The 63,005-nt window shown below is 38.1% G+C and overlaps 4 protein-coding genes across 5 annotated transcripts; 3 read left to right on the top strand and 1 right to left on the bottom strand.

The window, feature by feature from the left end:
- Positions 1 to 16,847: 16,847 nt before the first annotated feature.
- Positions 16,848 to 36,814, top strand: LOC132258270 (cyclic nucleotide-gated cation channel subunit A). Of its 2 annotated transcripts, XM_059755493.1 has the most exons (12): positions 16,848 to 16,957; positions 17,873 to 18,146; positions 24,478 to 24,702; positions 26,866 to 27,028; positions 29,162 to 29,427; positions 29,975 to 30,245; positions 31,808 to 31,926; positions 32,046 to 32,240; positions 34,232 to 34,442; positions 34,547 to 34,687; positions 35,081 to 35,231; positions 35,345 to 36,814. In XM_059755493.1, exons 1-12 carry the CDS (start codon positions 16,848 to 16,850, stop codon positions 35,472 to 35,474), a joined length of 2,256 nt encoding a protein of 751 aa, XP_059611476.1. In that variant the 3' UTR covers positions 35,475 to 36,814. The 2 variants fall into 2 exon arrangements, with proteins under 2 accessions (XP_059611476.1, XP_059611475.1); XM_059755492.1 differs by lacking the exons at positions 16,848 to 16,957; positions 17,873 to 18,146 and adding an exon at positions 22,969 to 23,155.
- Positions 36,815 to 37,442: 628 nt separating this feature from the next.
- LOC132257788 (uncharacterized) lies at positions 37,443 to 38,442 on the top strand. The gene is made up of 3 exons (XM_059754820.1): positions 37,443 to 37,989; positions 38,048 to 38,136; positions 38,206 to 38,442. The coding sequence occupies exons 1-3, from the start codon at positions 37,443 to 37,445 to the stop codon at positions 38,353 to 38,355; spliced, it is 786 nt and encodes a 261-aa protein (XP_059610803.1). The 3' UTR covers positions 38,356 to 38,442.
- A 909-nt stretch (positions 38,443 to 39,351) lies between these two features.
- Positions 39,352 to 41,833, top strand: LOC132258111 (lipopolysaccharide-induced tumor necrosis factor-alpha factor homolog). The gene is made up of 3 exons (XM_059755227.1): positions 39,352 to 39,720; positions 41,111 to 41,237; positions 41,349 to 41,833. The coding sequence occupies exons 1-3, from the start codon at positions 39,693 to 39,695 to the stop codon at positions 41,449 to 41,451; spliced, it is 258 nt and encodes an 85-aa protein (XP_059611210.1). The 5' UTR covers positions 39,352 to 39,692; the 3' UTR covers positions 41,452 to 41,833.
- Positions 41,834 to 41,924: 91 nt separating this feature from the next.
- Positions 41,925 to 55,483, bottom strand: LOC132258110 (inactive serine protease scarface). The gene is made up of 7 exons (XM_059755225.1): positions 55,315 to 55,483; positions 53,452 to 53,916; positions 51,388 to 51,561; positions 43,404 to 44,384; positions 43,170 to 43,324; positions 42,780 to 43,054; positions 41,925 to 42,714 (listed from the first exon to the last, which is right to left on the bottom strand). Exons 2-7 carry the CDS (start codon positions 53,914 to 53,916, stop codon positions 42,317 to 42,319), a joined length of 2,448 nt encoding a protein of 815 aa, XP_059611208.1. The 5' UTR covers positions 55,315 to 55,483; the 3' UTR covers positions 41,925 to 42,316.
- Positions 55,484 to 63,005: the final 7,522 nt, after the last annotated feature.

The raw sequence follows: 63,005 nt of genomic DNA, 5'->3' as shown, positions 1-63,005 counted from the left end.
TTCAGAGGACTTTCAACGCTTGTCTCACATGGAGCTTTACATTGATAATTCAGTTGAATGCGAAGTCTGCCTGCGTTGCGACGCGCATTTCACGCCAGAATAAAGGATTCCCTGAGTGCTTTTCTTTTGGCGAAAGAGGCGCGCAAGAGTTTTTATTGAGTGGCTTGGCAAAAGCTCTAAAACACACACTTTCAATAATTGCACTCTTTTTGTGGCGCATCACTGCGAAGATCAACTTCTTCTCACGCACAAGAGCTTTTCCGGCTGAAAATTACCATATCTCGGCATTGAGTGTGTGTGTGAATGACAGCAATTTTGGACCATTACCTGGAGATGAAGGGATGTGACATGGAGTTTTGTGATAAGAAAATGAGTACAAAGTGAGTGAGATAATTTTAGAGTGAATTATATATATATCAAAAGTGTGTAATTTTAGTAAACTCTCTCACTCCTCATTTTTCATGTGATGTGGTTGAAATCCTTATAAATATTCCATGGACACACTGTGAATGGAGATGATGTTGCAGAGCGCCGAAGGACTGTGAGCAAATAGAGTGAATTTAATTACAGGAGACTTTCATGCAATGGACAGAAATGTGCGTCAAGTTGAGAGGTGTTTGTGAAAAGGGCGCAAGAGGCTGGTTCTGCAGAAGGTGGAAAAGTCAATAAACACTTGGTGATAACTTTTTAATTTCAACCTTAATTGATTGCAAATTGGGCGGAGGTGGAACTCATCATAGGGAAAGGACAGAACCTGGTAAATAACTCTTTGCACACAGTATCCAGCAAGAAATGTTGCTACAAACGCAATTATTCCACAAAGAGAGAGAGAGTGAAATTGTTTAATTGAAATTAGATGTGTTGCGAAATATTTCACGCGGACTTTGACCTTAATTTATTATTATTCCATTTTTACATGATCATTATTGTCATCATTATAATGGTGAATGAGGAAAAAAGCGCCACAACAGTTGTCGTGAAGCGATTGACACGTCAAGATAAGAGAGAAATGTTTATGTTTGTTAAGAAGAACAGGAAATTTTGACGCGAAATTTGCCAAATCCAAGGGAAGATTATACGGTCAAAAATGACGTATAAATTAGTAGAAGTTTTATGAAGTAAAAAAGCTTCAATTTTTCCCATATTTGGCTCACAAATTTGATTTTCTCTTGATTATTTTACCCTGAAAAATTAATTCCTATCCAAGTCCACATTTTGACATATTTTTCTAGGTTATGTGACTAATTTATGACTTAATAATATCTTAAAGCATAACTTATTGAGCCTAAACTGAACACATTTTTACTTTATTAGTAGAATTAAGAATATTTTTTAATTATACAGAAAATCCTGATTTTAAGAAACAATTCCAAAATGAAACATAACCTCAATTTTCCACTAAACAAAAATTTAAAATAAAAAAATACACAAAAATGCAATTTTAGAAGGAAACATCAATAAATATTGTATGAAAAAGTGAGTTTCAAAGTTGTAAGTTAGATTTTAGTCAGATTTTAGTCAGATTTTCACGTTATTAAATTGAAATTAGGGAAATTGTATTCAAAAATTGATATCTAAAAGAGAAACTAAAAGCAGAAAACCATTTTTATCTGATAACGAAATTATAAAAATCTGAAACAGAGTTTTAAAACAGTCAGTTAGATTTTAGTTAGATTTTGGTCAGATTTCAGTAAGTTATTAGTTGCTTTTAGCTTTCTTATAAACAAACCATGAAGTCTGAAATCCCCTTGATCAAATCACGTCCCAAAATTATGTATTAGAAGAAGAAGAACATCAATTGTTCTATCGTTTTTAGTCCTGTTCTGTACTGTTTAATTACTGATGCGAGATTCCTTTCATCCTCAATGACTCGGTGTGTCTGTGTGTGGGAAAGGCAATAGAGAAATTCCCCTCTCATCTCAGCGGAAGTCCATTCTCACTTGATTGTGAGTGAAATGTAATTATTTGCTCAATTAATGGGCACCGAAGGGTCAATTGACGTGTCAGAGAGCGCGTGATTCAATTGATTTCACTGTTGTTCTCAACCCCGTCTGGGGTGGATTTCTTTAAAGAACAAATATATTTCACCGCACGAAAGAAGTGTCTGGGTCGAGGCGACGAATTTAATGATATAGACGGAATTTGCGAAAATACTTAACAATTGACGGCACAGGATGCCGTGGGTTTGGGCGATGGCAAGTTCTTGGCTCGTGGCAGAGTACACAGAGGAGAAAAAAAGCCGCCCCCCTCTCCCACTTGGGCGCTCTGTCATTGTTTTCGCATCCTCGTGAGAGATTTTATTGTATTCCGTGAGTGCGAATAATTCCACACGCTCGGGGCTCTTTATAAGAAATTATCACGTTCTCTTCATATTTAAGTGGGTGGGCGGAGGGAAAAACTTGTGACGACTGCGGCGGGGAGATTTTCATGCGGGGGTTTTTGTCTGTGTGTGTGTACGCCTGAAGTTGCCGCCGCCAAAAGGGTGGCACGAAGAAAGGTTCTCTTTCGCAACTTCTTTTCTCTTCCGCAAGCAAAAGCGCGCGTCCTTTTGAGAGGCGATGCCTTTTCTCACCCCCGTGCGCATCTTATGCGTCTCTGATGGCCAAGAAGGGCCACACGGGTAGAAAAAAAACCCCTTTTAATTCCCTTATGTTTTTCTCATTATTACTTTTTTCACACCCACTCCATGGTGTGTATTTCCTCAACCATCTTTCAGCACTTTGTACCACAGCGTGAAATTTATTCCCTTCACGCGTGCAACATTTTTTCCCCACACACAACACACAAAACTCTCCCTCGCCAGCACTGGAAAATATTGAATTTATTTTCTTGTGGTTTGGCGCACGTGTAAGTGGTGAAAATTTTTGTCAGTCGAGGAGAAAAATTCCCTCATTGAACACCCAAAAGTGAAGAGATTGAGGAAGACAGTGAGACAAAAAAAAGAGAAGACTGATTTGGCCAGTCATGTGTGCAGATTCCACAATTTATCATTCTGATGTTATTTGCTCCATCGTCTCCGACACATTTTTTTCCTCATGTGCCACCAACTTTTCATCCACCACTTGCTGTGTGTGTATGCTCCTGAGGAGAGCGGACAAACGGCAAAAAAGGACGAGAGCCAGGAGGAGAAATCTCATTGTGAAAATGCATCGATCACACATGAGATCCACTTATGAAGAGATTCCTTCAGCGCATATTTGAATTCTTTCACTAGGAAAATTATTCATCAACGCTTTCCAGAGTGCAATCATTTATCACAAATTTTTCCACATTGCGAACAAAGAGTGTCCGTAAACACTTTGCATAGATTACAAATTGTTCACATGTTGTGAAGATGAATTTGTGCAAAACATTCCCAGTTTGACACAAGGGGCAGATATTATGGTCGAAAGCTTAAAAAATGTTGTCTTTTTAGGTTATGTGATTGATTTCTAACAGAATCTGATGTTAAAATAACCCTCAAAATCATCAAATTTGTGTTTAATCTGAGAATATTTCTCTTTTTCCTGGCAGATTTGTGCATTTTTGTCCAAAAAACCTCATTTTGATTGAGAAGAAGCTTAAAAGTCAACCATAACCTCAAAAAATTTAATTTCAGCATAGAAGAATATTTCTTTGTTTAGTTATTTTGTGGTTTTTGCTTTAAATTTGAATTAAATTCACTAAAATTACTAATTAAGAATTTTTTAGACCGAATTCATAACCTCACAAATTAGTCAGATTAATCCAAAGCATTTCCTGAAGGAAAAACTTAGAATAGATTGTGATAAGTCAGAATTCAATGTGAGAAATAGTTGAAGAAGTCTAAAAAGCGATGGAAAATGACTTTAAAGACGATTCTGCAGTGGAATTATCTCCCCCTTGGTTTGACACATTTTCTAATTGAATGCTCAACATTTCACATCTTTAAGAGCCACTTTAGTCTTTGTCTCGACAGTTTATTGACCTGTTTAAAATCTGCTCAAGAAGTGCAGATAATCTGATAAAATATTGACAGAACACAAGACATTAATTGAGATTTTAACACCTCTGAAACGTCGAACGAGAAATATTCTATAAAATCAACCAATATTTCGCCAAAGGAAAAGTTACTCATTTATCCCCACCTTTTACTTTTCTATCCATAAGAGAATAATATATCATAAAATATTTTACAACTTCTTCACTTTTATAGCTTTTGAATTCCTTCGTGGAGAATTTTTACCAATTTTGCAAAAGAAGTAAAAAAAAAATATCCATAGATTATTTTGTTCACCATTTCCCAGTGACTTTGTCAGCGACTTGACTCAAAAGGATGTTCATCGCATTGCATATAAAGTTCCACATTCTTGAAGGATTTTCTCTCTGTGTGTGTTATAAAAAGGGAAAAAGCAGAAATTTCATATCGCGCTCTTGAGGTTTAGGAAATGGAATATTTTCAAGAGTCATGCAGTTGAAGACGATGGTAATATTTTCTGCATAAATTCACAAAGTTCAGCGTGGAATTTATTCGGAAGGAAAACAACAATTGACGCTCCAATTTGTAGTTATATCACAAATTTTCAACTAATTTATGCATGTGCAAATGAGGTGCGAAGTGATAAATATGTACATACATAGCATTTAAGGCTTCTGCATTATATGCCAGAGTAATTGAGAACGCTTGACGACAGAAGACCTCTTCTGTTGAACATCCAAATTGATCTAAAGTCAATATTTACCACTGTTAAGCTGTTACTTGTCACTTGCAGAATCGCCCAAAAATTGCCTCTCAATTAATTGATCAATTGGCAATTCGAAAAGGTGCGCCGATGGGCAGTGCTAATAAATTAAAAGAGCTATAAATATTCAAAAAAATAATATTATATCATCTAGTGTGGGTGAGAAGATGAGGCGCGACACTTACAGAATTTCCTCTGAAGCGACTCGTGCTCGATAAGCAAACATTTGCGTATGTCATTTATCAAATATTTACTCGTGAAGCATTTCTTTTTCATTAGACATCTCTCCTTCCACGCCAGGGGATTTTTTTTGTTGTAAAGAAGTTCGTTTTGGGAGGGAAAATCGGAAAGGAGAAGTGGGTTTGTGTGTGGAATTTAATTCCGAGTGCTCTTTGACTCCTGCGAAAGCGAGGGGATGTTTTTTGGGGAGGGAAAGGAAAAGTGGGAAAAGCGCCTTTCAATTTGAGTGGGTTTTGTTTCTTCGACACTCACCAAAGAGTTCTTGAAAAATTAATCAAACAAATTATATCAAGAGTTTGTTTGCCCAACAAAGAATCCATTGAGGAGCTTTTTTCTTCCTTACCTACAATACTCGGGAGCTTTGGAGTTCCACACTTTGTGCAATTGTTGACGAAATATGCGGTTTCGGAAATTTATTGATTCAACTTGTTTATAGAAAGTTTCGCGAGAAACAATTTGAAACCCCAGAGAAATGCTAGAAATGCTAAAAATGCTATTTATTAAGCTGATTGCAGAGAATGCTGTTGTGTTGGACACACACAGATTAATTGTTGAAAGTTTTATGGAAAATTGTTTCCTCTAGAAAGCTTAAAAGTTGTGCTGTTAGAGAAAAGCTTCATAGAAGAAGAAATATGAATGTAAAATGTGCTTTTAATTAATATTCTATGGAAACTTTCGCTGAGCACTATCGCAATTTAAACGTTGGCAGAAAACGGTGCCAATTGCACAAGACATCATTATTTCTTGACACTTATGAGTGCTTTTGTGAGCAATTTAATATGCCCAAAAATTGCCGCTCAAAACGCAAATTACATCCTTTCACAACATTTTCTCTCTCGTCCACAAAAAGGTCTCTCTTTTTTTTTGGCCCAACATTGTGCGTGATTTTTGAATTTCATCATCACGCTTGATTTCCCAAACACCTCCCAAAATTTCCTCCTAAGGCGATAAAAAGTGTCCGCTGCGTGATATTTGATTAGGGACGATATATATAGAGGAACTTGAAAGGTGGTAAGGGGAAAAAAAAAGTATGAAAAGTATGTGTCCCACTTTGAAATGGGCTTTGATGTCCCTAACGAAAATTGTTCCGCACAATTTTCCCCGGCTATTGTGCCCAACTTCCACCGGCGTTGGGGGAGAAATTGTCAAACTTTCCCCACACAATAGAATTAAAAGAGGACCGACGGTGGAGTTTTGTCAGTCGTTTCCGCTCCTCTTCACTCTGAATAAGCGCACCGTATCAGAAGTCAAAAGGAATTAATTTCCCCTGTGGTGAGCCATAGGGAAAATGCGTCTTGTCTTGTTTGTCTTCAATTGTCGGTATCATTAGGCGGAATAGACAGAAGGAAGAAGTGAATATTTTATTAAAAAACATGTACAAGTTAAGTTGATTACAGAGTTTCACAATAAATCACACACAGCGGAAGAGTGTTTGGCAGGAAGGAAAAACGATGAAATGCGGAGGACAATAATTGAGTTACAAATCGTTAAATGCAGTCCAATTCGACGGGTGTCTCGAAAACTATCAAAAGTCAAAATCATCATTTTTCAGTAGAACATAATCAAAATTAAGCGTTAAAAATGCTGCGAAATTTGCCAAATTTACTTCAAAACTCTTCAAATTGACCGTATTTATTAATTTTAAAAATATTTCAGTTGATTTTATTGGTATTAATTGGAATTTTTGACTGAAATATGGCAAAATTAATAGAAAATCTGAAAATTCGATTTTTAATAGTCTTCGAGTCGATTTTATCCAAACAAGTTCTAAAAAATCCACTTTTATTTACATTTTTCAAGTGAAAAGTTCAAAAATATGAGAAATATTCATTTAAAGTCTAAAAAACATTAGAATAATTCTGAATTATTTTTTGAAAAGGTATTTTATATGTTTGACTGCAATTTTTGAGACATTTTTCTTAGAAAAATTATTCGGCGTAAATAATGAATATTCAACTTTTCATTCACAAACTATGATAAATCGCCTTTTTATAGTTTTCGATTCAACCGTCGAATTGTAATTTGATATTTTGCATATTGCACTGGTTTTCACCACAAAATCTCCCTATGCAAAATCCACAAGGGTTAACGTTTCACCCTTCGCTCAATTGAGCGGTTTCCAGGTAACCCTCAAGATCCAATTCAATATTTTCTGGGTAATTGCAGCGTGTCTTTTCCCAGCGCTCTTCTCTTTCGCAGCAAATTGCCACATTGTGTTATTCTGCATGTAATTAATCATACTCACGGAAAGTTCATATATCACGAGACGACGGCGGAAAAGTCTGGCTTGAAAGCTTGCTTGAAAGTGGCAAATGGGAGGCGGGGGAGGAGTGAAAAATTGAAGTGAGACTGATGGTGACATTCCGTATCAGTGGCAGACACCGCTTAAATAATTTTGAAGTCAGCACTTGAGATTTCTTTGGCAGGGAAGAAGATATTCCTCAGTGATGAAGCGACTTTGCACGATTTAATTAATGATTAAATTCCACTTTTTCCACCACTCCCGTGCTTTAGGTCACGGAAAATGTCACTGTTGGAGTTTCGCCTTTTTCCCTCTCTCTCTCTCACAAAGCACAAACAACTATTTGCAAATTGCGTTTTTGGAAAGAGAGAGACAGAGAAATCGACATCAATTACGGAAAAGTTTGTGTATCTTCTTGTCAGCTCCTCTCCGAGATGTTACTTTCTTCTATATATACTTTAGTAATTTTGAAGATATAGAGAATTGACAGAATCGACAAGAAAATTTCAATATTGGAGAGCAAATATTGAGTGTGGAAAATTCCAAGGGGAAGATAATATGCTTTTGAATGAAATCTGTTCAGTTTCTATCCAATATTTATGAAGGAATCCATTTAAAAGCTCCTTTTTCGGTATCTTTACGATCATAACCTAAAAATCTTACCAAAAGATCATTTTCTAATGAACTGAAAACTGCTAATTCAGAGTCAAAGTGACTATTTTTTAGGTTATGTTCAATTTAAACACAATTTGCAGTGTTTCTTGGCATCAAAGATAGAGAATAGCAATGTTCATTGCTGGAAAATGCTTAATTATGCCACTTACTGTTGATTTTTTCTACTTTAGCACAAGAATTATTCACTAAATTCATCATTAATGAATGAATTCCACAGAATTTGGTTATTTTATCATTAAAAGATAAAAGATACACTCAGGAAATTAATATTGTACTTTCCATATTATCTCCCCCTTGGAAATTCAGTACATCACGTTTATATCAAAAGTTTAGAGATTTTGCAAGGACTTTGATCAGCGCACTTCTCGTATTTCTCAAAGTCAATTTAATTTAACATCTTTCAATCATTAGCGGAAGAAAAATCACACAGAAAGTTTTAATTTCATTTTCACCAATTTATTTTCGTAGACACTGTGACATTTAGCCAGAGATATCCAGTTCTTTTTTGTAAGTCAGAACTGCAAAAGATGCAAAATGAAAGTTGAAGTCTGTCTTGAGGACTGTCTGTGACTTTTTGCTCCACTTCTTGGCGCGAAGAAACACTAAATTTATTGCAAATAGAGTGTCTCGAATGCGGAGAGAAGACAGTCACAGATATGCTGGACAAGTTCCAAGAAAAAGGACAATCACGCCAGGAGATGAAAAACTTAGATATTAACTTAATTAATACATTGGACATTTGACCGAATAAATGATCAGCCGAAGATTTTCCAAGCACTTTTCCTGCGCGTGATGATAAATGATGACGGCAGTGAAACAATTAGTTCAACTCAGCGCAAAAGAGATAAATCATCAACACACAATTATCGCTCTATTTGGCTTGTGTCTATCGGACTATCTGGGTGTTCTGATAACTCTTCAGATTGAAGGAAAAAAAAAAGAATTTCGCCCCAAATCGTGTTATCATCATTAAACTTTTCTTGGGAATCATCATATTTTCCGTCGCTCTCTGGTGGTGTGATAATTTTCCAGAGAAAATTGTGAGCCCAAGACATATTTTGCATCTCATCAATCAAACCTCTTGGAAGATGTAATTTTTATTGTGAAATATTCCATAGAAAAATGATACGACGCAATTTAATTTGCATAAATCTTTAAAATATTCCATTGAAATAATGAATTTTGTCGTGTACAAAATCATTAATGGCTGTGTGTGTACCTTAGAATCTGAAGTAGGACAGGGCTTAAATATCTGTCGTAATGAAGTCTTATAGATTTTTAGGACATCTCCCGCGAACTTTATTAACCTATTTCACAGGACTGTAAAAACCGCCCCTTTATCGTTTCGCCCAACCGTAAAAATTTACGCAGCATCAGGCAATACCGTCAGCAATGTTACCTGATGGTGCAAAGGCAGAAGCAATGAGGAGGATTTTCAGAAAAGCCCAAACACTTTGGCTTTAGAGATAACATTGCATTCAAATTCCACGGAGATTGTAAAAATTGAAGATATAGAAAGAAAAAAACGACGCATAGTTTGAGTTTATTACACAAGAAATCAATAGTTGCTGACAGATACAGATTAATTACATGAGAAATTTATCTGAGCAGAGAATTTGCTCTAGTTGTTTCCTAGTTATGCAACGTGTTGATTGCAATGTGATGAAAAAGATGAGGAAATTTAACGCTGAGAGTGTTGACAAGCAAATTTAATTAAGTACAGAGATATCAGTCACGTCGACTTGGCAAAAATTAGTCTCATATTCACCGTATCTGCAAGTGAAAATTTCTAATGAGTAGTTTGAAACTTCAGCTGGGGTAAAAGAGACACGCACATGCTTCATATATGGGAATATATTGAGGCTAAAGTGAGGAAATATTAATTAATATTAATTCTTGGTGAATTTCCATTGGGGTGAGTAAGAGCTTTTAGTGTTATTAATTCAGCAGAATATATGTTTTATCTCACCTTGAATTTGTGCTTATTTGAAAGTCACCGCCGGAGAGGAAAATCAACAGGATGGACAGTTTTGTAGGACACAATCTTGACAATTTTTCACCATGACGATGGTCAATAAAAAGCATATTAAATTGACGATTGTCGGTGGATGAGAAATGGGCGGTTCGAGGTAGAATTGCATGAATTGATGATTCTTTTGTGTACCACCCTAAACCATATAACCCCGATTCTCTCCACATCACCCCATGAATACAATCCCTTCATTCATGGAGCGCACAAAGTCATAAGTTATTACAATTCTCAATGCTTGTTTTCCTATCCAATGGAAATAGCTGAGAAAGAGGGATTCTTCGGAGGGTTTTGTGCGGAGCGTCATGAATTTCCAGCGCAATTTATATTATTTGTCCCAGTTGCTCCTTCATTCACATCCCCAGGACTTTATAACCACGCACGCAGAGGATATTTTATATGGCAAATGCTCTATATTTGCGCACTCACAACTCAAATTGACCTTCTCCAATTTCAAATATATCCCAACCCTGATGGGCAGATGTAATCGCGCCCACTCCAAGACAGCATAAATTGAATGACTTTTCTATCATTTAATTGCAAGTAAATCAAACAATGTTTTATTTATCGTCCTCGCATTGTCCTCAGCAAGGAAGAGAGAGAGAGGGTGTCTCTCCATGAGAGTCTCTCTTCGCTGGCAATCATAAAAGGAGGACGTTTTAACAATTCACTTAACATGGTGAGGCGCTTTGACGGCACTTTTGCTGCCTGTAATTTCCCTGCTGAGTTAATTCAGCAGCATCTTTTTCCCTCTTTTTCCCTCCTTTCAGCCGAATTCAATTTGCCCGATTTGGGCAAGCATGGCAGGGAAAAGGAAAAGTGCGCCTCCACCAGCATCTGTGGTTTTTCCATTGTCCCGCCTCAACGCAGATAAATTTATCGCTTAACGAGAAATCTTGCCGGCTTTTATTGTTGGATATAACATCAGAGATGAAATTAATTTCCCAGGAAATATGATGGTGATAACTTGAACCTTTTGTCATTGCAACTTCTCCTGAGAGTATTATCGCGCTTCATTTATGAAGAGGCGACTTTTTTAATCAATAAAAAAGCCTTCTTGAAACCACCAAAGCGAGCTTATCTTCTTTCAGGTTTTTGTGCTGGAGGTAAATTGTGATGTGGAGGGTTTTAAGAGATCAAATTAGAATAACAAATAGTAACCAAATCTCCGTGATTTTATTCATAATACATCTTTCCTACATAACAAAAGGAGCTTTTGCAGAATCTTCACCATATTTCTCGTACATAATACTCAAAGTGAAAAGATTTGCAGACGCGTGAGCACACAATATCTTCACTATATAGATCCTATCTTCAATGATAAATACACACATAGTTGTATATGTAGTGTTTGAGTTTAGTCGGTGAATCTTGAGCGATTGCATTCAAGCTCCATATTTCATGTGCTTTCTCCGGAGATTATCCTTATATTTTTCCATGCTATTTGAGTGAAATTGAAACTCTCTCCTTTTCATACTGAAGGAGAGACAAAAAAAATTCAATAATCCACAAATTGTACCATTTAGGCTCATATTCATCCTATAAAAGACTTTATGATCAACAAAAATGCTCTCTTTTCATATTCATGAGCTCAGTGTGAATTTTTTTTTTTCACAAGACTGGCCTTTTTATGGCTCCCCATTTAATAATTTGGTATTACATTCACTCTGTTGTTGTGTCTCTTGCAATATTAATTCATCTTGTTTTGTGCGAATGCTGAGTGAAATATTTTCCCTTTTTGTCATATTTCTCTCGTACTTAATATTTATCAATTATGGTCGCCTCATTTTGGTGGGATTTTCATATCATTTCGCCACGTCTTCGTTGGTGAATAACCAACATTGACATATAATGTTAAGGATTTCGCCGCGAGGAATGAGAGATAGTCTTCTGAACCAGAGGGTTTGTGTCGGTGGAAAATGTGTAAAGATGATAAATAAATCGTTTTATAGTTACAGTGAATTTTGTATGTAATAAAAGCTCAAAACAGCATCACAAACCATCCACGATAATCTTTGGTCGCATCGAACAGGGGAGGGAAATATTGCCAAGGGAATATCGTGTGTCTTTATGTAGGTGGTTGGTTGGTGAGCTTCTGAGAATGTCTCACATGTTGTCACAGATGTAGTGATTGTGAAGAAATTGTGGCGAAAGAGAGTCACGATTTGCACTCAAAGAATGCTCGAGAAATAAGGAACATTTCTCAAACATGCTGTTATTCTTGGCTGTAAAACGTTTAAAATAAACCCAAAAAGAAGCTTTTTCTCTCCATTCATTGGGTTTATTAATCACAGCAACTACAAACTATGTCGTGTTCACCAGACATGGCTTGTGCTGTGATATATATTAACGAATAAGACACATAAACTCCTATTGATTTTTCCTCTTACACTGTCGTCGTCATCATGTAGATGAGCTTAAATGACTTTTCCATCTTCTCGCTGCTCAGCTTAGCATCTCCCAGTTATTATTTTTCCTTTGCCTCGTCGCTTAATAAGAAAATATCCTCACACCAAATCACATTCTCCCCTCACCCATAAATCACGATACATGCGCTATGTATTTATCCTCTCGGACGCAACATTCCAATTTCCGTCATTCAGCCTCGCCAGTGTCACCAGGATAGGATGGCGATAAATGTGGGAGATTGGGGTGCAAAGTAGTAGCCTGAATTACATCCACTTTGCACCTTCATGCACTGACAATTTGCAGACAATTTCAGTTTCCGCCCTCGTCGTCATTTTTCCACTGTTATGTCTGCATTTTGCGCCCTGAGCCAGCAAGATAGGCGGCAAATTGCCAAGATAATACACTTTTTCTTCCAAAAATTTTCAACATTTTGGCGCGCTCTTCTCGTGGGTTGGGAAAATGTTGGGTATTTGCTTAATTATTCGCGGAATTTTCTGCAGTGCTTAGAATAATAAATCTCATGGAAATTTGGCGATGTTGGGTGAACTTTGTGGCAATAAGATGGTGTTGAGCATCTTCTTTGCTGGGCGCTAAAAAAGACAAGTTGTGTAATTCCCAAGGGATTTGAGTTCACGCGATACCCCAATTTGAATTATCACTCACAAATCTTGGGCTGTACTTTTCGGAGGCGCTGTGTGGTAACAAGATGAAAGATTTATGGGAAGCCTTCGGCGAGATCTTAATTTGCGAGGAAAGTTTTCAAGTCTTTTTTTTATGGTTAGAGGAATATCGCAATTGCTACAAGAGAAATTAAACAGAAATCTGCGGTGTTGAATCGAAATAAAGTTGCATTTAATTCTCCAAGCTTCAGTGCATTTGAGCATTTTACAGCAGTTTATTTTATTTGCTAACATCCAATAGACAATGTCTGGTATTTACTCTTTTGCGAATGTCGTGAAATATTTGCATGGTTTTTGTGGTGACGATTTTATGTTGAACTTCCGAAAGCAGCGACAGTAATTGTCTCCTGATGCTTCAGTTAACGAGCGTGTACAATATTGCAGCGTATGAGATGGATGTTTTAAGGATCTACAATGGTAGAATAAAAGGATTAAAATGCAAAATATTCGCTAACTCGTGTGAAATTACAAGGAGAAAAGTCTGTATGGAAACATTGCCGAACGCAAATGATGTCAAGACTGCCGGTTGTTGAGCCATCACCAGTATCAGAAGGAGTTTCTTCTGGTCCACGACATACATTTCATACCATTTTGTGGCAATTAAAGTGTCATAAAACGCCTCAGAGTGATTCTGAATGATTTGGCCGACAAAGCTGAGGAGAAATATCTGGGCAAGTGCACTGATAAGACACATGTAGATGATTGTTGAGACGCTGTTTGACTGACTTGTGTAGATCAGAAGGCACAAATACACGGTGGATGAGAAGAAGATGTGAAAGGAAATGTGCCAGTAAATATTCCGCATTACTTTGAGATTCTTCAGAACGGCCACATGATTACAACACATAACGCGAAGAATAACATCACACTTGCTCACATTTACATCGTCTACGAGTTTCAGCACGAGTTTTGTCAAAACCGAAAATTCTGATATGAAATATCCTGAGCACAGAACAAGTAATCTGATTATGTTGAGGCATGTGTCCGCGCCGACAATGAAGGCAAAGAACTGGACTACAAGATTGGTTGGTTTGAATAGGAAGCAGTCTTCCGGGATGAAAGGTATGCGATACAAAAGGAATCCGGTGTAATCGGATTTGCAAAAATTAAATAACCCCAAACTGATTGCAACAATTCTCACGCTGAAGAGGAAGAAACTGGTGGTGAAAAAGGAAAGAGAACATTAATAATTGTGTGGACATTTGTAATTATTCTCAAGGGGAAGATAATACACCTTAAATTTGTACAACCTTTTCAATACTTGAAGTTTTTGACTGTTTAATTGAAATTTCTTAAGTTTCCATTAGATATTTCTGTGAAAATCCGTTCAAAACCGTTTTTTTGGTATCTTTTCTTATTATAACCTCAAAATATCGCCTAGAGATTTTCAAAGACACCGTTTGGAAGTTTGCTTGGTCACAAAATTGCTGATATACAGTCAAAATCATCCAAAACGCTTTCTGAATAAAAGATTTTCAAGCTCAAATCAATATTTTTGAGGTTATGTGTGATTTTATCACAATTTCCAGTGTTTCTTGGCGTCAAAGGATCAAAAAAGCAATGTTAATTTCTTGTAATTGTTTTATTCTGCCAAGGACCGGCAGAATTAATGTTCTAAAATACGAATTATTCATTAAATATGTCCTTGATTCGTTACATAACCTAGAAAAAAATTATTACGTTGATTCCCGCGTGAAATTGAAGGAAATTCAAAGAATCAGAAGAATTTGTCAGCAAAAGAAGCACTCAGGAAAGGAATATTGCAAGTTTCTCAACACTTCCATTTCTTAAGTACTTCTTCTTAGTTGTACACCACTTCTGGCTGTATTATCTCCCCCTTGATTATTCGTTAAGTACTTTTTCACTCACTTTCCAACATATTTCACAATTTTGAGATAATGCGACATAATTTCTTCGCGATACTCCAGCAAAAGCTCCTCTTTTGCTCTCACTAAGTGGCTAAAATAATCCAGCATTTCCATAAAATCATCTCTGTACAAGTAAATGAGGATTAAATAAATGAATAGAGCCTGATACTGCATGAGAAACATCACGAGCAGAAGAGCTGTTTCAAGGATGTCGTCAAAATCTCTCAATGTTATCAAATAGAAGAATGAACAGAGGAAACTTATGAATAGATTAATGCACAAAATGTAGTGTTGTCCAGGAAATGATGGTGTCCACTTGAGCAAAGGAATTCGCTTCAAGAGCGAAATTTCTATGAAACTCCGCAATGATTCGACTATTTGGTCACTGTGAACTTGAGCTTCTGAAGTCATGATGCTTCTTGCCCAGAGAAAATCCGTTTTGCTGCCTTCAAGCACGGAAAACAATCACGTACTTCTGCGGGAGTTGCCTAACGAGGAAATTCTTTTATAGGAGGATTTTGTTATGTGTGTGAAAAATTGATTTGCTATTTTGTGCCTCGAACTCACGTCGTCTGCGCTACACAATAATCTGTCACTTAATGGTCTTTGTGGGGATTTTCCGGGGATGGTTTTAAGTGAATCGTGTTCGAGGGAAACTCCACAAACTCTGCACACTGTCTAAATAAAGACTGAGGCTGATGGAAAGGGTGATTAATAATGAATGTAGTTTTCAGTCACTTTTCAGTTGAGTGCAATTCTCAATAAAAATTTCACAAGATGCTACAAAATGTACATTTAACGTGTGATTTTTCCTGCTGGAAAAATCATGCATCATTGGTGGGAAAATTGCATGAAAAATTGATGCTCCGGCGTCTTTTGCATTGATGACAACAAAATTATACAATGTCATCATGTTGAGATGATATCTCGACACATTAAACAGTGGAGAAATTGCTATTTTCACAATGTTTGACCCATTTTGCTCTTGAGAAAACGATTGAACGCCCTTCATTGGAGATTAAATTGTGTCTTCTTTGCTAATTAATCTTCTTATTTGCATTGAAGAGTTCGCCCGTGATAAATTGCAGTGTGTGTTTGAGTCATTTAAGTAATTGAAATCGATTGAAGTGACAAATTTTTTGTAATAAAAATTCCCTCGAGTGTTAAGGAAAAAGGAAGGGGAAAAAGAGCAGATAAAGGAAGCTTATTTGGCACAGATATCGCATGATGCTGAGGAGTCGTGAGGCCAAAATTTGAATTCTTTTGCGCTCGAAGACGAGGAAATGTTTAGCACGTTTATTCTCTTTGAAATGGATATACTCCAGACGAAAAAAAAATCTCTTCTACCTTTCAGAGCACGTAGGAATTTTTGAAGATAAAGGCACTTGAGGGCATTCAGTGATTTATGGTGTTTTTATGTAATTTCTCCTCACAAACATCGCACACTCCCCGCATTTTCAACGCTCTTAAGCGATTCATGTGGTGTTGCTTCTTGGCGCACGGGAAGAGCGAGAAAGTTGCAAGTTGCAAATTAATTAAGTAAATTGGGTTCCCTGCTGAATTTTTATTGGGTGTAATTTGAGGACAGAGACCTATTCACTAATTGATGGGGCCGCCTGGTGATAATTCAGCCAAATTGAATCACAATCAATGGCACAATTCCATTAAATGACCTTTCACTCTCTCTCACACACATCACCAACGCCCCTATTTAATTGAGCGCCCTCGATGGGCATCTTGTAGTGCCCGAGGGCGGATTTATCCACACAAATAATCATATGGGGAAGCCTTGAGCTGTATATATGTTAATGACTTTTTCTCCCTCGGCAACAGGCATGGATCTCAGCTGTAAATTCACACCAGTCTAAGTGAATTCAATTGAAGCACGCGAAAGACTTGCAGTTTGTGAAGTTGACACTCTATATATAGATTAGATCGAGAGTCCCTCCCGCGAGGTGTTTCTTCAATTAACACCGCGGGAGCTGGCCTGTGCCATGAAACGCAATGTGGACGTATATGATGGCAGCGGCTCGTGGAGACCGAGCAATTTCCATGATCAACGCCCGCCGAACTAATGAGACCAGCGATTACGACTTCTCCAGATACAGTTACAGGTGAGAATGGGGCTCTATAAATTGCATCCCTTAAGATAAATTATATATAAATCCTGGGTATTTCCGCTCAGATTACGTGAGCGTTGCAATTGAAATTTTCACTCAGGAAAAAGCACCTGAGCGAGAAAGGTCGAGATGAAATATTACTGTTCCCACGGGAATGCAAATAATCAATTTAAGGGTTCATGGGTAACTCTCTCGTGTGTGTGAGTTTCCCTGGTGAATATCAAGATGATTTTGATTATTTGTTTGACGGTTCCTGGGCTATGGTTGATTGCTCACTCTGCAATGTTCGGAAGTTTTGAGGTATTTTGATAGGAACTTGCGTAGAAACAGTTGCAAGAGTAGAAATTCAATTTAATCTCTCTTGGAAGGAACTTTCTTTCTTGTAAAATTCATGCTTTAAATAGAAATACCACAGACAGATAACTTTCATTTAAATATTGTCATCTGGCTTAATGAATCCACATTTCTTTATCTTGGAGCATTTTCAAAGTTTTCAGTACATTCCAATTAATTCAATTTACTGAGCTTTGAACCCTGGGGAGAATATGGGGAGCAATTTGAAAGAAAGTCTTCATAAATTGCATGGGAAATTGAAAGAAAATTGCAAGAAATCTAATTATTGTGGAAGAAATGGAGAAGCATGGATAGGAATAACCCATGAGATTTTTTATAACTAGCAATTGACTTTACAGAAATGAGATTATATTCATTTCGTGTTATGGGATCTCTCGAGAGGGTGTCTTTTCGGTGTATATATATCCAATTTCACAAAGCATACTCCTCTTAATAAATGCTCTGTGTCTCTTTCTCTGGAGTGAAACACAAGCTAATTCCCATTTAGCATTGAAATTTACCAATTTGCTGGCCTGTTTTCGTGTGCAATGACACATCGTGTCGTCACTGTTGCAGATATCCGAGTGCACTGTATCAGAATCCCCATCGAATACGAGCCATAAATGGACCACTGTACAGCACGACGTCATTTGCAGACGTCCAGAGCAATTTCCATGGTGCCACCAACATCTCCTCCACAGTCCCCTCGTCCCAGTTCACCAATGCCACCCTCGCCAATTGCACTCGGCGCTTCGAGCTGGCAGATGTCATGGGTCCAGACGCCACACTCTCCATGCAGGACATTCGCGCCGGACTGGAGATTCCCAACGACGATGAGGCGCAAAATAAGGTAAATCATCGCCATCGTACACACTCTCAGGGGCACTTTTCCCGCCACGTGAATGCCAAAGCGCCCGCACGTTGTGGGAAAAGTGCCACTATATCTTGATGAGTCAAATATTTACCTTTCAAGGGTAACACAAGTTGAAGGTTAAGTTCATTTCAATTTCGTGTGCAAGATCAAATTTATTGGCCAACAGCAGTGTGGTGGAGAGGACAGTCCGGGAGGCAAATCGATAAATTTTCACGCAAACTGCCCACTCGTAAAAATGTCCGTTCACAAAAAGTGGACAGAATGAACAAATTCTTCAGCAAGACTTGCACAGCGACATGAGATTCTATCAAACTTAACTTTAAAGCACCAGACTTTGGATTTACTTGACTCCTTGATGCAATATTCAATATCTTTGAGTGTGCAAGGAGAATTGCTAAATAACATACGCCACTTGATGGCATAAACGACGCATTTAACCAACACTTGATCAATTCAGCAAATAGTGGGGATATATAATGGTGACTCCATCATCAATTCCGAATACACAAGTGATTGTTTGTGCGCCGCGAGACTCGCCTGTCCCGTGGGTGGTGGTTTATGTCAGACACCTGTTCGAGTCGCATGTGAAAACATCCCTCACCAGCCCCATAACCGCCCTCGCACTTTGCGGCACGCACGAATGAGCTCCACTTCCGCATTAATTCAAGCATCTCCGCAACGCTTGACTTGTGCAGGGCGGAAATCGCCTATGTTGCCCAGCCCTCTGCACAATGTCTCTGGTTCTGTCTCTGGGGCTGTTACAGCACGATGATTATGATGATGATAGCGGCATGACTGAAAGTCACACTAAAATAATTAACCGCCAGTTTACCGAAAATCCATTATGCTAGGCTCAAATGAGTTCAACTATGGGTATAAATTGACACGGTTATTGTTTGATGTTAATTAAAATTTGTGATTGATACATTGCGACCCTCCTGTCGCCCGGGGGAGCAATTCTGCGGGGCTTCATTGTCAATCACACTAATGGAGGAGGTGGAGATGGGGTGGGTGTGGAGTTGTAGTGGAAACTTTTATTGCTATTGAAATTATTGAGCACGTGACTTTCTCAATGGCATATCGGATTAATTAATTAATCCACATTTTGCTATTCTATTCATGCGATTTCACAAATTAACTTCCTCACCCACATGTGTGAGTGGATTTCACTGCCATTCGCAACCACAATTAAATTTTGTAATTACATTATAAGTGTAGATATATTGTTGTTTGATACCGCAGATGTTTAGGGTTTGATTTTTGACTACAATTTCCCTTACAAAAGGCCAAATTTGCCTCAAAATATCTTCAATCGTTCGTTAAACTACTAATATTGCTCTGTAAAAATTGTTTTCTAAATTTTTCACTTGATTTTATTGGTGTTTATTAAACTTTTTAACTGAAAAAGCGCAAAATAAGTAGATAAACTGAAAATATTAAATTCCACAGTCGATTTTTCATACTTTTTGAGCACATTTTATCCAAAAGACTTCTAAAAAATCAACTTTTCCTCAAAGTTTCCAAGTGAAATGAATTAAAATATATTACAAATATTTTTTTCAAGCATCTTGTGAATTAAGCAGCAAACTCCACTGCTTTGAATTGCTTGCAGACTAAAAAATGGCCAACTTTATTGATTGAATTGCTATTGGACTAGATTCTCATTCTCATGATGTTTCCCAAGGCACGCTCTCTTGGTGGCAATCTCAAGAAGTTGATCTTTCTGCTCAATATATGTAAACGCCCAGAGAAAGAGAGTGAAAGTAGAGTGGGAAAGTTTGATGTTTGGCCAAGTGTTGGCAGCTACTTTTTTTTTGTTTGCTGGCGAACGAAACCGTCGTGTTGTAACTACTTTTGCGGGTAAGAAAAGCACTTGGGATTTTTTTTGAGCAGCTCCTGTTGGGCGAAGAAAGAAATATATTCAAGTCACTGTCTGTGTGTGTGTCTCTAAGAAGCATGTTAATTATTGGGTTGTTGTGCTGAGCAAAAGCACAGAAAATTGGATGAGTGCTTTGTGCAGCGGAAAGTGCTCTCGAGGGGATGAAGCTTATGCGAAAAGCTCAGGCTGTCATGCGGTTGTGGCGGCAAAAGGAAATTCTCCAATTGACTTTGAGTGTGAGAGTAAAAAGCCGCTTCAGTATTGATGCCTTTGAGGTCTTTCTGTGGGTGGTTTGGCGGCCAGGTGAGGCACCCAAGAGGGTTGGCCGTCGAGAATACCTCAATACAATACACTGACAGAGGCAATTCGTTGTTAAAACACACAACAAGGCAGAAAAGCGGGAATGGGATTAGATATCAATTGTCGTGTCTTGAGCACTTCAGTCGTCTCCGCTTAGTTATCCGCTTAACATCAATTTAACTCGCTGCGTGGCTTTTTTTCCCTTCTTCCTTATCGCAACTTTTCCGTATACCCGGTAAATGCTTGAGAAATTTCCTCCACCGGTGCTAAATTCCACGCAGACAGAATTCACTCCAATTTGTGCCTCATGAATTGAAAGTAAACATATTTTTTTTTGCTCGCTATCCCGAATTGTGTGATGGTTTTTTAACGAGTTCTCCACACTCTCAAAGTGGTCTCGGAGTGGAAGTGTTGTGGCGTCCTTTGAAGTTGACCATAGAAAGGATACTTTTCTCACCTTCTCATGTGTGAAAATCTCATCATGATGAAGCTGAGAAGGAGTTCATGATTGGGGGAATTTATCGTGTGGTTTGCATGTGACATATTTCCAAAATGATATTTGCAAAACTTTGAAACTCAATATGCGACAATTACTTGTATCCGAAGCTTATTCACTTTATCAAGATTTTCTCACGAGTAAGGAGGAATAGCTTCAGCACAAGGGGCTAATTATCGTTCCACTTTCCAAGCTTTGTCTTGACTGTTTTCTCTGTTATTTTGCTATGAAAACTATCAAACAGCTATTATGGCAATTTTCCAGGGTGATCTGGGTGCGATGAAGTAAGTTTTGTATAATGAAAGTCCGGGTGAAAATGTATATCAAACACACATTTTCAATTAAACTCAAGATTATAGGTTAATTTCATATTTGAAAATTCACCATCAGGATTTTCCCAGTGGATTTGTCTCTTCTTTTGCCAAAAACATATTACAGCTTCACGTGACTTTGTATATATCGATAAAGTATGCTCTCTAATGAAACAAGATTGCCTGAAGCTTGACACGAGAAACCACAAGATATTCTAATCAAGCTTCCAAACTCTGTCAGAGAATGTTCAATAACAAACATTCTGTGTCATCATTTTCCCTGCGACGTTGTGTTGAAATTTCCAAAGTTTCTACAGCACATTTTCATCCGAAAATGACCTCAAAATCACACATGTAAGATGAAAATCAAAGGCTTGAAAATTGAATGAGCAAAAATCCATGGAATATTCATGGTGAAATATCAAAACTGGAATTTGTCTCACTGGGTTTGCATTTAGCAAAAAGTGTCACGTACAGCAAATACTTTTATTTACTTGAATTTAACATTGTCACATTAATGCTTAATTAATTGAAATTTCATCAAGCAAGTGAACTTCAAAGTGCGTCACCCTCAATTGCACAATCAAGCGATCAAACAATAATAAAATACGTGAAATCAATGCAAATTTCACAATCTTCCTGATTTTTTTTCCATTGACATCTTCGGCTGAATTTTCATGTCTATTTCAATATTCAATTAGTGTTTCTCCGCACTATTCCATATCATTTCTTTCCGAGGAAATCACATTGAATGCCGGAGAATATTGTAAATTGTAAATAAGTATATTATGCGTCTTAGTTCCGCTTTGCCTTTGCTTCACATTCATGAATAGGAGAGCTTTTTCTTGATGAATTTTCGCTCCAGGGCAAAATGATGCAAAACTGAAAGCATATTTAGTCGTTATTAACGAAAAAAATGCAACAGTCATTTGCATCACAATTGAGGCATCAAATCGGAATTAAAACACGCACTGTTTGGGCTGAAAATACTCCCACTAGAGCTTCTGCCCAGAGGCTTTATTGTGAATGCAAGTAAAATAGAATCCTCGGGCGATTTTCATTTGCAACAAAACATGAAAAAGCGATTTGAGAGTCAGTTTTATTTTTCCCTCCGTATAAATGGTGAAAAGCTCTTCGCTAATTGGCTTCGGGGTGTGATAGAGTTGCAAATATTAATGAACAACATAATTCTAATTCTTCTTTAGGGTTTCAATTCTAATCTTACAGTTACACATTTAGTTAATCTAAAAGCATTTAAAGTATTTAAATAAATCAATGCAACGTGTGATGAAAAAATTGGATTGAAACTGAATATCGTGATTCTCAAGAGCCGCATTTCCTCATCTCGCGTGTTCCAAAGTGAAAAATTCTTTAGCGAAGACAGAGAGAAAAAGTGAATCGATTCTATTCTATTTCTCTCCTATACATCTAATCTCTCTTCATGTTTCAGTAAAAATGGTGTAATTGTGGGAAAATAATCTATTCTAGTCTAATTCGTGTGCGGTGAACAGACTTCGAGAGATCTTACTGGGCTTCAGTGCTCGCAGTTCGCGAGAGCAAAGCTAAAGCTGTGAAAGCTTTCAGGTCGACGAGAATTCTTGAAGTGCGCCAAGTGAATAGTGCGATTTTATCTGTTTAATTTGCCTCAATCAACAATAGTGCGACTAAATGCCCAAAGTCAGAGCGATCATTCCTTCCAGGACAGAAAGTGTGGGCGTTCGATGAGGAATCTGTGATAAACAGGCAGTTATTTTGTATAGTGAAGTATAAATTTAAGAAGAGCATGGAAGTCACCGAGAAAGTGCACTAAATATAATGATATTGCCAATCTTCCCGGAAGTTTACACATTAGAAGTGAGTGACGTTGAAAGTGATTTCAGTGAGCCCACATCTAGTGATCGTGCTGCCTTATAACCACACACACTCCGAATCCTCCCTTTGCGAGCCAAGAATGGTTCAGAAGATTGACATATCCGCGATTGGAGGTGAAAATATTCGGGTAATTATCCCCATGTGAGATGAAAAATTGAATGCAAAATTCCACACTTCCTGTATCATTTTGTAATGCTCCAGCGAATCATCTCTCTCTCACTCTCATCTTCTTAAATATACAATGCAATAAATGCCTATTTAATATTTTACTCCACGGCAGAATAAAAAGATATTCATAGTTTCTTAGAAGTGCGAGCAATTTTTCTGCATCTTAGTTTTTTTTCTCCTTCAATAATTGCCTCAGGCACTTTGTACAAAACGCCCGCGAGTGGGAGTGAGAGGGCGCGGAATGTGATGTATTAATTGACGAGAACATCTTTTTTTCTCTCCTCACAGTGCTATTTTTTCACGACTTTAATTGTCTTTGGCTATTTTTGCCTCTATCCGCTAATGCAATAAAGAAAATTGTATCAATTTGATGGAGTTGAGACTGGAAATTGCGTGTGAAGAATTGAGGAATTCATTTATTTTTAGGTTCCTTCCCATTCTCTCAGGCACCTTGAATTGAAATCCTCACATGCAACACTGCATTTTATCCGAAATTCCGTGGCTTTTCTTGGTTCTAGCAAACAAAGGAGATTGAATTCCTCTGAATATCATTTGTTTCGTCATCTAATGATGACGAAATTCATCCCAATTTTCACTGAAACAAACTCACGGATTTTTTTTCTTACTTAAAGCTCTTATTATTCGATCCTTCTTTCTCTGTCTCTAAATTGAGGAAAAGCCCTGAGAGAGAGAGCTCAATTGCCATTCGAATTTTCTCCATGGAGCTTTCATCAATCCATGCCGAGGAGCTTTAAAGTTCAACAAACCCGCACGGAGGAATTTTCCTAAGAATCCCGTCTCCCATCTATCTAACATTACCAGATGGGGAAATCCATCAACTTTGCATATATTGAATTGTTGACAAAATAAATAAAATTGTCGAATTCCTCGACACAGTTGGAGATGTGGAATGAGTGGAAGTTTTTAAAGGGAGGGACAAACATTAGAGGCAGACGCTTTGGCACATTACTTGTAGAGCTTAAATGCTTCCTTTATGGTCTTCCAGAATTGCCCTCGAGTCTATTTTGCCAAGAGTTCTCACCAAAAACATCTCTTAATTAGTTGTTTAGCTATGAATACAAATTGCGGATATATTTACACAAACACTCATTATTATGCCATGAAGAAAATCACAAAACTGACTATATGAGTCGTTAAATGCAACTTTTCTCATTAACATTTTAGGCCGTTTGGCGGGTAAAATGGCGATGGTGTCGGATGGAAAACGACCATTTACATTGCGACTAATTATACCAAAAATTGTCTCTTAATCCCTTGCAGGAAACATCGGGGCAGTCAAAGTTAACAGCACTGCGTCGTTCCTTCAATGCACTGAGATTTAGACTATCCAAGAGGGGCCGATCCAACACACAAGATTGGTTCCTGGACAAATTCTCAAACATCCCAGCAACCAAGAAGACCACTGGTGAACCATCTGAACCAACCAACGGTGATAGTTTCTGCAATCGGTTGTCAGTCGATCCGTCCTTGCCTTCACACTACAGGGTGAGTTGCTCAACCCCCAAACCAAACAGCTCAGAAGAAGCTTCTTTTGCTGACTAATCATCCCGATTCTTGGGATTCCATTTGATTTTTTGCGCTGGAAACAATCAAAATAATCCTTTTTATTGGTTATGTAATGAATCAAGGATAAATTTAGAAAATAATACGTATTCTAACGCATTAATTCTTCTGCTCAAGTTCGACAGATCGTTAATCATTGGCAGAATTAGGCTAAGAATGCTAAGAAACACTTCTGATCGTGTTGAAGTTGAACATAACCTAAAAAAATATTGATTTTAACATGACAAATTGGTATTTAGAATGATTTCTTAACAATTTTGACTCTGAATCTGTGTTTTCTGTTCATTGGCAAACCAAAACAGATGATTTTGTGATCCTGAAAGCTTCCAAGCGTAGTGTTTGGAGATTTTTTAGCGATATTTTTGAGGTTATGTTCGGAAAAGATATGCAAAAATGTGTTTTGAAGCGAATTCTTACACAAATATTGATTAGAAACATAAGAAATTCATTATAATTCATTCTAAAAACTTTATCTAAGGCATATTATCTCCTCCTTGCTTCTTCATGCCGCCCAAGGAGGGATTGCTAATGAGAAAGGACAATATTTTCTCTCTCAATATTTATTCTCACACTAGAAATCTTTCCCACCCTTGGATTCAATTTGGGGGTAATTTTTACGTCGTGGTATTTTTAATGACTTACGTAGGAATTTCTGTGAAAATATTGGGAGTTGAAAAGACACTTGAAACTCATGGGAATTCTAACATTCTTTCCGTGTTCTTTGATATACTCTTCATCATTTGAGTATAATTTTCAATTCATAACAAGAATGTCAGGCTTTGCTCTTTAATTTTTCTTTGCTCCTTAGTTTAGAGAGGCAAAGGCACTTCCTTCCTCAAGGGTAAATTTTCCACAAACTCTAGTGAAACACACGCAAATTAATTTAATTCTCACTCCCTCTTATTAATGAATTTAGTAATTTCCTCCCGTATTATATATCATATGATTTTTGAATGCGGGAAAGTGTGGGGTTCTTTGGGGGGAAGCAATAAACAATCTCATGAATATTTGTTGAATTTTCATAACAGAGGCTTTGTGGAGAAATTTATCACAATTTTAGGGGATGCTCCTAATGAAATTTCACAGTTATTTGAGCTTTCGAAAATTGGTTACAAATTGCGGCATATTTTTTATCTTTTCCATGTAATATGTTTGAATTTACTATACGGAAAATTAATATAGAGAGTCTGCTTATGCTTTTCAAAGTGACTTTAGTATATTTAGAGCCTCATTTGACAGATGGAAATTGTGTCTTGTTGTTAAATATTGAATCATGGACAATCTTAAAATGGTATCGCTATAAAATATGCAATTTATCTCCAACTCTAGAGTCTCTAAATTCAGTCTAGGGCGTCTTTTGTGAACTAAATTAAACATTCCCATCCGCATTTTTGAGGCAGTCGTGAGAGCGAAGCTCTTTTCTGTGATTTATGGTTACAATAATGGATTCAGCGCACTGCATAAATGTCCTTTTGAGCCACTTTTATGGGCTTTTGGCTGTACGATGAAAAATCACATTTTATCGCTTCACAATCTGCAAAATCATTGCCGATAGGAGATGAGGAGTGAATTTAGCCACAAAATTGAAAGAAAAATTTCAATGAGAAGAGGCCATAAAAGTGCGATGAAGTGTGATTGAAGAAGTTTCTAGCTTTCAAGAAGGGATTTTTGAGAGAGAAAAAAAAACTACTCACGTGAGAAGAAAGTTTCTTTTTCTGTTGACGCCTTGAGAAGTCTCGCACACATTTGTTGACTCATAGAGAGCTCAATTGTCACCCTTTCAGTGTCTAATCGAGCGTTTTAGAGAATTACACCATCCGCAACTTTGTCAAACTCACAGCGCCAACTCTCAGCAATTAATCTGGTTAATGGTGCAAAATTGACCCTTTTCTCACACTCGAAATGGTGTGTTCATTTGCTGAGGAGTGTGTAAATAAAAGAGAAATTAATCAAATGGATTCCATTAAAATTCCAACAATACACTGAGGAGTATTCAAATGTGATCCGCCATCATATAAGTGAAAATGGAAAAGTTTATTGGGCTCTAATGCGATTCTTTTTTTTCTTCCTTTCACCCATTTCCAGTGGTTGCTCGTTGTGTCCGTCGCCGTTCTCTACAATGTCATTTTTGTGATAGGACGTGCCGTCTTCTGGGAGTTGAACAAGAAATCCCCCGCTCTGTGGTGGATTCTTGATTACACGTGTGACTTTATCTACATCATCGATACACTTGTTCACTGTCACGAAGGTAAGAAGAGAAAATGTTACCCACGTTACCCTTGAATGTCAAGCCATCTTTGGGGGCTTACAGAAGGGTGAGAAACATCCTCAAATGAGCCCTAAAGGATGCTTCTTATGGATAATGTCTCCAACAATAGCACTGTGTGTGTGTGTCTCATGTGGAGAAGTAACTCCTTGGGAGCCGCAACGTAAATTCTTATATTCTTTTTTTCTGGCTTCCCTCCTGCGAAAGAATATTTACAGGGTTTGCAGTGGGGGTGAAAAAGGGAAGAGAATAATTTTCCGTAGCCGCTTGTACTTGTGCGGTTTGTCTATAGTGTTGAATTTGTCAAGTTTCTATCCACGGAGAAAAACCGCAGAGCTTCGAGTACAAATTGCTGAAACTGCGCCCACATTGAGCAATTAACTTTATAGCTCTCGCTCTCACTCTGGGGATTATTTTCCTCAGCACACACTATACTTGTGTGTGTGTGCTGGGAAATAATAGTGGAAACATGTGCTCTGTGGGGATTGAGTAAATAATTCACCCTCCACAGTCTCTCTTTTTAATACACACAAAACCAACCATTAAATGATTGAAGCTTTTCGGTTTTCTCAACATCGCAACCGCTTCACCGCTAGTGGGGAGATTTTCTCCTCTGGACTTAATTGAAATTGTTGGAAAATTTATACACTGAATTAAGTTTCAATCTTGAAGAGTTTTTTCTCTATTGCTCCCCAACAATCGACACACGAATTGCCTTTAATCAACACTTTACGTGTGTGTCGATGCTTATCATGGCGGAAAATATGCGGTATTCGATTTTTCCTAAGTGAAAGTTGACTCATCGCAAAAAGTTCAATTGTCGTCATAGAGTAAAAAAAAATTGAGGGATTTTTCTTCCCAATTAACAAACAAAAGACGGCAATTTATCTCATTCGACCGCCTAATTGTGCAATTTTTAGGCAAATTACTTTCTTCCGCTGACACATTTTCTTCTCTAAATTAACTCATTTATCTGTCACATGGCCATACATCCTGCATCCGTTTTAAAATAAATTACTCTCCAGATTCTTATTTCCCGCAATTTTAAATAAGCAATGAATATTCATTGTTTAATTACATCCGAAGAAGATATAGTTTCTCAAAGGCAAATTGGAATTTTAATCTAATAATAAAAAGTGATTAATAATTAGAAAATTTTGCATACAATTTTAGTTAATGCTCTCTCAATTGATGTCTCTAGAATTACCCAAGCCGACGGGTGGATAGAAAACTATGAAAAGTCAAAATTGTCATTTTTTAGGAAACCGATTTGAAAATTTAGCGCTAATTTCGCTGCGAAATTTGCCAAATTTTAACCGAAACAGTCGCTAAAAGTTTTAAAAATGCAATAATTGCAATAATTGCAATAATTATTAATTATTGTTTATTATTACTGTCCAAAAGCCGATTTCTAATATATTTTTATACATTTTATCCAAACACATTATAAGAAATTAATTTATAAAACTTTTCATAGATCTTTTTCAAAGTTTTGTATTGAAGAAAAATTGAAAATATGCCAAATTTTCCTCATTTTAAGTCTTTCAAGAACAAACATTTGAGGAAAATTCTGGCAATATGAAATTAGGATGTTTATCAGAGAAGCATTTTTTGCGAAATACTGCAGTTTAAGACAGATTTCTTGGGAAACACGAAAAATCAACTTATCATAGTTTTCGATTCACCCGTCGAAGCGTTCTTTAATAGTCTTCCATGTGTTGATGTAGTTCAATTTACTGCGACGAAGATACTTAACCTGAAAGCAATTTAAAGAATTCCCAGAGGCTCGATATCGTGTTTATTGTGGTGAAGGAATGACAAGTGAAGATATCACCTCACCCTCAAGAATATGCTGTGTGAGTCCAGAGAATGAATGGGGGGATGAAAAAAAAGGGGGAAATCTTAGAAAATGCGGTCGTCAAAACACGATATAAATTGCAATATTGATTTCTTCTTCAACCCTCCATTGTATTCTTCGATGTTTCAATACATATTCTTCGTCTTTTTCCACGACAATGTGAAGCCCAGAGTGGTGAAAATAGAGGACGAGAGAGTGGAATAAAATATTCAGTGTGACTACATGTGATCATTTTCAACCTTTTTCTCCACTTGCAGGTTACCTAGAGCAGGGGCTCCTAGTGCGAAATGCCGCAAAATTGCGTCGCCACTACTTCTCCACGAAGGGTTGGCGGCTCGATTTGCTCTCAATTCTTCCTACCGATATTGCCTACTTGTGGTGGCCGCCGAGCTCCTGCAATGCTCGTGTGCCGTGTCCTGTTATCGTGCGAATCAATAGACTTCTGCGTATGCCGAGGATGTGGGAATGGTTCGATAGGACAGAAACAGCTACCGGCTATCCGAATGTATTTCGAATATGCAAAGTGGGTATTTTATTTTCCCTTCTCTCAATATCCGATATGTTTTTCTTTCTCACCCTTTGGACGGGGGGTTTTTCCGCTCCTTTTTTTCCTCTCTCCTTCAAACACTCCCTCCTTTCTTGTGATAAACTCCTCACGAGATGGACAGTGAGAGCTTGAGTCACGCGTGTGTGTTTTATTCTCAGTAAATGTGTCAAGAATGCGAAAATCAAGGCGTCAATTTTCCCTCAAGTTATTTCGCTGACAAATTGATTTCTGTGCAAAAGCACAGGATAATTAAAATGCCGAAAAAGTCATCTAATGCCACGCGTTCTCGCGGGCGCTCACTGTTTGACTGGATGGAGAAAAGAGGACGATTGTAGAGGAGATATCTAAAGTGTTCAGGAGGGATTTCCACACGATTGTGGAGGAGGTCCAAATGAAATTTCTATTGAATTAGACATTGCTCTCTTCCCAACCCTCACCATCACCGCCCACAGGCTTTTATCTACTTTGGACTCAAATCAATTTTTGCGGGTGTTTTTTTCTCTCTCCCCCTTTTTCCGGACAGGTTGTTCTGGCCATTCTTGTGCTCATCCACTGGAATGCGTGTCTCTACTTTGCAATTAGCTACGCTCTGGGCTTTGGCACAGACAATTGGGTGTACAACTTAAATGGACCGAAGAACTCGACACTGTCACGTCAGTACATTTACAGCTTCTACTGGTCCACACTCACCCTCACGACCATTGGAGAAACCCCAACGCCGGAGAACGACGCCGAGTACCTCTTCGTCGTGGCGGACTTTCTCGCCGGCGTACTCATCTTCGCCACCATTGTCGGTAAATATATTCATAAGAGCGGAGTTGCGATGACACCGTCGACAGAGTAATCTAGATTAGGACGAGAGCTGGTGGAGTGCAGAATTAGTTGTCGTGCACTCTGAGTCGTTAATTCAAATTGAATTCACTGCGAAGGATGTACAGCGCAAGGGGGAGATAATATAGCTTGAAGAGGTGTTCGAAAACTAAAAATATTCCTCTTGTGAGGAATTACTGACGAATTTTTTGGATTCCCTTAGATTTTTTCGCTTGAAACAATCCCAAAATTTTTTTTAGGTTATGTAATGAATAAAGCACAGATTTAGTGAATAATTTGTTTTCTATCACATCAGTTCTTATGCTGAAGTCGCAAAAATCATCTCTATTCTGAACTTTTAATGCCAAGGAACCCAAGAAACACTGTAAAGTGTATTAAAATCAAACATAACCTCAAAAAGAGTAATTAGGACTGTTTTCTGCACGATTTTGACTCTGAATCAGCAATTCGAAGGACATTTCCAAATTGTAAGAGATGATTTTGTGCTCTGGAAAGCTTCCAACTGGTGTTTTTGAGGATTTCTTAGTGATATTTTGAGGTTATGGTCAAGAAAAGATGGCCAAAAAGCGTTTCTACCATGGAATCGTACAGTTTAAAGGCTTAATTCTACAGTTTAATCTCCCCCTTGGCACAGAGAGGCTGATTTTGAGGCGGTGAATGGAGAGCACACCTCTTTTCGGGACCTTTTTCTCCTTGCGAGAAGAAAATCTCTCTGCGAAGTGTAATGTAGGTCAACCGACACCACAATTAAAGAAGTTCATTAATTTTATTATTGGTCTCAATAAAATTACAGCCAGATGTCTCCAGAATTGATTAATTAAATTTGTCGCGGCCACTCCTTTGCTGCGCGAGGGAATTACAAGGATAAAATTAGAAATAATTGCGTTCCAAAGAAGTGCGGTTGATGAATTTAAATCACATTAAATTTATTTTTATTTATTTAATCTCTATCAATTCTTTCAATTCATGAGGCCTTCATTGGATATTATTATTTTTAATTCTGTCGTCACTAAAATTTAATTGAATTAACCAACATGTCAGAAACACATGCATTGTTCTCACAATTCATGTAATTGTTTTTCCGCATTGTTTCGCTTTGGAAACTGTATTTGCGCGATTTTTCAGCAGTTGCAGCTGAAATCCCTTTTCTTACATCTTCCAGTATTATTTTTTTATTTATTTATTCCACGTCTAGAAGTAATAATGCAATGTTGTACGCATCTTTGAACTAGTTTATTCGCATCACACTCTGTCCTTCTCTCTCCATGTCTTCATAATCCAATTTTCATTTCAATTTTAAATTAGCATACTATTGTTCAGAGTTATTATAATGGCATCTGCATAGAAATTACACAGTATCTCACCTTCGCCTCTGAATTCAAATATTCAGCTGTAAATCAGTGGGCAAAAATTGACTCTCTCTCTCAATGTTCCTCATCTCTGCCTTCGCGCGCAGAGAAAGGGAATTATTGGGAAGGATTCAGTGATTGATCGGTGTATTTTCTTCTCTCTCCTCTCAACACAGGAAATATTGGCTCTATGATATCCAATATGAATGTGGCGAGGGTCGAATTTCAGAACCGAATGGATGGTGTGAAACAATATATGGCCTTCAGGAAGGTTGGCGGCGAACTCGAGGCACGAGTGAGTATTCTATAGTGGGAGCACTTTTGCGATGCTAATTCTGGGTGTAAATGGTCACGACAGTCTGTCGATGACACCGATGGATGTGTGCTGATGCTAAAAGGTCGCATCACTTTCAGGTGATCCGCTGGTTCGCCTACACGTGGGCCCAAAGTGGGGCACTCGACGAGGAGCGCGTGTTGGCGGCGCTGCCGGACAAACTCAAGGCGGAAATTGCCATTCGAGTGCACATGGACACGCTGAAGCAAGTGAGGATCTTCCAAGACTGCGAGCCCGGATTGCTCGAAGCGCTTGTCCTTAAATTGAAGCTCCAGGTGAGAAGTTTTGCACTAATTTTATCCCATCCCACAACTGCCTGTGGAAACTTAATGCTGTGTCTGACGAGTTGAATCCCCTTGAAAAAGTTTCTCCCGCTGCGATTAATAATTTTCTCCCGCTCGCGTCCTATATTTAGAGATGATTTAGAGATGTTTAGTGCACATTATCCCACTTCTAGACAGTTGATAAGACTTGCCCTGATTTTATTTATGATTGTGATGAATGAAATTCTTGCAATAAAATTCATTTGCAAACGTTTTTCATCCGGAATAATTGTGTTTCCACACAAAATAATTTCTTACGAACTGCAAATAAGCAAAATATTCCCTTCTGGCCATCAAGCATTAAAGGAAATCTGTTGAGTAATACGGGAAAAAATAAAGATCAGCAATTTCCGACATCATTATTTTAATTATTGATTTTCTCTGAAAGCCACACAAGTAGAAGAGGATGAAAAAAAACACGACGTGGGAGATGAAATGCTGCAATTCTCTCATTTAAATATTGAAGCACTCAATATTTAAAGTGAAAAGTTCAATATTTGGCGTGTTTAAAGTAATTTCGTGGGTCGCAGGGAGAAAAAAGGCACCTTTTCGCACTGAATGGCTGGAGAGATAAATTTCCTTCCATTTTTATTCCACGGAGAATGAATGTAATCCTCAGGAAATTGACTCAAATTTCTTTGATTATCCCTTTTTCCTTCAGAAATTGAGAACATCGGTTTGCGTTGGTGGGGAAAAAAGTGATGGGATTTCGCATGAAACTCACTTGTATATAAATTTCCTTATCTTCTTTTAATAGAACAAGAACTATATGTACATTCGTGCATTCATATTTATATGATGGATTCATCATAAATTATTTATAAACACTGGATTGATTACATTTGCGGTTAAAGTAAATCAGCAAATAAATCTGTGGTTTTAATCGCCAGATAATTATGAAAAACACATTAATTGATTACACAAATCTTTAATTCACTTACCACAAAAATACATTAATTAAAAATGAAACGAATTTCCCATTGCAATTTCCCTGAATTTAAATATAGTGCGCAAAGTGTTGGGAAAAATTGAGAAGGTTTTAATTAAAGCATTTCTCATGATAGCGAAACAAAGCGTCATGAAGTATTATCAATCGTGGATTATGTATCAATCACACAGAATTACCATCTATTATTTATCGCTTAGCATTACTAACAAATTGCGTAAAGAAAAAATTAAATACAAATGCAGAAAATTACAGTTTGTGCGCTGTGGAATATCAAGGGGGAGATAATACGGTTAAACAGTGTACAACACTTTTTAACACTTCCACAATTTCTGTGAAGAATCACAGACACTTCCAGAACTTTGGCAGTGCTTAAAACATTACTTTTTCATACTTCCTTCACCCTTTTTTGATACTTAAGAGATGTTTTCAACCACTTAAAGTCTCATAACCTCAAATTTAGAAGTTTTTGACCTACAAAAACGTAATTTTTACTTGTATGACCTTGAAAACTTGCAGAGAAATAATATATTTTAGAAATATTTGAAGTTTCCAGTGGATATTTTGATGTTATTCAATTTTTAATCGCTCTTTTGGAAGGAATTTTGAACATAACCTAAAAATTACCTTGACATCTCTTAAAGAATTTCTTAAAATTTGCCATTTCTGAGTACAAAATCAATCAAATATTTGTTAAAACAGTCAATTTTGTATCCTAAAACAGTATTTTAGAGGTTATGATCAGTTTTAGCATGATGAACACAGCTTCATCAGATTCATTCAAATTTTATCATTTTAGACGAAAAAATGAATGATTTTGGAGGTTATTTATTTGTAAAATTTATCTTAAATTAGTAACATAACCTAGAAAGATGTAAAGAACACTTCTCTTTTGATCTGTACACCACTTCTGACCATAACATCTCCCCCTTGTGGAATATTCCCTTGAGTGGCTGGGAAATACAATTGAAACAATTAAATTGTGTTTCTTCGGCAGGTTTTCAGTCCGGGCGACTACATTTGCCGCAAAGGTGACGTCGGCAAGGAGATGTACATCGTGAAGCGCGGTCGCCTGTCGGTGGTGGGTGACGACGGCGTGATGGTGCTGGCGACGCTGGGCGCGGGCTCTGTGTTCGGCGAAGTGTCTGTGCTGGAAATAGCCGGCAATCGGACTGGGAATCGTCGCACGGCGAACGTCCGATCAATAGGTGACACTTTCACTTAACATTTGCCCCAAAATTGCAATGCATTCCTTGGCATGACTTAATTAGCCCGGAGAATCTCAAATGGGGATTGGAAACTTCCTTTGCAGGCTATTCGGATTTATTCTGCCTGGCGAAACGTGACTTGTGGGAGACACTGGCAGATTATCCCGAGGCGAGAGCTTCCCTCACCGAGCGTGGTTGTCAACTGCTTAGAAAGGACGGATTACTTGATGAAGAAGTTTTTGCCAGTAAGTAGCATTTGGCTCCTTGAAGTCGTTGGTTTTTTTTTCTCTCTTGTGCCAATGAACTTGTGGAAAACTTCGCATGAGCACAATTTCTTCAGAGATGCAAAGATTAATCTTTGTGCTGCACAGAAGATCATATTTGATAGAAATCCATCATCATGAAGAAAAAGTTTTTCCAATACAATTTTAATAGTGAATAAGAAATCGTGAGAAGCTTATATTTTTTTTGCTTAAGACATCGCACGTTTCTTTTGCTAAATTTATTTTCACATCAAATCTAATAACTTGATATAATTTTGTGCGAAAATTCCTTTATTGGCGTGCTTATCAATAAATACTTGTGATTTCCCTCAATCACGTTCGTCATTAATTTATTCATTATCTCGATTTCTACAGATTCGCAGCGAGTGCAGGATTCCCTTGAGAGTGGCGTCGTGAAATTGGAGAGTGCTGTTGAGAATTTGAATTTGCGCCTCGCTCGTCTCTTGGCAGAATATTCGGCGAGTCAGGCCAAATTGAAGCAGAGAATTGCAAAATTGGAATTGAGGTGAGAAGAGAGGCGCGCTTTTTTCCTCCATTTTCCAATACAGCAAAACATGGGAAATTGACTCACTTACTCACACTGTGTTTACCCCTTTTTCACCCCCGCCCGCTGAGCAGCAGCACATTGCCATGTGGCGATGAACAGAGCAGAATTCAGAGATCGCGAATCCATTCATCATTGCAGCCACGTCGGCGGAAATCACGTGCATCGTCTGCCTCATCGACCAACAAACAGAACACACTGTGAAATTTTTTCCCACTTTTCCTCTTCATTCCCCCTTTTTTCACACACTCTCTCTCTAAAACATATAAGTTCTCTGTCCTCTTTCTCTTCTTCTTCTTCTCGTGTAAAATTAGATTTTAAAGTGGAGAATCTCTTTTGAAAATCAACTGGAGAATGTTCTTTGTGCCTCAAGAGTTTAAAAAAAAAGAGTCATTTGTGTGATTATGGGATGGAATTTTATGGGGAAAGTCTTATCAGATGCCGTCAAAGCTCATTTCACACGATCAACTTTGCTGTTCTTTCGCAGTCATGTCTGGAAAAGCTTCTCCTTTCTGAGAAGGAGGAGGAGAAGGGATGGGAAAATGTCTCAAGTTCTTGGTCATGTCGCTGTGCAAGTTTTATGGCATAAATTTTTAGTATAATTTGGTATTTGTGAAGGAAAACCACCTTAAAAAGTCAATTAATAAGGAGTATTTTTCAAATTATATATTGTATAGAGAAATTAATATAACAAAATCTTATGGTGGATTTTTAAATTTGATTTTCTTTTGTGTATTTTGCTGCTTAAGGACAGACGAATAAGAAAAGTCATCGACTTTTGATCACATTTCCTAATATACAATTTATCAATGAAGGTTTTTCTATTTCAATGCTTAAAATATCCTCACGTTTTTGCCATGAAATAATAAATTCCATTAAATTGACAAATCAATTCACTTGCAGAGTGAATAAATGGAGCCTCAAGGAACGAATGATGCATTGAAATTATCATCTCAATTGTATTAAAAACTATTCTATGCATTGCATACACGTCACATATAATTAATTGACAATATTTAGGTTGAGATCCAGAATGCCAGTAGCACAATTAGTATTCTTACCAGTATTGAATATCGAATCTCAATCCACCTTTTGCTATCCACAGAAGAATTTAATCTTCCCATTGTTTGAGCAATTTGTATTTAATTACAATTGATTGCTTAATGGTATTTAATTGTCTGACTCGGATATAAATGGCTTTTTAATATAGTTATAATTTATTTATGTAATTTATTTTAGAGAGAGAGAGAGAAAAAAGCTCTCACATTCACCATCTCACCTAATTTGAGGTGCTTTTTTTGATGATCGTGTGAATTTAGCGTCGATGGAAAAATCTCTGGTGAATTTCCCCTAATTCTATATGTATAATAGCACATCTCATCATGTTATTGTGTTACTTGAGAAGAGATGATGAAATTGTGAAGCATGTTAGGAAAGATTGTAAGAAGAAAGATTGTTGAGAAAGGTTTGCAAATTTGATGGCAGAGTATTTTGGTCAAAAGAGATATAATAGTGTTATATTTTTTAATAAAGAACAGAGAAAGAATATCATTTTGTTGTGTTTTATAATCAAAGTAGCAACGAGGACAAAGTGTATTTTTGTCTCATTGTTATTTTGCATACAAAAAAAAAATTGGTGCATTTTCTGTGTGAATCTTTTGTGTGTCCAAGCGATTGAATGGGAAATTTTCTGTCTTCAGAGGAGGAAAACAAGTGGAAAAGATCCCGTGAAAAGGGTAATTTGAGTCGGTGGAGGAAGAGAAATCAATCGCAAACCAAGAAGCGCCACAAGAAGATTGTTCCTCTGAATGTTATTGGTCCGAATCCCATTTTTACCACTTGCTACAATTGCATGTCAGGCGTTGCAACAAACATTGTGACCAAAGTATTGTTTATATTGACAAAGAAGAGTCACCTGAATTTTATTGTTCTCTCTTTTGCCACACACACAGAACACTCCGTATAAGAGAAGATACAGGAAAATTGTCAAATTCTTTCGTCTGCATCGATGCTGTCTCTGCAATTGTCCTAAACTCCAAGTGGGAGTTCACGTCTGTTCAAATTGTGGCTCTATGTTGGGAATCACAGAGAAATTTAAGGATGTGAGTAGTTAAACAAAATCTACATTTGACGAATAAGTGAATATTTTAGACTCTTTTGCAGTGAACAGAAATGAATAATCAAAAATTGTCATCTGAGAATGATTCAACAACAAATTTCTATAAGAAATTCTTCAATCGAAAACCCGAAGTGACAATTGTGGCGCATGTTTTAACATCTGAGGAGAAGAATTCTCCCAACGAAATCGAGCCGAAGAAGGTGAAAAAGAACTCTAGATCGACAAAATCATCAAATTCAACAGATGAAGATGCAAAAGAGAAAAAGTTTCGACCTCCACCAATTCCAACGCCCCCTTTTCCGGAAGACAAGTGTGCTCCTTCCTTTCCCATCAATGTGAAGGATTATGTGCAGTACACAGGCAAGTCAGAAAAGCAATCAGTAGTGGCTGAATTGTATGAAGAACCCTCCGTTAAAAATGTATCACAAGCATCGCTTGAAGAAGTCCTCAAGGCGGAGAAAGCACCTCAAGATGAGAAGCATGTGATTGAGGAAGAAAAACACACCGTTAAGAGCAAAAGTGTGCAAACTGTCGAAGCTCAGAAGGCAAAAGTTCCACAGAAAGCTTCAGAACCTCAAAGGAAATCTTATATAACTTCTGGTAAACATAGAAATTTTATTTTTCATTAGCATAATTAATATTAATCTTGTCTTCTTAGTGGAAACTTGGAGACCAACAAGCGTTAGGATCATCTGCAACAAGTGTGGCCAAAGAAGCAGACCCATCTTGAGGACTTACACGCGAAGAGTAGGAGAAGAAACTTTGAAATCAGTGTTTGAAGAAGTTTTTCATGAAGTGCTTGTTTGACATTTTCAGCTCGCTACATCGCAGATTGCAGCAAATTGCATCTTAACTTGCTGGCCGCTTTGCTTTCTGCCCTGCCTCGCCAAGAACATCCAGCAACAGTTCCTCTACTGCAGTAAGTGTGACTACTGCCTTGGGGAGTTTCAGCAAAAGAAGCGTTGAAGACATTGAAGATGGGAAAAAGAGAAATTCTGTGTCTTTTATTTGGGTTTTCTGTACGAAAATTAAGTGTAAGAAATCAAGAATGAACTCTATGATGTCTAAAATGTATAAAGAGTTATATTCTTTTCTCGAGGTTTACTCAAGGGGGAGATAATGACACTTCCACAGCGTCTGTGCAGAAGCTTCAACACTTCAGACGCTTTTGAACGTCTTTTGCAGCATTTTCTATCACTTTCTAGACTCTTTTTACTGTTTTTCACATTCAATTTTGACTTATCAAAATCTAATTTAAGTTTTTCCTTCAGAAAATGCTTTGAAAAATTCTAACTAAATTGTGAGATTATGAATTCGACTTAAAATATTCTTCTTGGACTAATTTAGATCATTTCACATCTGGAAATGAGTGAAACATTCAGTGAATCTCTGAATGTTTCTACAAAAAAAAACATTCTTTTAGACTGAAATTAAATTTTTTGAGGTTATGATTGACTTTTAATGTTTTTCTCAATCAATCTGGAGTTTTTCCGGTCAAAAATGCCCAAATTTGCGTAGAAAAAGAGAAATATTTGCAATTTGAACATAAATTTAATATTTTTGGGTTATTCAAGCATTAAAATTTGTTTTAAATCAATCACATAACCTAGAAAAGCAATAAAATTGAGCTTTATTAAGGAAAATTAACTAAGAAAATGCCTCAATTTGTTGAAAAAGAAGCTCTGGCAGTGCAGATATTCAAAATATTTTACCATTTGCAATTTACTCTAGCCTAGAGTTGCGCCTAGAGCAAATGAACACAGCATATGCTTTACTGCAATCATTCACAGTAGAATCGGAAAATGTAGTTTGTATTTAGGCTGAGGCACGACTGTGCGCTCCACTTTGCATATTCTCACATATAAGCTATGCTTTTCACCTACATATACTCACTCGCGACACGCGAAAGTGTGCGTAAGAAAATCCCCTCGCGAAGGCGTCTCGCTGTGAGTCATTCTTCATCTCTCTTCGAACGTGCACACTGAACTATATCAACTTCCCATCTCTCAGTGCCTCGTCAATACCTGATATATAGCAATAAATTACATTGGTGGCGTCATAGCACACTTCGCCAAAGTCCCAGATTGATAAGAGAGTCTGGATTGACCGACAAAAGCCCCTCCAAGTGTTCGGCCGAGCTTCATTCCGTCACAGAACGCGCAAGAGCGAGCAAGTGAAACCTAAAAAAGCGTGCTTAAGTGAACATTGTAAGGCCACAGTTGCCTCATTACGAAGTTTCCAGCAAATTTTAGTGCTTTTCGTGCATCAATTCTCATTCTCCAGACAAAATCCAAACACGCAACATGAATACACAAACGGTCATCGTCACATGTGAGTATCAAAGATGGAATTTCTTTCAATAAATTGTGATTGAAACACGAGGCGTGGCATTGAAAAGTCCACCAACAAGTTGCCGGTTATCTTATCACTGGTGATTTTATCTTCGCTTCGACAGAATGAGCCAAATTATTTACTCAGAGACTTAGAAAATCCCCAGGAAAATGGCTCACAAGCACGACCAATTCAGTGACTTTTTGTGACTTTGAGGTACTTTTTTTTTTGCTCCTACACAAGATAAGTTGTAGGTGTAAATAGAGTGAGGAATGTGAATCAGACAATTTAATTTATGTGTGTTTCAATTAATTGATGTAGATCACAAGTGTAGATCGCGTTGAGCAAAGAAGAGTAAATAGTAAATGTGTTGAGAAACTTTCCATTCTTATAATTATAAATTTAGAAAAAATATTGCTATCACAATGATATCTTCGTTATCAACTGTGCAAAGATACATTTCTGTTATTATTAAATTTGCTCTGCTCTCATGATGATACGAAGCTGATGATCTCATATGACAAATGCAAGGCGCAAAAGGTGTGATTATGTGTAATAGTAGAATGTTTTATTTATGCTTCGTCTTATCACTATCTAAAACTTCGTGGGAGATCATCGCGTGTCATTTTACACTCACTGCACTGTCAGACAACAATTCTGAGAAAGTCTCAGCAGAAAATGGTCTGCAAATAAAGCCAATAAGCAATCAATTGGCTAGAGAGACGAGAATGAGTAAACAGTGCAATTTATCTCACTTATTTATTGAAACATCCTGTGAATTTGTTGTCTTATAGAGATGTTATAAGCTTCAATAACCCATTAAAGACTAATTTGTCATTGACATTGCTCTGCGGAATGTTTTCTTTCTGAAGCTTTTCAAGCTCTTCTAGAAAAATAAGAGAATATTAAAATTAAAAATCCTTAACACTTCTTAACAGGACTGAAGATTCCATGAATTGTTTATGAATATCCTAAAATCAACTAATAACTGGAATCTAACTAGAATCTGACTGAAATCTAACTCAAATCTAACCCAAAACGTTTTTATACAATTATTTTTTGATTTTCTTCCGCTAAAATTGCACTGTTTCGTATTTTTCTTGACCTTTTCTTAATTTCTTACTTAAAATACGCAATTCTACAAATAAAGTGAAAATGCTTTCAAATTAAGCGCAAGAATTTCTAGTTTAAGATGTTATTTAGTCTTAAATCAGTCACATAACCTAGTAAAATATGTCAAAATCAAGGCTTGGATAAGAATTAATTTTTTAGAGTAAAAATTGCAACACTTTCTGATCTGTAAACAACTTCTGACCATATTATCTCCCCCTTGGAATAGAGAACTCGCATGACTCACTGATCTGATTCACTCTCTCTGCCTTTTTTGCAGCACCTGCCGTGGGCCCCTCATCCACGGGCATCGTGTGCCCTTCCTGTCGCCTCAGCGTGATGACGAACGTGAGAACGGAATCAACCACTAGAACTCACGTGATCGCAATTCTGCTTTGTGTTTTTCTGTGAGTTTTCTTTTATCACTCAGAATCAATGCTAATTACTTATAATTGCAAAATGCAATATTGTGAATTAGAGAATTTTATTTACAATTCTTCTTCTCCGCCTGCTTTCAGGTGCTGGCCATGCGTTTGTGTGCCTTATTGCATGGATTCGTGCAAGAATGCTAATCACTATTGCCCCAACTGTGGCTCATTTATTGGCACATACCAAAAATAGTCCCGCTGCAGCGTGTCAAAGAATATACTATGTAATACGATAAGATTATTTTGAACTTAATTTCGCTGATTGCTTCTCTGTCGGGAGTTTTTTTCCTCTGTATTTGCTCGCTATGCGTCAATAAGTTTTGGGCGGAAAGTCGCGATGTCTTGCAGCATATGCTGCAAGCGAGGTGTGAGCCTCAGAAATAATCTCGCGTCTCTCGCTTTCTGCGAATGCTAAAGAAAAATTCCAAATACCAATCAGTCCAAACATTTTTCTATATGTATAAAATAAAATTCATGGGATAGTATTTGTATTTACTTTATTACTTTAAATAGCATTTAAGAAGGCATTAAATAATAATTCTTATCGCTAATAAACATTTGAAATTTTTAGGAAATACTTTTGATTTTTTTTTTCACCATCAGTCCTCTGAACTTCAACCACTTTTGCAAAGGTGGAGGAAATCCGGAGGAAAATCGTTCCAAAAAGAGGGTTTTTAACTTTTGCAAAAATTGCAAAGAGGTTTAAAAGTACAAAAAACACAAAAATCGATACAAATCTCCACAGAAGAGAGTATATAAAGAGTGTAATGATTTTTTTTTGAGTATTTTCTTGGGTATCTTTTCATTTGTTGTGTGTTTATCTGTGATTTTGTGATGTTGGGCGTGTAAAAGTGTGTCTCTTTCGTAATGTTTTTTTTCTCGTGTCAGATTAGAGGAAAAGGGGATAGACTCCTAAACACTCTAAAAAGGTATTTTCTTTTCCTTACAAATTAACAAAAAAAAGAAAGAAAGAAGTTTTGAGGGACGCAATAGAGAGAGAGAGATTGGGGGGCGGAAGAGGGGAAAATTTCAATTAATTAACTTGTGTTGCTCTGGAATTACTTTCGATGAGGTGGCAAGTACGCTGGACCCTGCGTTATCACTCGTTGAGGACTATTTGGTTGAGGCTCGTAGATTTGAACAGTCTGAGTGGGTTGGGGCTGCGGTGAGCTCAGCGCCTGCCTCAGCCACTGTGTGTCCACGCGAGCGAACGAGACGACCTGGTTGGAGCTGGCGCACTCGGTCTCTGTGGAGTACACGCCGCGCAGGACGTAGCCACCCTTGCCGTTGGAGCAGGCCAGGGCGCTGCCCACGTCCACCTCGCACGCGTCCGCACGCGGGCGGCCGCACACGCCGGTCTGAGAGTTGAATCCGTAGCCAGAGAGAGCGGCCTGGCACTCACCGTCGGACAGGAGAGTGACTGGCAGGGAGTGCATCAGGGCGTTCTGGATGTTGACTGCAACGAGACAAGAGGACGCAATTAGCATTGCCGTCAAATTTAAAGAGAGCTTCTTCACTCACTTCTGAGAACCTCCTTGCCCCAGCCGGTGGTGACGCAGTCCGTGGTGGAGGCGCTCGTCACGTACTCATCATCAACACAGATCGGACCGATGTGGGTGTCATAGCGAAGCTTCTCCTCGAGATGCAGCAGAGCCACGTCGGAGTTGAGATTGGTCGGATTGTAGGCTGGGTGGAGAGTGATGGCTTTCACCCGCACAATCTGGAATGTCTTGGGCTCCTCATCGACGCCAAGACGCCACTCGCCGGCCTTGATCATCACACTGCGAGCAGGCAGTCTGCAAACGGATTTAAATGCCACATTTTCACATCATGAACTTCCGCAGCTTCACGGGCTTGGCAGCAATTTTGGGTGTAATTTAGTGCCCGCGTGCTCATAATTAAGAGACTCACCCAGAAACACAATGAGCAGCAGTCACAACAACGTCTCGCTCGATGATGGCACCGCCACAGAGGAGGGATCGGTTGGTCTCCAGCAGCACCATTGCTTGCCATGGGAATTCACCGAAGCCGGTGTCCAGAGGTCCAGCGCCACGTGGCTGAGTGTTCTGCAGAGACGGAGAAAAACACACCATTTCATTGGCAATGAAGTTGTGAAGTCGTGACTTCAAGATGCGCTCTACTCACCAGGTTTCTCGTTCCACAAGCATCCGCTCCGACGGAGAATCTATCGGCGATGACATTGTTGCTGATGTGCTGGCTTTGCTGTGTCGTGAGCACCTGGCGATTGACCGTGGAGGCTCCGGCGGCGATGGGTCGGCTGAGCTGTGACTGGCCGCGGATCACTGTGTTCTGCTGCGTGCGGTACTTCTCGGGCCTGTACGAGCCATCGTCGAAGGCGGCATTGAGGATTTGGGGATTGTACTGGCCGAGCTGACCTACTGGCCAGGGATCGACGTAGTTGGGATCGCGGCAGCACTTGCCCTGGAAGCCTCTCCTGCGATCGACGCAGTCCGTGAGTGGGACGCGGAAGAGCTCCTGCTCCTTGGTCAGCACGACAGGAGTGGTGGTGATGACTCCCTTCACGTCGCAGTACTGGTATTCGGTGCAGTTCATGGCGGCGGGGCATCCGCTGGGCACAATGGGCTCAGCCAGCTGGTTCTCACCGCGCTGCGGCGGCGGTCGGGGGCGCCTGGTGGTGGGCGGGAGGATGTTGTTGGACTGGGGATTGGAGGGCTCTCCCTCCCTGTCGACTGGCGGGATGTACTGGTCACCCTTGTACGGGGGCAGATATTGGGGCGTGCTGGAGGGCACGATGACCACTGGTCGGGCGGTTGTGCTCACGGCAACCGGTGGCACGTAGGGCCTCGCGGTGGACGGAGGCGGAGGAAGATACTGAGGAGTGGTTGGGCTGGGCACCGGACGGAAGGTGGTCGTCGGGGCAGGGACAACGATGGGGTTCTGCGAGTCTGGCGACGGTTCCCTCTGGGGCAGGTACTGATTGTCTGGCACCTTGATCACGTAGCCGTCATCCGTTAGCACGGTTGAGTCAGAGATCTCGTTCGGCAGCTTGGGATATGGTGGCAGTGTGACGCTGGGTCTCGTGACGGTCTCGCTCGGTTCCTGGACGAATCGGCAGCACACCTGAGGTGAGTAGCATTGACGAACCTGCAAAGAAACACAAGACATTTAGATCCATTTGACTCAATCAGGGGTGAAATCAACCAAAGGGAGGATAATACAGTCAGAAATGGTGTACAGCTCAGCAGAAGTACTTAAGAAGTGAAAATATTCTTAAATTTGCATTTTTCCTTTCTTGAGAGCTTCTTTTATTCATAAATTATGCCGATTCTTTGGATTTCTTATGATTTTTGGGTAGAAAAATCACAATTATCCCAATAATCATTTTTATAATGTAACAAATCAAAAATAGATTTAGTGACTAATTATTGGAATAATTCGTATTCTAGCACATCAATTCTTGTGCTCAAATTCAAAAGATCGTCAATCATTGGTAGAATTCAGCAGATTCAGCATTTTTAGTGTTAAGATCGCACATAACCTCAAAAAGAGTCATTTGGACTATTTTCTGCACAATTTTGACTCTGAATCAACGTTTTGAGCTCATTAGCAAAGCAAAAGATATGATTTTGTGATCTAGAAAGCTTTCAAAAAAAATCTTTAAAGATTTTTTAGTCATATTTTGAGGTTATGGTGGAACAAGATGGCCGAAAAAGCGTTTATCATGGATTCTTGCAGAAATATCGAATGGATACTTAAGAGATTCAATCGATTTGGAAGTGTTCGGAAGTGGTGTACAGATTTGAGTCATATTATCTCCCTCCTTGAAATCAACTTTCAAATTGTGCCACCAACTCTTGGCTTAATGTAAGCGAGTCATAAACTCATGCAACAAATATTGGCACTCTGTGATAACCTTTTAAGCAGCAAACGGAAGGCAGAAGCATTGAGAGCTTCAATGTATACCCAATTGGCCCACATTTGACTCCTTCGCCAGTAAATTAATCGCGCTATCTCCAACACAACGGACTAATGACACTGGAAAACTAGTCGGCGACTTTTGAAACAAATTCGGAATTGTACAAGTATTGTGCAATTTTTTGCCACACAACACCTCTATTAGCGTGCGAACACTTAATAATCGCGTGCAGAAGACGCCACCAACACCTTCGCTCTTGCAAATGCATCGTCGCCACTTCGTTCTAAAGCATTTACCGGCATTTACCAATCATCCCGGAGACACTTGAGCAATTCCAGTGGGCATCTTTTTCCCTGACAAAAAAAGTCAGACGAAATGAAATTGTGAAGGAGTGAAAGATTAAATCGCTATTGGTAAGAAAAAAACAATCCTCAAGTACTTCCATCATTTTCACATAATCACCTCTCGTTCGGAAGAAGAAGAGGAGGAGGAGGAGGAAAAAACAGAGGCGGCAAAGATAAATTTAATGTGAAATATGCGGCATAGTGATGATCACTTGTGGTCAAATATGAAAATATTGATATTTCTTCGAGATATATGAGCGAAAAGTGGAGGGCGGAAAAAAATACGCCATCGAAATTGTCTATGTCAACAAACTACTGCTTTTTTCTCGACCATGTGAAGAATGTGCGATTTTTAAGTGGATCTAATCAATTATTAAATGGTTTTTCTTACGCAATTGCCAAAATTTTTGCCTCTCTCGCACATTTTCACAGCAATTCATGCACACTGAACAATTCCTTTTGCATGTATTTATCTCATGTCCAAGACTGTAACAATTGATGCAATGGTTTTTTTCTCCTAATATAATGTCAATGACAATCAAGACATTTTATAGCAAATTATTGCATTAAAAAAATCCCATGACAGAGTGCTTCACATTAAAAATATCTTCACACTAATAATCACCATTGAGAAGACGCAGTCAGACGAAAATTTGTATTTGCCAAACCGAAGAGATGAAGAGAATTCAAATAGATAATGCAAATAGAGACATGAATTTTATTTATAAATCACAAATGTGTTAGAAAGACAGTCAGGAGAGGAAAAAGTGATGCGAAAGAGCGAGAGCGATGGTTGGAGAGCAAATAGTGGAGTGCAAAAGTGAATTGGGATCCGGGTTCGTAGGTCAGTATCGCACACGTGAAAATCCACACATTCTGCTGACACTGGGAAGATTTTACACGAGCAGAAATCCATGAATGATCACGTAAGATTGCACAACAAAGTGCTGGAAATTTATAACCTTTCCCGCGCGCGCGCTCGCGCTTCCCCACGTGTTTTCGCACCAATGATGGGCATAGTCAAGTTGTGTGTTTTATGACTTATACGAAAAGGGCATCAATTCATCGACATCATGCCTGATTATGATCATTTGGCTACTGATCGTGAACAAGAAATTACATCGTGATGATCGTCAGTGGAAAATCTCTGGTATGGCATTGACTCAATACTCTCTTTTAGCCATACGATAAATTCACCATCCTCCTGACCAATTTAATTAACACACACCAGTGAGACATTCTTGAAAATTAATTAGCAATTGACATCTAATTGATGTTTCTACCGTAAAACAACTAAAAATATCGTTCCGTTTGATCAGCATGATCAATGGAATGCTGCCAACATTCGCTTGCGATGGTAAACATCGCGATATATTCTTAACACATCCACCGCGATATTCACACTGTATCTCCTCTAATTTGAATTAATTCGATATTAAGTAAATAAATAATAATAAAGGAGAGATGACGATGCGGATATTGTGAAGATTTTTTTATTGAATAAAATGAGGATCGCGTTCGATCGTAAAAACCCATCTTAAATCTCAAGGCGACACTGTGACTTTGTCACTGAGCAGAAAAAAGACTATTTTTAAGATCTCCATTTGACATCATTAAATCTTAAATGTTGGAATTCATCAATGAAAAAAAAAGAGATGATCTTAAACTTCCTACTCAATTAATAGTCAATAAATTCACTTTTTTTTGCGCTGTCAACAATTAGGAAACAATATTTTTGATGGTGAAAACGTGTTGCAAGTCAGGTGACAAAAAGTCATCGGCATGTGAAGCAAATAAAAGCAAACATCTTCAGTTGATTCTCTGTCCCGGTAATCCCGATCATGAGATTGATCAATAATAAAGGATAGAATGAGATCATTAGCATTTCAAAGTGATCATGTTTGTTGAGCATTGAACGGCAATTGTATGGCATTTAATCTCTGAAAATACAACATTGAGCTCTCTTGCTCTTGAGCAATGCCTGTTGATTGATTGCGCGAAAAAAATTACAATTAAGCATATTGGGAATATATTCTTGGATATGTTTCTTCTTCATAGTTACGAATTGCCTAATTTTATTGTGCTTCATTTGCACACAATTAGGTGTTACTGAAAGGTCATGACGATTGGTTGTTGTTATTGTTGCTCAAGCTTGAAATTATAGACATATTTAGTAAGAATTTTAAACAAAACAATTAATCAAAACTTTCTACCAAAGATGCAAAATGCTTGATCAAATATTTGGGCATGGTAAATAGCGTGAAGTCTCAATTAATGAGGAAGTGTTTGGATCCCTAAGAAGCTTCAAATCTACACCTCAGGAAGGTTCACGGTTTGATCTTACACGTGATCATGATCTTCAAAAACTTTTCTCTAAAGTTCACCATTGTTTAATGATCGTGTAGGAGATAAAAGCGCCTCAAAATTTCGGTTAAGGTTTTTGTCTTCTTCCACTGGCACAGTGCACCAATGGATCAGGGTAAATGCCGTGAAATTGGATTTAAATGTTCAACCTTCGGAAATATTCATTCATCTATTGACTTGCTGGCGTCCTAGTTATCGGCATCTCTGTGTGTTCCACAACTCTTTTGACGGCTGAGCGATGGAAAATTATGAAATTATCGGTTGGAGATCAGGATGATACATGTCACAGAGGTTGCAGTTAAAAGTTTCTTAATTGATATTTTATTGACTTGCCACCTCGCGCAGAAATTCAACTTATGATGTATATTTGTTTAGGCAATTCTGATTCAATTTGTATACATCGAAGACAATTTTCTTTATGCTGCCAGACGCAGACAGTGGTCGTCTGGTGTGTTTTCTGGTGGAGGAGATCTTTCTGGTATGGTGAATTATGCGACGATAAATTATCACGATCGTCCGCATGCACACAGGCTTCATATGGCAATTGCCGAGAGAGTGTGAAAAGTCGCGTGGGGAGATTGTTGTCTTGTCACAAGACGAATCGCGTTTGTCAATAAACCATGAATATTGTGTGTACAGAGAGATCGGTTTTTTTTTTTAAATCTTCACACCGCAATTTTCATTTGACCAAAAGAAGCTGCAAAATTCTCAATGATTCGCCGCGACGGCGAAGTGCGGGTGAAAAATTTATGCGACATTTAAAACGTATAATTGTGCCTTAATGATTATAAAATAAACAAATTTGTCATTTATGTGCATTCTCAACTAAGGCTATGGCAGAGGTTGCACAAGCCAACATCAAGAGACACATGGAATGTCTCTCTCTCGCTCTCGCTCTCTCGCTCTGGAGATTGATGAGCAGAAATTAATTTTCCTTGTTTGATGTAATAGCAAAACTACGCAATAAACATTCTTATGGCGAAGATCACCAAACAAATCTCATTCCTTGTCAATCGATGAGGTCAGAGAAAATTCAATAAGTTTAAAATGCACTCATAAAGTGCCATAATAAAAAAAAACTTTAGCAACAATTTAAATTTGCCCTTTTTCGCCATTAATGCTGCGCGCACATGAGCAGAAAATTGTCTGTACATTATATTGAGTGAAATAATGAAATTTTCAATACGCCACTTCTTTCACAATTTCGCTGTCTGGATGATTAAAATAAGCCCGTCTCTGGAGCTTGTTTTACCATGGGCATTTTTTCCATTATCTCACTCTTGCTGTCGTCTCGGCGGGATTTTTTCCGCAATACCCACCCGAGAAGACTAACATTTTCATGCTGTCGGCGGCGCCATGAGAATAACCGAATGGGAAGGAATGCTTTCTGAGCCATTGCTAAAAGCTGCAATGAGCGCCAAAGTGCCGAGAAAGAGGAGAATTAAAAGCATTGACATTTATGCTTTATTAGTTTGACTTGAGGATTTTCATATTGGCGTCTTGTATTCTTCAATATATTGGGCTATTGTTGCCTATGAGCGCCGGTCAGCCTGAGGAGAGTTCAATGATTGCACAATAGATTTCAGTTTCAAGACCTCTTCAGTGCTTTTTGATCTTCTTTTCTCGCATTTCTCTCGCCCCGAATAATGTCTATGTCATGCCCATTTTCACATGAAATAAGTGAATGCGATCTCTTAGACAGGAATACAAATGCCACTCCATTCTTCATGCTCTGGCTGTGCCGCAAGAAAAGCCACAAAATTATTCAATCAATTCCACGAAGTGATCATTAAATGTATCTCAACTTCTTTATCTTACTTTGCCCAACTGGGTGGACAAAAGGGGAAGAGCACAGAGTCATATATTAGAGAGAGAGAATGTGATGATCACTTTCTTATGTAAGCGCCACAAAATGGAAGTAAGTGTGTTGTTTTTTGCTTATTGTCCTTTCTGTGATTATTGCAAAATTTAATAGGATTTCAATATATTCAATTCACCCCAGAGAAAGTGTGTTGATGAGCCTCTGAAGCTCTCTGTAAATCAATTCAGCAGTATAATTTTATTATGTGCGAAGAAGAAGAAAAAAACCACATATTGCCCAGCATTGATTGTCATGATGCACTCAGGGAAATCGTGATGGTGATTTCAAAATGTTCGCACAGTTCAGGATAAGATTGCTTCAAGGAGAGCCACATTAGCGTGGAAATTCAGTACGAGTTGGAGAGTGTTTTTTTTGGTCATCAGATGGCTAATTTGACTAGAGATCCAGGTGTCAACTTGAAACCGGTAACGGCGGTGGCTTCTTGATGATGGCATTATTTAATGAGTGACTGATGAGACTGAAATTTATGCTAAAGACCAGTGAAAACTAGTTAAATCCAATATAATCTCAATTTTTTTTCTCAACACCCTTTTTTCATCTCAGTGTATATCTCATAAAAATTTATTGATTTAACCCTTAATAAAAGTATTATGCAATGCAGAAAAAGAATGTGCGATATTTGCATTTGGCAACTTTTTCTCTCCAGTGCGATTTTCTTCGATATCTCCAATGGTCACACTGAAGAGATTTGTGTTGATTGGGCAATAGTAATGGTCTCAACGTGACATCATCAGATCTCCACCTTCTCTCAATCGCATTTTTAACGTTGATGCCATTGGTGTGAAGATAATCCATGCATAGACACCCATTTGAGCATAATTCTCTCCATCATCACTCAATCTCGCCATGGTTGGCATTAATAAAAGTGTCTGGCGAAAATGTGTGGTGCTGAAGAGAGCTTTTCAGCACTCGGCTGACCTAGGCCTTGGCTCTGTGTCTCTTTTTGCCCAGCGAGTCAAGTTGAAAATCATATAGATGAGGTGGAAAAAAAGGTGGCAAATACACACATGGCGTCAAAATGCCAATGTGATACACAAAACACCCATCACAGTCATGAATCACTCCAAGGGAAAGAAAAACAAGGGGGAGATAATATAACACTTCAGAGACACTTCTGAACGCCTTTGAAGGCATTTTTAAATTGTGAGGTTATGAATCAGGCTTGAAAGATCATTTTTTGACTGATTTTAATCCTTCCAAACCTGGAAATGAGTGGATATTGTGAATATCTCAATGTTTATACTAAATTGATGCTGAGTTTGCCACTTAAAACCGCAAACAGAGACATTCTTCTACACTGAAATGATATTTTTGAGGTTATGATTGACTTTTAAGCTCTTTTTTACTACTAAATTTAATCAATTTGAAGAATTGGTTGATTTTGAAGGTTGTTTAATAACCAGAATCTGTTTAAAAAAATCAAATCATCTAGAAAAGCAATAAAAATTGATTTTTCTAGGCAAAATTAGCTTAGAAAATGCCTCTATTTACTGAAACAGAGACTTATCCAATTCCTAACACTTCTTTTAAAGCTGTACACCACTTAAGACCATAATATCTGCCCCTTGGGAAAAACTGTCCGTGGAAAACATTGCGCAATTGATGGTGAGTGGGAAAAATCAGGGCACAAGAGCGACTCACCGGCTGAAGATTGTTCATCTGGGAGACGATGACACCATTGCGACAAGCCTGAGGAGCCACACAGAAGTAATTCCTCTCCACACACGGAGTTGGCGGAAGTTGTGTTGTTGTGGGACGCGGAGTCGTGGTTGGCACACGAACGGCGCAGCAAACTTCAGTATCAACGTTGCACTCCTGCATTGATAGATGGAGAGAGAGAGAGAGAGAAAAAAGAGAAGAAAATGATTTAGTTGCGAAAGCCGATCGTGAAAACATACAAAAATTGCGAGCGCGCACACAAGATTTCAATGGCAGAGCAAGAAACGAACCCCTGAGCAACGCCCAAGACAAGATAGTGTTTCAATCAAATTTCACCCGTGGGACCTTACATAAGATCATGCTCTGGTTGAATGTCAATATTAAATGAGGTTTTTATCAGTGGAATTTTACTGTATACGCCGATCGGACGTGCATTGCGGGTTGTTGAGGAAAAAAAAACAACAACAACAGCGCGATGCAATAAAAGAACACCATCTCAGGGGAAGAAACTTAATTGAAATTTCCTCACAGCCAAATAATTAAATGGTGAAAAAAAAGAGACTCTCGCGCGCCATATCGAGGAGATTCAAATTACATAATCCACGGGCAAAAAGTGCAAGAGTTGCATAAAATAGTCAGTGTTATGACGCGTTGGCGAGTTTTCGATCGCATCCAAGTCATTCAATTTATCATCATACTTTTTTTTACATCTTGGCTGTTAATATCTTTTCTCCCTCTCTTTCAGGCTCCTTTCGTCAATTCATCGTATTTTGTGTTTTTCTCCATGGAGCTCAATGAACTTATTTCAATCTGTTTATTTTCATTTCACAATGCAATTCGCTTGCAGTGGAACTGGTCAAGATTATGGGGCCTAGAGTGGCCTAACAAGGTGCAAAAGATGCCATGTGAATTTTAGAGACTTTCTCTCTCTCTTCTAAATGCTCACGCACAAGTGCATCGATCTGCTAAAAGAATTCTATATCTCGCGATGGTGTGAAAAGCTGCGAGATTTTTCCTCCTCTTTGTTCAACATACAAAACAACAATGAATTTTTCAGTATGCACACACAGACTCAGCCAAGGTCTAGATCCTAATTATAATATTACAAAACCATATGTAAGATATTTATGGCCAACACATGAGAGATTTCTTATTCAATTAGGTAACGCGTTGGAATTTGCAATCGATGAAACAATCGGTACTTATATTGTTATTGTTACTTTTCCACAAAAGAAATTTTCATGAATTTTTGCGAAGGAGTTCAATGGAAGAGGCACCGAAGGAAGAAGCGTCGGCAGACTTCCTCGCAATTGTTCTTTGACTATCGCGCGCTTTCGCTTTGGTCAGCAAAGCGCTCAGGGGATTTTTGAATTTAAATTATCGCTCATTCAAAGTGGCAAAGAAAATGGTTCAGTGGGAGATTATTTAAATTTTACGCAAAATCTTAATTGTTTCTTTGTGCGCGCGCGTGTGTCTTCTGATTGCCGCGGCATGGTCAGTTAATGTGACAGAATTTATAGTCCAACTAGTTTGAAAATTGACAAAAATTCCACAAAATATCATCATTAAAATTCATATTCGTGTGGCTCATCAGTGAGCACACACGCGAAAGATCATCTCTTCCACACACGAGATTGCGCACTGATGAAATATCGCGATCACATGAAAATGTAATTTAAAAATTGCTTACATTTCCTTATTATCCATCTTCAAATATTTTCTTCATTTATGTACACATCGCATTAAAAATATGCTGTGTGTGTGATAATGAAAGTGATCAACAATTTTTCGAAGATATGACCATGACATCACAGCCCAAAAAAAGACATGTGAAGAGTTGGGAGGGAAAAAAAATCTTGGCGATGATCTGCCAAACACAATTTTCAATTCAAATGCCTCTTCATCTATATACTCATTGACATTCAAAATCTCAAAGATAAATGTCCACTGGTTGTGTGGTGACTAAAAATTATGGAAATTGTGACCTGATGCCACAAAAATTCACCAAATCATCATCATCATCGCCATCAGGACAGAATCGCTCACCTGGCCTCGACCGAGCACGGCGACATCCTGGGAGAGAACGAATCCGCTGGCGCAGGCGTGACGGACCACACACACCTGTCCCTGTCCCAGGCAGGGTACAGTCCTCGGTGGCTGGGGATTGGGCGGCAGGTAGCCGTTGTGGCTGCCCGTGGGGCTGCCCGGGAAGGAGGGATTCACAGTCTGCACGGCGAAGCCCGCCGGCGCCCCGACGCGGCCCGTGAGGAAGGGATTGGCGGAGAAGGTGAGCTCATTGGTGGTGGGAGCGCATCCATTGGCACATCCGCCACTCTCGCGCTTGAAGGGCGACCGGTTGTTCATCCACCAGAAGGGTGTATCACTGGGCAGATCCTGCCTCAGCTCACCAGCGTCATGGAGACCATTTATCCGCGTAATTACATCATCAGCTCTAATCACCACACAGCTTAATATTAGCAGGCCAGCCAAGGCCGCAGAAGACGGATGCATCTGTGGAGGGAAATCAAAATCACATTAGTCAATCGACTTTTTCTACCTCTTTTTCTTCTTCTTCTACCAGCGAGTGATCTTTTTCGACAATCCAACTAATGGGAGAAGATCACCTGCGCCAGCAGATTAGAAATTATGCAAAAAGAGTCACTCCAGTGTTGCGTGAAACTTTATTGTAGATGCAAATGAGTTGTTATAGTTTATCTCCTCATCCTTTCATCACAGATTACACGAATTTATGGGCTGGAATTTTAATGTGTTGTAGTGTTTGGATTGCATCAAAAAGGGCAATTTCAATTGGTCTCTCAACATAAATATCGATAGATTTTATCTCTTCATCAATCCACAAAATAATGCTGTGATACAATGAGAGAGAAGAAAGCTTTCAAAGGACATTCAAGCATTAATCTGGGAAAGAAGTGCTTCTGGTCGCTCACAAAATGCGTAACAGTGTAATATCTCGTGTAATTCATTAAATTTAATTTTTATTAACATCCAAAAGCACTAAAATGTTAAATGCATCGAGTCATTGAGGTAACAAGCGACTCTCTTGCCTGAATCACAATTTTTGTTTATTCCTCCCTTCCGATGAGAAATGCAAGATAAGACGCTCAGGAGAAAAAAAAAGCAAGACAACCGCCAAAATACTCGATCTGGCGTTATTACTCAATGCGCACGGTGTATGAGTAATTTTTCTATAACTTGACCCCATGAATGAAAGTGAAAATTATTTTATAATTTCTTGCATTCGAAGGCGGAGGGGAAAAAAACCAGACACACAATAATTTGCATTTCTTCACATCATCGCCAGTCAAATTGGCTTTGGATAGAATAATTCACAATAATTGAGGTGTCGAGACTCACGGAGACGACAAAGTGATTTTATATTTATTAATAATATTTACTATTTGATGATCATGGCGACGATATTTGTGCCAGATCTTTTGCTCGCGCGCGCGCGTCTATTTTGACACCGAAATCACTTCTCTCAATCATTCTTGCATCTCACGCTGCGTGTCAATTATTGTGGCCATTTCAGATGCAAATTACACACTTGAAGTATTTAACGTAAAATAAATATTAGTGCTCCATTCGAGGCTCTCCTTTTATGCCTCTCTTCAGCCAATTGCAAAAGTATTATTCGCGTTAAACACTCAAAATCTCATTTGCGTTCATTGTTGCTAATACAAATTTCGCGCCACTTCAGCTTTGTCGCTTTTTTTTCTTGGTGGTGAAATTCATCTTCTTCTCTCTATCTCAAGTCAATTTACTAGTGGAAGCAAACACAGATTTCAGAAAAAAAACTGTAGCAATAAATCCACTGAGAATCTCTCAATTCACAGCACAAAATCAAATTGAAGAGAAAGATTTGAGAGTCTGCCAAGGTGTGATTCTTACTTTTACAAATCCGTTTGAAGTTCACAAGTGTAATCCGAGAGGTATAATATCCCAGTTAGGTGAGACACTTCACAAGACACACTGCCAAAAGAGTCACTAAAACACCACTCGAGAAAACTATACGGAAAGAGATGTTGTTACAGGAGGGAAAAATTGATGAGAGATGCGAATACGACGAGCGATCACCAAACAATGTGAGAAGATCACAAAGTGATCACGTTTATATAGTGGCCGAGAGAGATTGGTGGTGAGGATCTGTCTGAAGCTCTAAACCAGAGATTTTGGGTCTCAGTGAGTCTCCCCCATTCTCAGTGCGTCTCCACCAGTGTTTGTGTGGTGTATTTTTTTCCTCACCGACGACATACACACATTTTGTGGGTTTAAAATAAGCGAATTTATTCACAAAGTCGCGATCAGTGACGTTGACGGCGATTTGTTAGTCTGTGTTTCTACTGGAATACACATTGCGGATGAATATTCCAATGAAGGAGAATGGAGAGAAGAAAAGCGTTTTTAGTCACTGTGTCAAATGAGACGAGCACACGCAATTTTTGACCAGCAATAAGTGCGCTAAGTTTTGCAAAAAAAAAAGAAGGAAGATTTATGGGGTAAATGGACACCTTCGAGATTGGAGACCAATATTTCACGCGTCTCGCTTTCTTTGCGGGAACAACTCAATCAGCAGGTCTCTGGGGTTTTTGGCGCATTTCAGGAGAAAAAAAAACGCCGTGAGTGATCTTGCGATCTCTCCTGTAAACACGTTACTGACCAAGGAATGGCGGGAAAAGCTCTTTGAGTGGCACACAAAAGGTACAAACACTCAGCGCCTCCCCCAAAAGCAGGCTTGAACGCACATGAATAATTCATGTGCGGAGAGAGAGAGAGAGAATTTTTGAGCAAAATCGCCTGCATTTAAAGAAATAACACGTGAGAATAGATATATTTTCCATCTGAGCACCTATTGCTGCCCGGCACGCGACACCCGCAGACTCCACATTAAATCGCAGGCTTTTTTCCCTCCCGCATATCGCTGCTATCGCATTTCAGCCAGTCTTATGCTAGACATGTGAACTTCGGTGTGTAATTATGCATTATCCATTCTTATTTGTGCGATGTACTGCTCGACCTTCGGCCTATCGCAGCCACTAAATGAGTCTTAAATATTTTTCGCACTCTTGTAATGTATCGCAATTAGATGCCATTTAGATGATTACCAAGCTAGATATTTTCCCACAAATGTGTGTGCATTGTACAGTGGCGAAAATTAGCTTAAAACACCTGAGATATTTTGATGCTGTAAATTCGAGATTTCTGTCAATTTTCGAGACATTTATCTTAAGACGAAAAACGATCTGAATTTTATGATCTTTCAAATGGCGTTGAAATCATGACGATATCTCAATTCGGGGCTAAGATATTGCAAAATCAAGAAAAATGTGCGCAAGAGGGCAGCAAAAACCTAAAATTTCTTAGGTGTCCTAAGCTAATTTTCGCCACTGTATGTGCAGAGTCAGGAGACTTCTGCGGTTCCTGGTTCTCACGTGCGAATGGGAGAGTTGAAGTCATTTCTTCGTGACTCAAGGATGACATCTCGGAAGCAGATGAGAAGGGAATTGTCTCAAGAAACTGTGTGTAATTTGCATGAATGACGTGAAAAATTTGATCGTCATTTATTGCCAGTGGCGTAAGAAAGCTTCTTCTATAGAATGTTAGTGACATAAAAGCAGAGAAAATTACCTCTTAAATAAGGAAAGGCATTTCGCCAACCATTAACCCCATGATTTATAAATCATTCCAAAAAGAAGACAGTCATTAATTTTGAATGGAGATGAAATCCTAGGTGCAAAAATACATATTAAGATTCCAATCTAGACGCACCTCGAGACGCACATTTTTGGGATGGAATCGCGTGAAAAATTACCATGAATAAAAATAGAAACAATTTTGAAACACTCAGCAACATATTTTGCACTTCCCCACACACACGATTTGGAATCTTGATAGAGTTTTGGGAGGGAAAAAAATTTCCCAAAATGAATGGGAAAAACACAGCAATTTTTTTTCTCCATCCTTCTTCAACTACTCGTCTAATGTGTCAGACTTTATGTGTCATTTTCTCAATTTCTTTCCAGCGCGCGGTCACCGAAAAATTGTGGCCTTCGTCTGTTCGGTGGCAACGACAAAAACAATTTATAGGCTTTCTCACATTCAAGAAGTTACCGCGAGAGGTGTCGCTTTGATGCAATCACATGTGAATACCTTCGATTACTTAATTTTCTCAAAATTATATTAAAAATCCCAAGCGAGAGAGATGAGTGGCGACGGAAAATATGGAATGTCTTGAGCGACGTGAGCAAAATGTATATAATTTTGAAACATACCTAATAATGGGTGTTGATGACGAAAATGAGCTCAGAATGAAAAACAAACGAATGAAAGTATTTTGAATTTGGTGTGTTTTGCTGTCATGATCAAATTTGTGCATTTATGCAAATGAGACACGTGGGCGTATTAAATAATTCACAAGTTCACCAAAGTCTTCATCTCAAATGCCTCCTTGCCGAACTTTCTGGGTGCGCTTCGAGAGAGAAAAAACAAACATCATGTTGCCTAAATTGTACCTATGACTAATCGCAAGCACCTCGAACAATTGTAATGGACTTAAAGAATAAAACAAGGGGCAAATCATCCAGATTTTGGGGGAATCTTAAAGATCTCGATCAAATTTTTAAATATGGATTCTTAATTTGTATAAAAATAACCAAAGTTTGATTTATAAAAATAAATCAAAATGAATTTAATATATTTTGAATATTCAATAACTTTCTTCACATATCGCCACTAGAGGGCAGCAAAGTTAGCGTGAGGGACGCTAATAATATCGCATTTATTGCATAATTTTCTTTCCTTTCTCACATATTTTCATACTTTAAGACATCCTGGTGAGATCCTGGCCAGGAGAGACCGACATTTAAGCACAAGAATGAAGCTTTACATGTAGAAAAAGCCCAGATTCATCATGACTTCATCAGCTGATCCAATTTGGAAGGCATGTAGAAGTTCTGATTGTATTTCAAGTCGAGCTTTTGCCAAATTTTCTGACTTCTTCTCTTATTTAATTAAGGAACTTATGAACAAACTTAATGAGACCTAAAATTGCGAGTGACTTTCCCCTTGGAATAAAATTAAATAAACACATGCGGATCACATGCACTCTGACAGTTGATAGTCAGACAATTTCAAGCATCCAAGCAGAAATTCCCATCATTCTCAACCACGTGTAAACAATTTTTTGCGCCAAATAGTTTCGGCTCATTCACTGAATTAATCTCAGTCAGAAAGTTGAGCCTGAAAAGAAGAAGAAGTACTTCATACAGCCATTGTCAGAATACCTGGACCATAAAAAACATTAATTTGGCATTTTATTTGCACATACCTAAAATGTAGCTCTACGAGAGTAATTATTCTTAGAATGTCTCTATGTGGGCATATCCGGCTTCGGATATTTCTGTGAGAAACACTTCTCATTTCATTTTATTCAATGGATGTCCCGGAGAACATTAATTGCTTAATAAAATTTCAGAATTTATTGCAATGTGTTTTTAACGTAATTCGAAAATAACTTTTTTATCAATGAAATTGCAGAAAATCTCCTCGTAAAAAAGAGAAATATTGGAACTTTGGAATTGAGAGATTGTTTCAATTAAATTAAATTCAAGGTGCAATTCTAACAATCCTGCATTGCTGGAATAATTTGGGGAAATTACTCGTGGGTCAATGTTGAGCAAGAGAGAAAAACAATAATAACACGAGCACAAAAGAGTGATCAATCAAATTCATCTTGAACAAATACATATTAATCAAACATCTCATGATTAAATAACCGCTGGAAAATTTAACTGAAAAAAAATATCTTTTCTCTAATTGATATTGAAAAGGTTATGAATTCCTCGAGTGTCTACTGTAATATTTGAGTTCAACACGGTGAGTAGGATTTATTGAAGTGCGTTCAAGGTCGGTGGTTTTCTTCGAAAAAAAAAATCATTTCTCAGTTCAGAAATTTGCACACGCGGTGGAAAATTTCAATGCGAAATTAATTTCGCATTTCATATTACTCATGGTGTATTTGTCACTTGAGGTGGCAAACCTCCAAACTATGCCTCGTGCAGTGTCATGAATCACGCGCAATTAACACTTTATTCACGTTCACCACCTTTTTTCCCCCCAGCAGCACTGTGTCACATTGGCAGTGCACGGCGATTGTGGAGAATAAGGAGATTCACATATTTATCTTAAACACCTCCGCCCACCCACCCAAAAATCACACAACAACAAGAAGGAGAATTATTAATGGTGCAATTTCTCTCAATTCTTTCCGCGAGGGCAGAATCGCGCGACTTTTATCTGTGCATGCTAAATTATGCAAGAGGAATTCTTTTGCGTCATCTCCCATTTTAATTACCGCTGCACTTTCTCACATCCGCCAATTTGGTGAACTCCTACCGCTTTGAGTCGTGACGATGCCTTGGCTAAAAGCACACGCCAAGCAATAAATTACCTTTTAAAGAATAATAACACTGAATGTGTGTCTGAAATTCCCAGATCCGGTTCACTGTTCTGCCACACCGTTCTTCTCCCAAAAATTCTTCTGGATGTTCAACTCTTTTTTGGCACTTGTGCCACAATTCGCAGATCTCGCAATCAATCCCAGCCAAGATGGTGTTTGGATGGGAAGAAGAAATTGAAGAAGCTCAAACTGAAAATGGTCAAAAAAGCACAAATTCAAATTTTTCCTTGGATATTCTTAGATTTTGAATGAATAAAATATTTTTAACATATTTTAATTTTTTCTATTGGAAACTATGAAGAAAAATTGATTTTAGAAGATATTTGGACAAAATGTACTTGAAAAATATTAAAAATCGACTGTGGAAACGAATATTTTCAGTTTATCTATTAATTTTGAGATTATTTCAGTCAAAAAGTTTAATAACTACCAATAAAATCAACTGAAAAATTTGGAAAACATTTATTCAAGTTCAATTTAATCAAAAATTTATTTTATATGTTGAATATAAAGAAAATATTTTTATTAATTTGTTACAAATTTAATTTCACTGAATTTATAATATTTAACACTGTTAGCAAAGTATTGAAAGGCGTTTAAATCCTCTTAAAACCTATAGTTAAAATTGTGGTATAGATTGTTTGGGGAAATATCATCGGATCTTCCACATTCTTTTAAACTGCTGCCCTCTATCGGCAATTTGTGGAGAATATAATTAAAATTTAAATAAAGCTAATAGCCTGAAATCGCGAGTGTTTTTCCCCTTGGCCGATTGTTGAATCTCTTTGAGTGTAACTTGGATGGATTTACCATCACACTGTGTTGGGCGTATCTCCTGGAGAGTCACTCAATTTCGTCATACGAATTAAAATTCAACGAGTAGAAATTCCCGAAATATATCACGAGACTCTATCTCAGAATTTTACAAACTTCCAAGAGAGTGAATTCTAGATTATTGCGGATTTCTATAGTGCGGAAAAAGGAACTTCTTGTGTCACATTTGCACCATGAGATGTCACGAGACATCACAGTGTTCATTGTGAATTTCTGCTGAAGACGGAAACTTGCAAAATACATAATATACTATCTCAATTCGTCTGTGATGTGACGAGAAGCAGGTTGCAATAAAGTGAAGTGGTGGCAACCACCCTGACCTGAATTCTTCAGGTGAATAGATAAAAATAATAAAAATTAGCGCGAAAGAAAATTGTTGAGAAGTTTGGGTGTTTTTTTTTCTCTTTATGAGATTGTCATCAACGGAATTGATGAGACCAATTCCAAAATAGCGCGCGTCAATAATATCATAATCTATCCAATAGTTTGGTTGATGGCCATAAAATATGAAATATTATTTTATTGTCATCCTCAGCCAAGTCTTCCATCCATTCGGGGCTCAGTGGCCCCTTTGAGTTCGATGTCAAATATTTCATGCTGATGATGGATTTACTTTTATGCGCTACCATTTGGATGATTGACAACAGTAAAAATGCTTCTCTCTCTCTTCATCACCTCGCGCCACTCTTCGCGACTTCTAATGCGTGGCATGTGCAAGAATGTCGAAAGAAAATGCCCATCCAATGGCACATCTCTGGGATGCCAAGATGAATGTGAAAGAGATGTAATTGGCATTCAAATTGATATTTCTTCTTTTTTTTGCCAATGGCAAAAATCATCATTTAGTGTCGACATTTATTGCAATATAATTGGGTAGATGACACACACACACCAAATGCCATTTTATTGTCCGAAAATTCAAATGGACTTTTCACCACTTCAATACCTGAAAATGCAATTAATGTTGACTCTATCGCTTGTTCGCATATTGACAGCAATGGAACAACAACATCATTGCCTATGTCAATTCTCGTAACCACTCTCGAAAAGCCATTCAAAATTGTGTAAAATATCAGCAAATTGATTAAACATTGGTGGTGAAAAAAAAAAGATTGCCATTCTTCGGCGTGCTATCTTTTTGGGATTTATAATTATCTCTCCGTGGCATGTTTGTTTGACCATTTTTTGATGACCTTTCGGAAACATTAGCGACGGAGGTGAATGCAAAAAGATGCCGACCACAAATATCAAAATCAATTTTATCAGATATGTAATTAGATTAATCACATATTCCGCCTCGACGGACTCTTCGCGCATTTCCAAATTTAAAGTGAGTCAAAAGGTCTTGTAAATGGTATAAAAAATATCAGTCGATAAAACTGAATAGCTTGCCTCATTGTGCGGAGAATCCTTGTCAGAAACCAATAATTTTGTTGTGCCATTTGTCAGACACTTTGATAACTCTGTGAAATTCAAGGGGAAGATAATATATGGCTAAAATCTGTACACCACTTCCTGACACTTCCACAGTTTCTATGAAACTTCAATCTAACTGAAATCAAACTAACAGTTTTTAACTTTGATTTTCAGATTTTCTGCTATTAATTACACTTTTTGATATCAATATTAAATCTTAATTATAATTATTCTAGCTTAAAATTTAGTACTTCAAATGAAAATTTGAGGTTATTTTAGATTTGAACTGTTTTCGCCTTCAGAATCGTGATTTGAATTGAGTGCAAATAAGCAATTATTCACTCATAAATGAAAATAATTGCATTTCTAGTGCAAGAATTTCTGTTTTAAGCTCTTTTTCATCCTTAATAGACCACACAACCTAGAAAATATATGACAAAATTAAGAACTGATAAGAATTAATTTAATAATAAATAGAAAATATGTCAAAATTATGACTGGAATAAAAATCAATTAGGAAATCAAAGCTGAAATACTTCCTAAAACTCCTTCTGATCTGTACACCACTTCTTGCCATATTATCCTTCCCTTGGTGAACTTTTTGACAAACAACCATGTTTGATGGGATGTTGCTAATTACTTTATAATGTCTAGCTTTGGCTGAGTAATTGAGCCGTAAGTATAAACTTTAGAATCTATTTGTCAACAAACTAGCAAAAACAGCAAACAGAAATCAGTTGCTGGCGGTGGTAAAATTGATGAACATCCCAAAGTTGGCAGTGTGTTGAAGACTCCATTGAATCATAATCATCTTAGAGATTAATTACTAAAACCATTCGACACAAAATGACTTGTCGTCTCCCTTCCCTTAATC

This window comes from Phlebotomus argentipes, unplaced genomic scaffold (assembly GCF_947086385.1).
Source record: "Phlebotomus argentipes unplaced genomic scaffold, Phlebotomus argentipes genome assembly scaffold_4, whole genome shotgun sequence".
In the NCBI taxonomy this organism is placed as follows: Eukaryota; Metazoa; Arthropoda; class Insecta; order Diptera; family Psychodidae; genus Phlebotomus; species Phlebotomus argentipes.
The sequence above is the reverse complement of the archived record's forward strand: the minus strand, read 5'-3'. Positions and strand labels throughout refer to the sequence as shown.

What these genes read in the sequence shown, in the direction of transcription:
- LOC132257788 (XM_059754820.1), top strand. Translation starts at nt 37,443, where the DNA reads ATGAATAATCAAAAATTGTCATCTGAGAATGATTCAACAACAAATTTC. An exon ending in GAAATCTTATATAACTTCTG is followed by an intron (nt 37,990 to 38,047) that starts GTAAACATAGAA and finishes TTGTCTTCTTAG; the next exon opens with TGGAAACTTGGAGACCAACA. An exon ending in TGAGGACTTACACGCGAAGA is followed by an intron (nt 38,137 to 38,205) that starts GTAGGAGAAGAA and finishes TGACATTTTCAG; the next exon opens with CTCGCTACATCGCAGATTGC.
- LOC132258110 (XM_059755225.1), bottom strand. Translation starts at nt 53,916, where the DNA reads ATGCATCCGTCTTCTGCGGCCTTGGCTGGCCTGCTAATATTAAGCTGT. An exon ending in CTTGTGGAACGAGAAACCTG is followed by an intron (nt 43,325 to 43,403) that starts GTGAGTAGAGCG and finishes CCGTCTCTGCAG; the next exon opens with AACACTCAGCCACGTGGCGC. An exon ending in GGGCAAGGAGGTTCTCAGAA is followed by an intron (nt 42,715 to 42,779) that starts GTGAGTGAAGAA and finishes GTCTCGTTGCAG; the next exon opens with TCAACATCCAGAACGCCCTG.
- LOC132258270 (XM_059755493.1), top strand. Translation starts at nt 16,848, where the DNA reads ATGTGGACGTATATGATGGCAGCGGCTCGTGGAGACCGAGCAATTTCC. An exon ending in TTCTCCAGATACAGTTACAG is followed by an intron (nt 16,958 to 17,872) that starts GTGAGAATGGGG and finishes TCACTGTTGCAG; the next exon opens with ATATCCGAGTGCACTGTATC. An exon ending in ATGTATTTCGAATATGCAAA is followed by an intron (nt 29,428 to 29,974) that starts GTGGGTATTTTA and finishes TTTTCCGGACAG; the next exon opens with GTTGTTCTGGCCATTCTTGT.
- LOC132258111 (XM_059755227.1), top strand. Translation starts at nt 39,693, where the DNA reads ATGAATACACAAACGGTCATCGTCACAT. An exon ending in ACAAACGGTCATCGTCACAT is followed by an intron (nt 39,721 to 41,110) that starts GTGAGTATCAAA and finishes CCTTTTTTGCAG; the next exon opens with CACCTGCCGTGGGCCCCTCA. An exon ending in ATTCTGCTTTGTGTTTTTCT is followed by an intron (nt 41,238 to 41,348) that starts GTGAGTTTTCTT and finishes GCCTGCTTTCAG; the next exon opens with GTGCTGGCCATGCGTTTGTG.